This window comes from Macaca fascicularis, chromosome 5, assembly GCF_037993035.2.
Source record: "Macaca fascicularis isolate 582-1 chromosome 5, T2T-MFA8v1.1".
Taxonomy (NCBI): domain Eukaryota; kingdom Metazoa; phylum Chordata; class Mammalia; order Primates; family Cercopithecidae; genus Macaca; species Macaca fascicularis.
In genome coordinates, this window is record NC_088379.1 from 148,285,312 (window position 1) to 148,348,965 (window position 63,654).

The following is a 63,654-nucleotide window of genomic DNA, read 5'->3' on the forward strand; positions in this document are numbered from 1 at the left end:
TAACCATGCCATAGTGACCTCTTTTCTTGCTCTATACCCACATTACTGAAGTAACACTCTCCTCTCCCAGCCAATCAATGCCTTGATTTTCTCCAACCAGAAAATTGTTCGCCTCTCAACATTCAGCAATAGATATGATAATTCTGAGTTCCTGTTATAAATAAGTGAACAGGAGACACACAAGTCCAGGCTTACAGGTAGGAGATAAGTGGATTGATCAAAACAAGAATGAAACAAAAAGTAATACTCTCACCTACTGTTTTCTCCTGTATCACATATCGATAATTTTAGGCAGCATAGGGGGAACCATTACAGTTTTTACATGCCTATAAACATTTATGTCATTTTTTAGGTTTGGAGTCAGACCACCATTTCTTTATTCTGAATTCATGTTCAGCCAGTTACGACTGCTTTGGTGTTTCGAAATTTTTCAAACTCAAAATTCAAAATTCAAATTTTATTTGAATGTAACAAACAATAGGTAAAATATGTATAAAACAAAAAGATGCTTCAAACTCTTGTCAGGCAAGAGGCTAGAAACTTTTTGCCTAGATTTTGTTCCGTAAGAGGATCATGAAAATCTCTGAAATAGCAGCAATGATTGCTGCATGATGTCAATTAAGATAATGAATGATAAGCCTTGATTATCTTCAAGGTCTTCATAACCTCACACACTACTTTGTGGCCTTCACATGGCAGACATTTTGCCAAAAGGCATTTCACTCATGACTAATTTAAACCCAAGCTTGTCCTTGAATCTGCATTGAGGTTGCACGTTTGTTTCATTATAGCTTCAATTATGAATTTAAAGCTTTTATCAAAGACTTTCATCAAGATTAACTTTATTATGCCCTTTATGCCTTTTGATTTTAGTTGCCACGAAAAGTCAAAATCAACTCATCCTCGCGACTCTAATTCCCAAACGGCTCTGAACGTACCCTTATTTAACTCCATTTCTTATCTCTGCCCAACTCCTGAAATCTTTCCACTATGCTGAGACTCAGACAGTCACCAGCAAAATCACCTCAACATTCACTTAATTTTTACTTGATCAACCCTGTAGCCCTCTTGTCTGCAGCTTACTCAAAAGGTAGATGTTCTTTCCCTCAAATTCTACTGCTATTGGGTCTAGAGATTAAGAAGGTGACATTCTTGCTACTTGTTACTCCTTCCAGACTATTCCGTCTCTCTCCTCCCTAGAGATATCCATTTAGATTCTATTACATCAAACTATAGCACTAAAAACCTTTCCCTGTTGCAGTGCTCAAACAATCCCCATGCCACTCTCCCTCTACCTCATCCCTTCAGGATTGTAGCTCCTGACTCACTGATACTATCTCAAACCCTATTCCTGTCATAATTCTCAGTTGACTTCAATGTCCACATAAATTACCTTTCCAGTATGTTGTCACTCAGTTCTTTGACTTGATCTCCTTTAATGATTTTGCCCTCCACCCTATTCCAGCCACTTACTCTCATGGTCATAACTAAATGTCATTCCCAATAACTATAGCCTCTCCATCATTTCAATTTAAAGCATTCAGTTTTCTGACCACCAACTCCTATCTTTCCAGCTCACTACCTCTAGTTGGAATTTAGAGAATTTCAACAACACTCTGACCTACCAGAACCTATAATTCATTGATCCTAACATCTTTTTATTGTCCCTCACACCTTATATTATTTACTCACTTCATTTTTATTCAGCTTAAATTCCATGGTCCATCATAATCCCTCCCTTGCATACAGCCTAACTTTCCTGCCCTTGTCTTGCTTCTTTGTACTTGGCTAAAACACAACCCTGGTTCTGTCCAACTCTCTACCTATTCCATGCTTACATCTGTACATGTGAATGTGGCTGGAGGAAAACAAAATGAACAAATTGACTGGTCTCATTAACTTCAAATGGGCCCTTAATGCTGGCTAGGAATTATACTTATTTCCAGTGTCCCAAACGACTATTAGGACTTATTTCCAGTGTCCTAAACAACTATCACTTCACCTCTCTCTTAAAATCTCTGTCTCTTCCTCTGTCAGTCTCATTCTCAACTTATGATCTTGCTTTTCATTATACTGAGAAAATAGAAGCAATCACCACTGGCACATTCACTCACCTATAGTGAGTGAGTTTTGTTAATCCTCCTAGCAAAGGAAAACCACTTCATTTGCATGCTAGATTCTTTCTTGCCTACTCAAGGGCATTGTCTCAGCAACTTTTCTTTCTTTCTCTAGTATCAATAATTTTTCTTCCTCTTCTAAGTTTTTTATCCATTAGCCCAACATACATACCTCTTCTCTATTCTTAAAATAAAACTTTTGCTTGATCCTACTTCACTCTATAGCTACCACTCCCATTTTTTCCTTTCCTTTGGCAAGTCTCCTTGAAATGATTGTTTACATTTGCTGTCACTACTTTCCCATTTTCTCCTGAGCTTATCATTAGGCTTTAACCCTCACCACTCCATCCAACTGTTAACCTTTATGTTGTTAAACTCAGTGATCTATTCTCAATCCTCATTAGACTATTTAGCAATAGGTGACACAGCTAATCACCTTATTAGACTATTTAGCAATAGGTGACACAGCTAATTATCTTCCTTACATGGCTTCCAGGATACCACACTCTCTTGGTTTTCCTCCAACCTCACTGGTTACTCCTTCAAAGCTTCCTTTGTTCCCTCCTTGCTATCGTCTGAATGTATGTGTCTTCCTGAAAATTTACAGTTGAAACCTAACTCCAAGAAGATGGTATTAAAAGGTGGGGTCTTTGGGAGGTGACTAGGTAATGAGAACACTGTCCTCATGAATGGGATTATTGCTCCTATAAAAGCAGCTCAAGGGAGCCCCCAGCTCTTTCTATGTGACCATGTGAGGACTCCACAATAAGGCACTGACATTAAAGAAGAGAGCTGTCACCAGACTTCGAATCTGCTGACGCCTTGATCTTGGATTTGCCCACCTCCAGAACAATGAGAAATAAATTTATATTGTTTATAAATTACTCAGTCTAAGGTATTTTGTTATAGCAGCTCAGATTAACTATGACACCCCTTTTCTCTCACATATCTTAATGCTGGAGTTCTTAACTTAGAGCTAGTTCTCTTCTGCTATCTAATTTCTTTAGTGATCTCAATTACATCATGCCTGAAATACCACCATGTGTAACTTGAATTTTATCTCTAGCTTTAGAACTTTCCCTAAACTCAGGATTCATATATTCAACTAATTAACATCTTCACTTAGTGGTTTAGTAGACATCTCAAATATAATATAAGCCAAATGAAGTTCATCTTTCCTAAACCTGCTTCTTTGGCAGTCTTCTCCATCTTGCTTATTGGTCACTCCATCTTCCAAAATGCTCAGATGAAAAACCTTGGAGTCATTCTTGACCTCTCTTTTCTCTCACCCTCCTTATTCAATCTAACAAATATTAAGAGTGCTATCTTTAAACTGTATTCAGAATCATAACACTTCTCTCCACCTCCACTGTTAATAGCCCTGGTCCAAGCCACAACCGACTATATCTCCTAGATTACTCCAATAGTGATTTAACTAATCTCCCTGCTTCTACTGTAATCCTCCATGCCTTCCTTAAGTCTCCTCTCAGAAAGATATCTAGAATATTCTTTGGGGTTTTTTTTAACTTTTTATACCTATCACTTATTTTCAACAATTGTCATGGGCAATTGTTTCTCAGTAAAACCCACAACCCTACTCCTACATCATTCTGGAGCAAATCTGTAATATCTTATCTGTGAATATTTCAGTATGTATCTCCAGAAGATAAGGACTCTTTTAAAACATAATCACAATGCCATTATTAAACTTTTAAAAATTCCTTTATATTATCAAATATCCATCCAGGGTTCACTTTTCCTCAAGTGTCTTATGTTAATTTTTGTGTGGTTTTAAATTGAGATTCAAATAAGGTCTATACATTTTGATTGGTTTAGATTTTTTATTTTTTTGAGACAGAGTCTCACTCTATCACTCAGGCTACAGAATACTGGTGTGAACATGGCTCACTGCAGCCTCAACCTCCTGGCTCAAAGGATACTCCTGCGTCAGCATCCCTTGTAGCTGAGACAACAGGTGTGTACCACCACACCTGGCTACTTTTTAAATTTTTTTAAATGGAAATGGAGCTCCACTCTTGCCCCGGCTAGTCTCAAACTGCTGGGCTCAAGCAATATTCCCACCGCACTTGAGGCCAGGAGTTCCAGACCAGCCTGGTCAACATGGTAAAACCTCACCTCTATTAAAATACAAAAGTTAGCCAGGCATGGTGACATGCACCTGGAATCCCAGCTACTTGGGAGGCTGAGGCAGGAGAATTGCTTGAACCCAGAAGGCAGAAATTCCCCTGAGCCAAGTGATCCATGCCAGTGCACTTCAGTCTAGGCAAGAGAGTGAGACTGTCTCAAAACAAAAAATCACTAGGAATATTTCCTTTTTGTGTGGTATGAACCAAAGTACTGTATTACATAAGTAAGTTTGTTTCATTTCATTTCATATTTTAGAGATTTCTTCTTTTTCCTTTATTGTGTTCTATAATTACGTAAAATATTTACATGGTCCTAAAATCAAACACGCAAAACAAGAAATTTTCAAAGAAAGTCATATGTTTTTCTTCCCTTATGTGTATCCTTTTTAGGGCTCATTCTTTCATTTAAAAAAATAAGCAAATACGTGTGTGTGTGTGTGTGTGTGTGTGTGTATTTCCACCCCCATGCCTTTGGAGATAAAAGATAGTTTCTTATAAACATCAATAGAGTTTCTTTTCCTACCATACTTTTTAAAATTAATAGTATATTCTGAAGATCGTTCTCTCTCTTTTTTTTTTTTTTTAAGGGACACAATTGTGTAGATTTACTTTATCGGCCATTCCCCTACTCATGGAAACTTTGTTTACTTACAGTAGTCTTTGGTTACTACAAAGACTGCTATCATAAGAAGACTTGCACACATATAGTATATGTGTTTTCATATTTTTATCAGTATATTTTAAGGATAGATTCCCTCAGGTAAGATTGCTGGATCACATGGTAAATGTATGTAATTTTATTATTGCCAGATTCACCTCTATATGAGTTATATCATTTTACATTCCCATCAGCAATTGTATGAGAATGCCTGTTTCTCCACAGCCTCAGCAACAAAGCATGTGGTCAAACTTTGAAATTTTTGTCTGATACATGAGAAATACATTTAAGCATAATTTTAATTTACATTTATTTTATTAAAAGTGATGTGTATCTCTTCACATGGTGTGTGGCCATCTCTTTGTAAGCTGTTCTAGCCCATTTTTCTATGGAGTTGCTGGCCTTTTGCCAATCTATTTTCAGGAGCTCTTTATACAGCAGGCATATCGAACTCCTTTCTTTCCTATGACTAACCTGCAAATGTTTTTTCCTAACTTGTAATTTATCTTCTATTTTTCTTCTTTCCTCCCATACCAATTATTTTTATATAATAAAACTTCTCCATTTTTTTCCTTATTTTATCTGGATTTTAAGTAATAGCAAGGTTTCCTCACTTCTACATTAAAATTAATTCACCTAGGTTTTCTAGTATTTGTACGGTTTTATTTAATTTAAATTTAAATTAACTTAAACACATTTAATTTTTTCCAATTAAATTATATATTGAACATAGGTTTAACTCCATGAAAAAAATTACCTGGTGGCACTGTAGTTGTGATTGTATTAAATTTCCAAAAAAAATTAATAACTTATGAAATAATTGACTTTTATAATATTGCAGACTGATAATTTTAAAACATCAAGTCAAATCATGCCATCTCTCTGCTTAAAACCCTCCAGTGTCTCTCTACCTCACTTGAAGTACAAGCCAAGGTGTTTGCAATACCCTATGCTATTTGACTTCCATTCCTAATAGCCTTCCCTTGAAATCACTCCAGGCTGGTTCTTCTGTGGGACTACTCTTTCCCCCAAATGTTTGCAGGGTCCTTTGGAGCTTTGCTTAAATGTCACCACTCTTAACAAGCATTTCTTGATCATACTACTTAAAACTGTAATTACTATCACTCCCTTCCCTGAATTACTTTTCCTCATAGCACTTTATACCAACTAGCACACTATATGTTTTACTTATCATGCATCTTTGGATCATATTGAATGTAAATTCCATGTCCCCACAGAGAATTAAATTGCCAACCAACAATTGTATTTTTTTAATTTAAAAAACAATTTAGTATTCTAACAAACTTTGTTTAGAACAACTCTATCTGAAGCAGATCTTGTAAGTATTACCACTACCTAAATTGCCCTTCCTTATAATATCAAGTCTCAGGTTACTAATCTAGTTAAGATGAAATATTTAGCATCAGAGAGATGGAGGCTCACGGAGGTTCACAATGCTTGAATGTAAATCCTAGTCTCCTTGCTTCTTCAGTTCTGGCTTTTGCCAGCAGTCTAAGATGCCTTCAATATTTAAGTCTCTCAAAGCAAGTTTCTTTTCATACCATCCCTCCAAAGTCTTTAGTGAAATCCACTATACACTGAGAAATTCATAACCTAGTCGAGTTACAGCTGTGTCAATAAGATGCCTAACTTTTCTCCACCTAGTTTCTCACCCGTAATTTAATGTGGGGAGAGGGTTTGCTTAACACACTCAAACGTGGTAATGCAGAAGAATCAACTGGGGTCTACTAACAACACAGATTTCTGTGCCCTACCCCAATTAAAATTTTAATTAATAGATCTGGTAACAACTCAAAAAAGTCACCTCAATTTTAGGAGTTTCATTGAGAAAAACTAGCTTAAAGTCTATTAGATAATAGCAAGAATGCAATCCACAGGAAAAAAAAAATTGGTTTCTGTTATGCACTGAATTTTTTCCTCCCTCCCCCCACCAAAAAAATGAAGCCCTAAGCCTCAATGGGCATTTGAAGATAGAACCTTTAAGGAGGTAACTGAGGTTAAATCAGGTCATAAAGGTGGGGCCTAATCCAATAGAATCACTGTTCTTATAAAAAGAAAAACCTGAGATCCTTCTCGCTTCTCTCATGCAGAGAAGAGGCCATGTGAAAACACAGCAAGAAGACAGCCATCTGCAATTTAGGAAGAGAGCACTCACCAGAAACCAACACTACTGGCATCCTGATCTTGGACTTCCAGCCTCCAGAACAGTTAGAAGGTAAATTTCTGCTGTTTAAGCCACACAGTCTACGGTATGTTGTTATGGCAGCCCGAGCAGACTGAGATAATTACTCTCTAGATTATTTTTCATAAAGAATCTGTCATAGCAATTCCAGCTGATAGAGGGCCCATGTTGGAATTTTTATTACACAGAATTCAAATAGATATATAAATAATCCTTACTTTTTAATCTTATTTAATAAATACTAGAACTAAAACCTTTATTTCTAGCAACCATGATTTATTAGTAACTTGTTTCCCATTTACATCTAGTTAATTAAGAGCAAGAATTAACGTGTAGTAGGCCTCACAGGCTACATAGGCCACTGTCTATGCATAGTCATGAATCCATTTGCCTCTTAAAACATAATCCTGGCTGGGCACAGTGGCTCACACCTGTAATCCCAACACTTTGGGAGGCTGATGCAGGTGGACCACCTGAGGCCAGAAGTTCCAAGGCCAACCTGGCCAACTTCAAGACTAGCCTGTTGAAACCCTGTCTCCACTAAAAATACAAAAATTAGCCAGGCATGGTGGTGCATGCCTGTAATCCCAGCTACTTGGGAGGCTGAGGGAGGAGAATTTATTGACACCAAGAGGTGGAGGCTGCAGTGAACCGAGATCATGCCACTTCATTCCAGCCTGGGCGACAGAGTGAGCCGCTGTCTCAAAAATAAATAAATAAATAAATAAATAAATAAATAAATAAATAATATGATCCTGGAAGTTTTAATCTCTTAGTTTCTAAATATTACAGAGTTTGGGGTCTGTTTTGGTGGGGAAGATCAAACAGGGCAGACTAAAGTCACCTAATTGAAAGTACAGGCCACTCATGGCCAGGGTTGGTTTTTTAAGGGGTGTTTTGTTTTAAACTTTTTAATTTTGAAATCATTATAGATTCACAGGAAGTTGCAAAGATAACACAGAGAAATCCTCTGTACTCCTCACTCAGTTACACCTCAATGTTACCTCTTATATAACTATAGCATAATATCAAAATCAGGAAATTGATATCGATACAAAGTATGTATACTTCCATGCCATTTTACTACGTGTGGAGTCATGCAACAGTCACAATCAAGGTACACAACTATTCTATCACCACAAGGATTACCCTCATGCTACCCCTTTATTAAAATTTCTACTCATCCCTTTGCCTCTCCTATCTATACCTAGCCCTTGGCAACCACTGATCTGTTCTTCATCTCTAAAATTTCCTCATGTTGAGAATGTCATACAAATGGAATCACATAGTATGTGACTTTTGAGATTAGTTTTTTTCACTTGGCATAATGCCCTTGAAATCCATCCAAGTTGTATCCATCAATAGTTTCTTTTTATTGCTAAGTAATATTCCACAGTAAGAATGTACCAGTTTGTTTAGCCATTCAACCTACTGATGACCACAGTTTGTTTAGCCATTCACCTACTGATGACCATTTTGAATGTTTTTGGTTGTTGGCTATTGCAAATAACACTGCTTTGGATATTTGCATATATGTAGTTGTGTGAACATAGATTTTCATTTCTCTGGAATAAATACCCAGTAGTTCAACAGTTTGATCATATGATAGCTGCATGTTTAATTTTTAAGAAACTGTCAATTCTCCAGAGTGACTAAACCATTTTGCATTTCCACTTGCAATGTATGAGAAATCAGTCTGTCTGCATCTCTGCCAGCATTAATGTTGTCACCATTTTTTATTTTAGCAGTTCTCTAATAAGTGTGTAATAATATCTCAGGGTCTTAATTTGCATTTCCCTATTAGCTAGTAATGTTGAACAACTTTTCATTTGTTTGCCATCTGTATATCCTCTTCATTGAAACGTATCGAAGTCTTTTGCCCATTTTTAATTGGATTGACTTTTTTACTGTTGATTTTAATTTTTTATTGTGGTAAAATATAACCCAAAATTTACCATTCTGAAGTGTACAGTTCAGTGGCATTAAGTACATTCACACTGTTGTGCAATCTTCACCACTATCCATTTACAGAACTTTTCATCCTTTGAAACAGAAACTCTGTACCTATTAAACAATAACTTCCCATTTATTTTCTCTCTAGGCCCTAGAAACCTCTAATTTGACTATTCCAAGCAGATCATATGAAGTGGATATTTATCCACATGTGAGCGTTGTCTCTGATTTTCCAAATTCTCACAAGGTAAAACCTGGCAGTCATCAAATCTTATAGTCTTGGGTGCCACCATCTTGGTTACATTAATTACCAACCTGAATGGGTAGAGAGGAGTCTCCTGTCAGTTTCTACTTTGACCTTCTTCTCTTCGTATAGTAGCCCATCCCAGCCATATTAGCTTCCAGAAAAGGGACCAGCCCATGTTTTCTTTTTAGATTCATCTCAGAGTTAACTTTAAGGGTTCCTCAAGTGCCCCATGTACTTTCCACTGATCTTTTTCCCATCCTTCCAGGGTCTCTTTTACCAGTCCCTTGACAAGTATAGTGAGTCCACCCCCATTCAGCTGTACACATGGCCATCTCAGGGGTCAGCAGCATTTGATAGGGACCTTCTCAGCTTGGATGGAGCTTGTCTTCTTTCCAAGTCTTAATCAGCACCTAGTTGCCAGACTGGAAGCAGTGAACTGCTAACTCAAGAGGCAGAGTTTGAGTCAGAAGTCCTTTTAACCTAAGGGATTACAGGGTGGAGGATAATGCCTGTATATAATTTCTTAAGAATTGATCCTTGGTTTCCACAGTAGGAATATCCATAGCTCTGCCTGAATACAGGAGTCCATATAATAACTTGTAGGGGGACAATCTCAAGTCTTTTCTTGGGACTGTCCTAATCCTAAGGAGTGCTATTGGGAGACATTTGGTCCAAGGCATTTTAGTTTATTAGTTTGGTGAAGTGCTTTTTGAGAGTTTGATTCATTCTTTCTACCTTTTCAGAGGAAGGGGGATGCCAAGGGGTGTAATAATCCCATCTAATTTGTAAACCTTCCATAATTCCCCTTGACACCCTGGAGGTGAAGTGGCTGCCATTGTCTGAATCAATGTTTTTCACCAGGCCAAATCTAGGTAAAGTCTGTTATAATATTATTTTGACCACGTTCCTGGAGGTGGCTGTTGGAAGGGGAAAGGCTTCCACCCAGCTGGAAAGGTGATCCATGATCACCAGTAAATAAATACTTCAGTCTTCCTACTTTGGGTATTTATGTGAAATCTACTTGAATGCTCTGAAGTGGTCTTAGTCCAGGAGGTCTTCCTCCTGTGAACTGTTTTCTAATCACCTCTTTGTTTATCCTTTGACAAGTTACACAACTTCCACATACTTGTTTAATGAGGATATAAATCCCTATACACCCATAATTCTTAAGTATTGCATCATGCAGACTCTGGGGTCCCCAATGACTCCCTTTGGGGAGTAATACAGACATCAGTTCTCTCATCAGGGGTTTACTTATCATTTCTCTCCCATCAGGAAGTACCCATTTCCCATCTTCACTTTGAGTGACCCCCATCCTGTCTAATTCTTCCTTCTCCTCTCTGGTAAACTGAGACCTTAATACTACCTTAGGGATGTCTGGTATCAGGCTAAATAGTCTATAATTTCTTCTCCCAGGGAGGCTTGCCTAGCAGCTTCATCTGCAAACCTGTTTCCTACAGCTTCTATAGTGTTCTCTTTCTGATGATCATTTACATGAACTATGGCTACCTCTGCTGGAAGCAGGAGACTTTCTAAAACCTGTCTGACCAGTTCCCCATGTACCAATTACTTTCTCCTACTATTTATTAGGCCCTGCTCTGTCCAGAGTTTTCCAAAAGTGTGTACCACCCCATAGGCACATTTAGAATCAGTATATATAGTCCCTTCTTGGCCTTCAAGGAGCTTTAGGGGTCAAAAGCATGTAATTCATAGGTTTGGGCCGACCAGCCATTAGGTAATCTACCTTTCTCACATAATGAGTGCTTATTTCCATCAAAGACAGCATAACCATTATGTCTCTTGCCATCTATCACTCCGGATGACCCATCCGCAAACAGTCTAATCCCATCACGTAGTGGAGCTTCCCTAAGGTCTGGTCTAACTTTGGCTTGGTATTCTATGATATCTAAGCAGTTACAGTCTGATGTCTCTTTGTTCTTATCTCCTTTCCATAGGAAACTGGCTGGATTCAGGTAAGTATCTGGTGTTACAACCAAACAATCTTTTTCTAGTAATATGACTTCATATTTTAGAATCTGAGAATCCAACAACCATCTCCCAGCTTTTTGATTTAATATATTCCTGACCTGGTGTGGGGTGTTTACTATTAGGGCCCCACCAAAGGATAGCTTTCAACTCTCCTCTACCATCTGGGCTGTCACAGCTACTCCTTGCACACATTCAGATCACCCCTGAGAAACAGGATCGAGAAGCTTCGAGACAAAAGCAACAGGTTGCCTCTTCCCTCCCCAGGTTTGAGTAAGCACCCCAAGGGCCATGCCCCGGTCTACTGTTACAAACAGATGGAATGGTTTCTCTAAAGATGGGAGGGCCAGGACCAGGGCTGTAGTGAGGGCCTGCTTTAGCTCTTTCACTGCCTGAATTTCCTCTGGGGGCCATTACAAGGGATCGGGCTCCTCTTCTAGTAACTTGAGATACAGAATTTTGTCTTTTAAGCATATGAGTCAATCCATAACCTAAATAGCCAGTTAAACCTAAAAATTTTTGGAGTTTTCTCTTTGTCTTAGCCAAAGGCAAACCCACTATTCCCAATATTCTCTTTGGGTTTATTATCCACTTCCCTTCATTAATCAGGTGTCCTAAATATTTAACTTCTTTTTCTACAAACTGCAATCTGTTCTTAGAGACTCACGATCCCCTTTCTCAAAGAAAATACGGCAAGATTATGGTGGTTTCTGATACCTCGGCCTTCCTTTTGCCAGAAATTAAAAGTTCATTCACATATTCTAACAACTGGGTCCTGGAAAGTTTGAATTCCTCCAGGACTAAGATTTGACAAAATAAGTTTGGTGCTTCTGTGAAACCTTGTAGCAGAACAGTCCAGTGGTACTGTTGTTTTCTCATTTCTTTTTTGCCTATGAACATCCAATTACTCCAGCACCATTTGTTGAAAACACTATCCTTCCTCCACTGAATGGCTTTTGAATCTCTGTCAAAAATCAGTTGGGTATATTTGTGTAGGTCTAGGTTATCGTTGTCCATTTCACTGACTATGTGTCCATCTCTCTGCCATTACCATACTGTCTTAATTACCCTGGCATATAATGAGTATTATATTTGATTAGTGCTATGGTTTGGCTGTGTCCCCACCCAAATCTCATCTTGAATTGTACTGCCCATAACCCCCATGTGTTGAGGGAAGAAACAGGTGGAAATAATTGAATCATGGGAGCAGGTTCTCCCATCCTGTTCTCATGATATAAGTTCTCACGAGATCTGATTTTATAACAGGCTTCCCCCTTTAGCTTAGCTCTCATTCTTCTCCTTCCTGCTGCCACGTGAAGGACATGTTTGCTTCCCCTTCCACCATAAGTGTAAGTTTCCTGAGGCCTGCCAGCCATGCTGAACTATGAGTCAATTAAACTTTTCCTTTATAAATTACATAGTCTCAGATACGTCTTTATTAGCAGCATAAGAACAAAGTAACAAAGGTAAAATGACCCCTCTCACTTAATTCCTCCTTTTCAGAATTGTTGTAGCTACTCTCATTTGTTTTTCCAAATACATTTTAGAATAATCTTGCCTGTACAGGAAGAAGAAAAAAAAAAACCTTGCTGGAGTTTTAATAGGAATTGTATTAAACCTGCATACCGATTTAGGGATCATTAACATCTACACTACAGTGAGTCTTCTAATCCTTGTACATGGTCATTTATTTAGATCTTTGATTTCTTTCATCAGTGTTTTGTTGTTTTCAGCATGAGTCCTGTACATGCACTGTCAGATTTACACCTACATAGTTTTTATTTTGAGCAATTATGAATGCTATATTTTTAATTTTGGTTTCCATGTATTCATTGCTAGTACATAAAAGTACAATTGATTTTTGTCTATTCTCTTATGTTCTGAAACCCTGCTGAGTTTTTTAGTTCTAGAAATTATTGTGTAGATTCCTTAGGACTTTTTTTTAACCATGTTTTTCATTTCATTTTTTAAAAGTTCATTGGTTCAAAAAATTGTTAGATTGAGCTGGGCACGGTGGCTCACGCCTGTAATCCCAGCACTTTGGGATGCTGAGGTGGGAAGACCATTTGTGGTCAGGAGTTCAAGACCAGCCTGGCCAACATGGTGAAACCCCATCTCTACTAAAAATACAAAAATTAGCCAGGTGTGGCGGTGGGTGCCTATAATCCCAGCTACTCAGGAGGCTGAGACAGGAGAATCACTTGAACCCAGGAGATTGCAGTGAGCTGAGATCATACCACTGTACTCCAGCCTGGGCAACAGAGTGAGACTCCATCACACACACACACACACACACACACACACACACACACACTTGTTAGATTGTTTAGTGTTCTAACTGCTAGATATAGAGGTAACTAAGAAAATTAAGAGGTTTGTTTTTTGACCTCATGAAGCTTAGATTCTAGAGGACAGAAAAAGGCTGTAAACATATAATAAATGAGGAGAACGGTAGGAAAAGACACAAGAGCAACTTTATGGAGGGCCTTAAAGTCAACAGTAGCCATTTGAATTTTAAGATGATAAGCACTGGAAGATTTAAAATAGGGTAGTGAGGCTGATCTGCCTATGAAGTAGCCAATGGTATATTTTTAATTTTTAATTTTCTTTTATTCATTTACTTTCTTAATAAACTTGCTTTCACTTTGCACTGTGAAAAAAATTAAATGAAATAGGGTCATGAGATTAGCTTGGTGTCCATTTTAAATCATTAAAACAAAAACCATATCAAAGTGGTTGGTGTGTTTCTTTCCTGTCTTATTTTCTTTACAACTTAAAAAACGTATATGAACATAAATTTCATAAAGTCAGGGATTATTTGTAATTATTTCATATGATGGTTTATTTATCACAGTCCTCTCTATAAAATCAGTTTGCTTTTGATTCTATAAGGTGGTATAATATAAATTTCCTAGGAGAAAACTAACCTCACAATGACGTTATTGCAGTTGGCCAACTCTAACCACTGCTTTTGGAACTGCCTTTTCTCTTTGCTTATCACAAATATAAACACACACACACTTTTCATCTAATAGTATGATGGAAATTAATAGAGACTCTAGAGTCAGACGTGATTATTTTTTTAACCTCCTTTGGCTTCAGTATCTTATCTATAAAATGCAGCTATTAACATCTACTTCCAAAACCCTGTTTTGAGAACCAAGGGTAAAGTATAATATATTGAGTTCCAGGAACACAGAGGTTGCTCAATAATCACTCCCTATCCTGTGCTTTTTCTTCTTTCATCCCCATCACTCAGCTCCCATTCTCAGATCTAACATATTTGTAAAACCTGTAATTAGCAATTGAGGCCTTAGACTAAAACTTTATACAAAATTTTAATGCCCATTACGATAGCACCCACTAATCCAATGATTAGTGGCATGACTCACTGCAAAAAAAAATCTTCCACAGACTTCTGAAAATATTTTAAAATGTTAAAAAGGACCATGGTATTATTACAGAATTTTTAGTTATGCTATAAAATAAATTTAAAGTTGGCCACTTTCAACTGAAATCTTATAGAGTATTATACACATTTGTTTAACTAATGGCAAAAGAAGGAAATAAGTTTTGAATATCTTGGTATAAAAACCTAATATTTCATTTCATGCATCTATCATTCAACAGGTATTTTTAAAATACAGTCATGGTGCTTTTGGAAGTCTAATATTATGACGTTATGTAATTTATATGAATTAATAGCATTATGTTCTCTTAGACATCTTATTTTGTAATATTTAATTTTTCAAGACCTAGTATTAACAGAAAGAAGAAAATGTTATAGACAATTCAAAGTAATCTGTCAAGTTTTAAATTTACCAATATTTTTTTCTTGTCTACTTTGGAATAATCACTTCACTGGTACCATTCAGCAATCTTCATTCATCCTGTTAGTTTCTTAGCACAAAGACTAATTCCAAATTTCCTCCACTCCACCTCAAATCCACGCTCCTTCTTAATACTTCCTTCTTAATAGTTTATTTTCTATATTATTTTTGTCCTCCACTGTGGCATTATTCCCAGTAAAGACAAATATCTCTGTACCTTCACCTCCTGCCTATTGGAAAAACGAAAGTTCCAAAATCATTCCTGTCTCTAGCATGATGGATAGATCAATTACCTCAATTCTCTTTTATCTTCGGTATCTTCCTACAACTCAACTTGGTCTTAAGTTCCCTTTTATCCAGCTCCTGTCTCCTCTAAACCACTCTTCGTAAGACTACCATAATCAACGTGTTAAATATGTTAGTATAATCGTGTTTGTAACTTGGTTAAAAAAAAAAAAAAAAAAAAAAAACCACTCTTTAGCAAACTGAAGTAACAGAATTTTGTTCATTTTTCTACGGGACATTTTAAATGACCTATTTCTTTAAAGTTTTGTCTGTATTACAGGGCCTTAATGTCTAGTTTCACAACTATATTAACTAAGCCTGAAGGGCGCTATATAGTTAGGCAATATTTTCCAATATAAAGAGCTCTGATTGAAGTTCAAACTCTTATTGTGAATCTTTGGAATTTGGCATGAAAGAGAACAAACATGATTGCATCTGTTCTTCCCTACTTTAAACCATCTTCAGTGTCAACATACACAATGAGTTTTGTGGTATTTCCACCTGGTTTTCTATTTTCAAAGTACTCTTTTGTATGACACAGGAATAAAAATACTTGAATTCTAATATGCCATTTTCCCTTACTCTCCTCACACTTTTTTGGACGGCTTATAATTTTCGATATGGTACAAAGGCTCACTAACTGGTTTTTTGCTAGAGGCCTGCTACTGATACTGATGGCCGCTAAATGCTAGGTATGCCGCCGGTATTGCTCTTACTTCAATACCGACATCGCACGATAAAGGCAGTGGCATTTAGGCGCGCAAGCGCAATTCTTGATTAATGAGCCAAGGCAAAGTCTTCTCAGTCCGAGTTTTGAGTTTTCCTTACTTTTCCCCCAAATGCTCTTTTCCTCGGATTTCACATCAATAGCACTTTCTCGAGTTTTCACGAGTAACCTGACGCAGGCGGAACCGACGGAGACTAGCCGGCGAGAATCCTACGGTCGCAGCCAGCTGCGCAGCGTCAGCCGGGGACGCTCCGTGCGGAAGACCGCCTGTGACTCGACACACTCTCCAGTGACGCGGTAGTCGCCGCACCTGCGCTGCGGGGCGGGAAGGAGGCTCGAGTGCCGGGGGAACGGAGTCTACGACTCCGGGCGGAAGCTGGGGAAGCAGGGAGGGAGAGAGGGAAGAAGAGAGGAAGAGACGGGCGGAGGGGCGGTCCTTGCCGGAGGTTCCTAGGTCCTTCACTTCCTGTTTGCCGGCACTTCAAAATCCGGGTCAAAGGGTGTCGCTTCGGTCTCTTTTACCCGGCTGATCCCAGCACCCTCCGTGACAGCGCCTCCTGACTCAGCCGACAGCCGGCTTCTTCTCACGATCTGCTGAAGCCTGGACGCCCACACCTGACCCGGAACTCGGAGGCGCGCTTCCTCCACCCACCGGCGAACAGCCCCGGACCCTGAGCGCCCGCCGACGCCGCCGGGGGTCCCGACAGGCCTCTCCGCGCTGATGCTGAGAGGGATCGAGGGCCCGGGGCGGCGGCGGAGTACGGGCCTCTGGCGCCTTAGGCCAGCCGCAGGCGTCGGTTCTTACGCTCTCCAGGCTCGCCAGCTCTCGCCCCAGCTTGGATGGGTCTCCCTGCCCCATAAATGTGGCTGCTGAGGCGGCGGTGGCGGTGGCCCGTCACGCTGCTGCTGCGGCGGTCCAAGTTCACCTCCGCCCCGGGGCTCTCCTGCCCCACCTCGGGGCTGCCGCCACCCGCTCCTTATCCTCTGGCCCTGGCCTTGCTGCGTGGCGACAATGGACAAGATCCTGGAGGGCCTTGTGAGTTCTTCGCATCCCCTGCCCCTCAAGCGGGTGATTGTGCGGAAGGTGGTGGAATCGGCGGAGCACTGGCTAGACGAGGCGCAGTGCGAGGCCATGTTTGACCTGACGACCCGGCTCATCCTGGAGGGCCAGGACCCTTTCCAGCGGCAGGTGGGGCACCAGGTGCTGGAGGCCTACGCACGATACCACCGGCCAGAGTTCGAGTCCTTCTTCAACAAGACCTTTGTGTTGGGCCTCCTTCATCAGGGCTACCACTCTCTGGACAGGAAGGATGTAGCCATCCTGGACTACATTCACAACGGCCTGAAGCTGATTATGAGCTGTCCGTCGGTGCTGGATCTCTTCAGCCTCCTGCAGGTAGAGGTGTTACGGATGGTGTGTGAGAGACCGGAGCCGCAGCTCTGTGCCCGACTGAGCGACCTTCTGACCGACTTCGTGCAATGCATCCCCAAAGGGAAATTGTCCATCACGTTCTGTCAACAGCTGGTTCGAACGATAGGCCACTTCCAGTGCGTGTCCACTCAGGAGAGAGAGTTGCGGGAATATGTCTCCCAGGTGACAAAAGTGAGTAACTTGCTGCAGAACATCTGGAAGGCCGAGCCTACCACACTGCTGCCTTCTCTGCAGGAAGTTTTTGCAAGCATCTCTTCCACAGGTAAGGGTCATTATCTTTCAGAATATCGCATAAAAATTCAGTATATGTCTCTCTTGAACACACACATTCACCCCATGTTTTCCTACTGCCCTGAAAACATTCTTAAGGGAGAGCAAATCCTAATACCCTTATCCCAGATTTATTCACATTCACTACCTTATTCAGGACGTCACCTCGTACTTTAAAAACAGGCAGCGTTCCCATTTTAAAGGTTGAGAACGTCCAGGTCTAAGACCTTTGGCACTAAACAAGTTGCTTAATTACCCAGCCTCTGCTCAAGTTATTTGGAATGCTTTGAGGATGACAGCTACTGCAGAAAGCTTCCATTCATTAGTGACTAATGGTAGCATGATGTTTACCATAGTATTTGTTGTTCGTGTCTCTCTCCTTTTGTAATGAGTTTTTCCCCCATTTTTGTATTTCCTCATTTTTGAATTAATGGATTATGCAATTTATTACTGGATTATCCCAGTTAACTATGAAGTTTTTAAATACTGACATTTTTTGTCTACAATATCTAGTAGACAAAGGAGGGATACAAATAGAATGAGGGAAGGAAGAAGAGTATGAGGATTTAAATATTTGTTTTAGTGCCCATGAACTGCATTCTCAGAAAGCAGAGAAGGGTCACATGATACTTGCCTAGAAAATGCTTTCTCGCCCAGGAATTTTACCAGTACCTCTACCTTCCTTGTTCTGTCTTGGACCTTTCAGGTTTGAATAGATTCAAAACCATGTTCATTTCCGCTCTACTTGGTACAAGCATTCTCCTTCATTTATACCACCAGCGGGGACTGTCTGGCTGTTCAGATTGAACTTGTGAGGGACGTCTCCTCTTTTTATCTTAAGAACCAGAAGTAAAGGTGGAGTTTTATCAAGCGTTCTATGTTCTGATGAATTTAATATATTTATGAAAGAATTACAAACGATGTATTTGCAGTATCTGAGTTGGTTTTTCTTTTCTTTTTGTAATTTTACTTCTATTGCCTGTGTTGTCATAACTGTTAGGTTCCTACCAAATTTTTTCAACTGTAGCAATAAAGGTGCTTGTCTTGGATTTGCTTAATTTGTATCCAGTTTAAGCAAAGTCTCCCCAAAAGTCACCTTAATTTCTACTTTAAGAGATTTTTTAAAATCTTCCTTAGAGCAATGTAATGATGAATAGTTTTAAGTTATTCTGGAGGGTCTGAAGCGGGAGTTGAAATGATACTTAAGTGCCCCCAAAAGTCACCTTAATTTCTACTTTAAGAGATTTTTTTAAATCTTCCTTAGAAAGATGTAATGATCAATAAGTTTTAAGTTATTTTGGAGGGTCTGAAGTAGAAATTGAAATGATACTTTATATAAGTTTCTTTATATTTCCTTTCTGATTAGTGATTTACAGGTTAATATTTCAGTGCAACAATAAGTCGATAGATTATGAAAAATTTAAAGTAACTTATGGACTAACCATAGCAATATATTTTAGTATTCTGTCTATAGTATGAGTGATCATTGCTGTTCACTGTTAATCTTTCATTCCTGTAATTTAACATTCCTTGTAAATTAGAGTCTACGCATGAGGGTGTAGCATAATAATCCTTCCTAATTAACACCTTTGCTGCAATTACTTTTGTTTTTTTTGTAAAGTGTTGTTCTTTTTAAATACTTGAACGTACTTGCCATGTTTCCTTTTCTTTTTTATTAAAAAAACAGATGCATCATTTGAACCTTCTGTAGCATTGGCAAGCCTTGTGCAGCATATTCCTCTTCAGATGATTACAGTTCTCATCAGGAGCCTTACTACAGATCCAAATGTAAAAGATGCAAGTATGACCCAAGCCCTTTGCAGGTACTTCTTCATGACACTATTAATGGTGATTGTAGATTGGGGAAGAGGAAATACTTTGTATTTTGTGAGTAATGAAAAACTTACGAATGTTTAAAACTAAAATCATGGAATGACATATGTAAATATTCTCCAAATAGATTGGAATTGTTTACCTTATAGCATTGAGAGGCATCCCAATAATTCACAAATCTATTTTCAATTCAACTTTAATTCCCAAAATATACACACATATATACAGATGCTGATTAGATTATCACTATACAGTATTTCACTAATTTCGTTGCTCATCATTGTTTCCTGCAACCTATTTTTCTTCGTTTTTTTTTTCTTCTTTAGTAAGTATACACTTTACTTTCTCTCTTAACCAGGCTCAGTGTGTAATACACTGTTTGCCTTCGCCTGTTTGTATTTTTTTTCTTTCTCAGTTTTAAATCAGTTTCTCAGATTTGGCAAGATACAGAATTCTAATTTGATAGCCATTTTCTCTTAGCATTTTAAAAATAATACTGTATTACCTTTGGGCATCTATTGTTGCCGGTGGGAAGTCACCTGTCAATCTGACTCATTCCTTTGTGAGTAGTCAGCTTTTCTGGAAACTTTTATGTTCTCTTTATCCTTAATGTTCTATAATTTTATTCTTACATTTCTAGGTATAATCTTAATATTATTTGCACTTCTCAGCACTTTGGCACTTTTATTCAGTCATTCATTCATTTATTCAAACCACACTTATTGAGTACTTACCATGAATGCCAGGCAGTGTTCAAAATGTCCTCAAACAAACTGATAAAAATATCTGCCTTATAGGCTTACATTCTACTTGGGGAGGCAGACAGTAATTTAATAACACACTTCATTGATTCCAACATGTCTTCTAATTTCAAAGATGTTTAAATGTAGAAATGCCCAGTCATTCGTGTCCTAGTTAAATTGGCATGACTTTTCTTGCCTTGGTGGTACATAAGCTAATTATGCATCTTAAAATTGAATTTGTTTTTGATTTGATTAAATATAATAAGTAAAATAATTTAGTACGTTAGATAGTGATACATGTTTGAAAAAAAGCAGACAGAAAGAGGGATAGGAGTAGACAGGAAGGGGGACAGATTGTGGGGAAGTGGTTTGCAATTTTAAATAAGATGGCTGAAGAAGTCTTCACTAAGGTAACCATGAAGTGAAGACAGGAAGGATGTGAAGAAGCAAACCTGTGGATATCTGAGGGGAAGAATATCAATACTGTTTTATAGTTCACTAATTTTCTCTTCAAAGGTGCTCATCTGTAGAGCTTACTTACTGAGTTTCTTTATTTCAATGACTATTTTTTTCTAATTGAATTTTTTGTGTTTTCCTGTTCTTATTAAATACCTGACTGTTTTTGTTTTTTAATTCTTTTCCTGTGTGTGTGTGTATATTAAGCACATTTAAATACAGTATAAGGATTTGGACAAAAGGGTTTCTGTGCTTCTGTTATAAAATTATTATTATAAGGTAACATATAAACTGAGGTATTCATATTGAGTTCTCAGCTGCATTTGTACTAACTTCACTCTCTATAACACAAACTCTAGGGACTTTGATTTTCTCCACCTTATCCCCCTTTTCACTTCATTGTTTAAAAAGGTCTTCCTCTTCTAGCATTTCTCCTTTCTTCTTGTGCTCTTAAACATAATTGAATCAATTTATCTGTAACTTTTACTTCCAGTTTCATAGTGTTCATTTCCTCTTTGACTTTCAGAAATTTGTGAAAGTGCTTTGTATGTATGAGAAAACTCTTATGTAAATGTTTTTCCTGTTGTGTGACCTCTGTCCCCATTGCTTTTAATTTATGATGATCCCCCTTGCTGTGTTTGATAATATGTATTTTTATTCTCATCTCCTTGATATCTTTGTATTCATTGTTCTTGAAATTCTTATCTGACACCATACTGTTAGGAATTTCTTTCTGTATCTATTCTTTTTATTTTCTTCCTTCCCATTATTATCATCACTATCAGTTCTGATCTGTATGTGGCTGACTTCCAAGTCTTTATGTAAAGTTTTCGTTGTTCATTTACTCTTAAGAAACTCTTACCTTATTCATCTCTTCATAATGTAACTCCTTCTGTGCCCTATTTAAGCAGCAGCACACTTTTGTCAGTGTGACTGTAACAGCACTAAAGTGTCTTTCCCTTTGGGATGAATGCATTATAACTTGTATTTCCTCCTAGTAAAACAGATGCAGAGAATTATAGATTTTACAGCTGGAAGTGAAATTAGAAATTAGTTGGTCCATCACTTTCATTGCATAGGGTAATAGTGGCAGATTTTCTTTACATGACATAAACTATTTAATACTCACCACAGTCTTTTGAAATAGGTACTGTTATTGGCCCCATCTCATAGTTGAGGAAACTGAGAGGTTAAATTGTTTACCCAAGCTCATTCAGGTAATAAACAGTGAATCCGGTATTTGAACTTAAATCTGGCTCCCGGTTATGAGATAGTCACCCATGAAGACACAAACCAGGGTAGTCAAGTTTCTCACGTAGGGCCACTCTCTTAGAGGCAGAACTTATCTTCATGGCCTGATATTGGTGTTTATTTTTTTCTCTTTTTTTACTTAAATTGACACTAATTCTAGATATCTGGTCACAAACCTATAAGCAATTTTCAACTCCATCCTTTCTTTCATTCCCTTTGATTAACATAATGAATAAGTCCATTGGATTTTTTCTTTAGGACATTTCTTAAAATGACGCTTATTCTATCCCCACTGCCCTGAAGAAATCAGGCTTTCCTCGTTGCACAGTTTTTTAGTTCGTCTTTTTGCTAGCAGTGACTTACTTTTCTTATCTTAATCATCTGGACTCCTGATTTTTCTCTTTCAATCAAGACATTGTAGTGACTTCCACCACCTACTAAGTTGAATTCATATACTACTTCTTGGCATTCAGTCCTCTTAATTTTCAAGCCTCTTCAAAAACAGTTGTAGTACCCAATTTAGGAATTTTTTTTCAAGATATATTTGGAAATTAATTTTTACCTACTTTTTTCTATGGGGAGTTGTACCCAGTTTTTGTATTACATTTCCAGTATAGCCTGCGTGATCCTATTTACCCATAATCTACCTGAAGTAATTACTCTTATGTAGAAAATGTAACTGAAAGGGATAGTGATATTTATTTTTACCATCCTCCTCCCACTTTATACCTCCCCGTGCACTATACTTTCCCAAACATAGCAGTGATCATGTTTACAGTCATTTTCTATAATCCATAGAAATGCAAATGTAAAGCTAGATACCATACCAGGACCAAACAGGTAACATTAAAATATGAAATAGGCCAAGTATAAGTTAAGTGATAGGAAATGGGATACATAAGTACCTTCTAAAAGAGAAAACTGATCATGAACTCCAGTTGTCTGTTGATACAAGGAAATTGGAATCCAGTCTTGTTTGATTTTTCAAAAGAAGCCTGAAATCCAGTTTTCTATGTGAAATTTCCCAATGTTTAAAACATTGGGACAAATAAAAGGGAAGGCTGCCTATAGCCCGCAAGCTGCCATGTAAAAGTGGAAATTGGTGTTATTCTCCATAAATTACAATTAAACCAAAACGATTATGGTGTCTTTCATAATTTTGCCAGTTTTACTGTTACGATTTTAAAGTTACATGTGTTTTTCTTTAGCTATATAAAGAAATGCTTTCATTTAGTTAATAAATTTGAGTTCCTACTCAGTGCCAGGCATTAAGTGCTGGGAATCCAAAGATACATGAGAGATTACTGCTGTCAAGCTCACAATCTAATGGAGGAGATAGGTCGTGGAGTACGTAAATAACAAGTATATAGTTAAATGTTATTTAAATAGTAAGATATTAAATCAGTATACCAGGGTTAAAAGAAAGTGTCCTTAGAATTCAAATTGATAATCACTGATACATGGTGGATAAGATTCCTGTAGTTAACCATAAAAATAGTTTATCCTGCAGTGCCTGCCTGTACCGGAGAGGAAACAGACATGTGCAAGTCCAATCAAATTGAAACAGAACTGGAATATAATTAAAGTGTGGCAAAAAAAAAAACATGGCATTCTGTCCTGGCAGAGCTTAGTTTAAATGCCAGTACTGTTATTTGATAATTGTGTGCTTGTTGACAAATTTCCTAACTTTTCTTCCCTTTTTAAGGACAGAAACCATACCTTATTGTTATATTCTCAGCACCAAACACAGTACCTGCTATATAATACACAAATCTTTATTTCATGAATGCTTTCTGACTTAGTCTGTTTGGGCTACTGTAAAAAAATACCTTAGATTGGGTTATTTATGAACAATAGAAATTTATTTCCCACAGTTCTGGAGGCTGGGAAATCCAAGGTCACCATGCCTGGCTAATTTTTGTATTTTTAGTAGAGATGGGGTTTCACCATGTTGGCCAGGCTAGTCTTGAACTTCTGACCTCAGGTGATCCAGCCGCCTTGGCCTTCCAGAGTGCTGAGATTACACGCGTGAGCCACGGCGCCCAGCCTTCAGTTGCTTTCTGAAAGAGTTGTACCAATCTTCATTGTGGTAGAGATCTAACTTTAGGTAGTGTCTCTATCAGATCCCATATTACTTTTTTGTTTTTTCTTTTTTCATGAAATTGGTCAAGCAGATTTGGTGTGTGGTGAGGGCCTTTTCCTTTAGATGGAGCTTTCTGTGTGTCCTCACATGGCAGAAAGAGCAGGGGTGCCCCCTTCAGCCTCTAATCCCAGTCACTAGTCACCTGACAAAGGCCCCACCTCTTAATACCAACACATTGGGGATTAGATTTTAACATATGAATTTTGGAGGGACACAAACATTCAGACCACAGCAGCTTCTGATCTGTATAACATCTGATACGAAGTTTATTTATAGGTGGTCCAGAGATTGGCATACATAAAATAAGGTAAAGAATGGAAGCTTTTGAGATGTAAAGGCAGAAATGGAAAGGATGAGAAAAAGGCTGGCTGAGTAATGAAGGATAATGAAAAGCCACGGCCAAGTGGAATTTTCTACTCTCTGTGCTCTCACCCTCTCTCAGTACTCTCTTTAGACTGAGCCAAAGGGAGTTCTGGCCTTGAGACCTGTATTCTGGTGAGCCCTGTCTGGTTCTTCTCTGACAGTGTGACTTCCCATGATGCAAATAATCCACAGAGCCAAGATGTACTCACACATACCCTGCCTCTAGATTACATCTTTTTTATGTCCATATTTACATATATGTATTCACATGATTTTCTTTTAAACTAAAATTGTTTTTTAAAAAAACTGCACTGGTATGTTTTTTCCATCTTAATTCAACAATTTCTCAGCTCTTTCCATTTTAGATTCCTTATGGATAGATTCATGTACATCTATCTTATTATTTCAAGCTCTATATAGTGTTCCATAGTATCAGTACCATAGTATCTTTAAACATTTCCTTATTGACAATCATTTAGGTTGTTTGCAGTTTTTCTATACCATAAACAGTGCTACAGTGAATGTCCTCTGTACACAAATGCAAGTGTGTCTCTGCTTTGCTACTCTGTATAAGTAGAATGGCCACAACATTTTATGAGAATCACTCCAACAATAATTGGAAGATATGGAATAGCTGTCAAGGACTACGTTAATGACTTGTAACCGTCATTGCTGGAAAGGCCAGAAAAACAAGAAAAGAAATAGAATTTGTGGAGAGAATAGAGGGAACATACACATAACTTGTAGTTAAGCTGCATTTGGACTGGGACCACTCTTAATATCCGAATGGACATTTTAATCTTAAAAGCAAAAACCTTAATAAAAATAACATTCCAGTGTTAATGTAGATAGTTATATAACACAATTGTTGTGAAAATAACCGTATCAATGAAGATGTCAGTCCTTCGGCCTGGCGCAGTGGCTCACGCCTGTAATCCTAACACTTTAGGAGGCTGAGGTGGGCAAATCACTTGAGGCTAGGATTTCAAGACCAGCTCAGGCAACCCCCTTGGCAAAACCCCAGCTCAGAAAATACAAAAATTAGCCAGTTGTGGTGGTGCACACCTGTGTAGTCCTAGCTACTCAGATGGCCGAGGAGAGAGGGTCGCTTGAGCCTAGGAGACGAACTTTGCAGTGAGCCAAAGTAATGCTGCTGCACTCCAGTCTGGGTAACAGAGCGAGACTGTGTCTCAAAAAGAAAAAAGATGTTAGTCTTTTTAACATAGTAGTTGTTATTTTAGTAATGTATTTATGTCCTTAGTATTTATATTTGCATTTTGTACAATCAAGGTATTTATTTATTGCCACGTGTATTAACATTTGGTGGAAAAGGGGCATTCACAGTATTTCCAGTGTTGTAGATTAATTCATTTAATCTTCACAACAGTGCTGTAAAATAAACATGTTTATGTATAATTTACAGGTGAGGAAACAGACACAGAGAGGTTAAATAACCTATGTAGGTATTTAGGGTCCCCTAGCTAATAAATGGCAAATTGAGATTTTTAAACCAGTCACTTTGGCTTCAAAAACTCATTTTTCCCCCTTCTATTTTCTTAGTATATAATCCCAAAAATAGGACTATTAGGCCAAATTATATGAACATTTGCTTCAGTTGCTTTCTTTTTTTTTGGAGACGGAGTCTCGCTCTGTTGTCCAGGCTGGAGTGCAATGGCATGATCTCGGCTCACTGCAACCTCCACCTCCCGGGTTCAAGCCATTCTCCTGCCTCAGCCTCCCGAGTTGCTGGGATTATAGGCATGTGCCGCCATGCCTGGCTAAATTTTGTATTTTTAGTAGAGATGGAATTTCACCATGTTGGCCAGGCTGGTCTTGAACTTCTGACCTCAGGTGATCCAGCCACCTTGGCCTCCCAGAGTGCTGAGATTACAGGCGTGAGCCACCGTGCCCATCCTTCAGTTGCTTTCTGAAAGAGTTGTATCAATCTTCGTTGTGGTAGAGCTCTAACTTTAGGGAGTGTCTCTGTTAGATCCTTTCTTTTTTTTCCACTAAATTGGGTTGGTACTCAAGAAAAGCACCCATTAGTGCAAAATGAGGCCTTTACAATATTTACAGACTTAGTGCTCTTTTATATATTTGAAGTTTCTTTTTGTTGTCTTTGTATAGTAGGATTTTGAAAAAGATAAAGATACCTCTTTCACAGTTCAAAATATAGGCTTTTTAAACAGTACATTTCGTATTAGACTATACTCACCAGGAAGGAGGAATCTTGGTTCATATTCATATATCTTAGTTCAGATTACATTTTGGCTGCTCTTTTTAGAGTAAATTTGCCTAATAAATTCTTGATGCAGGTTGAGCATCCCAAATTTGAAATGTTTGAAAATCCAGTACTTTTTGAGTGCTGACATGATGCTCAAAGGAAATGTTCATTGGGACATTTCAGATTTCAAATTTTTGGATTTGAAATGCCCAACCAGTAAATATATAATGCAAATAATTGAAAATCCAAAGCACTTCTGGTTCCAAACATTTCAGATAAGGAATACCTAACCTGTGCCACTATATAGCATAAATTTTAAGTTTTGCATTTATGCAAAATAATTTATCGGAAATTATTTTTATGGAAATATGTTGAATAGGAGAAACTATCAGTTTACAAGATTGGAAACTCCATGAGAACAAGCACCTGTTACATTCACTTCTACATCTTGGTCAGTGCTTTTCCCCAGCAAATTCAGTAAATATTTATTAACAAAGTGAGTGGTTATCTACTGTAACTCTTGTTATCTCTAACTAAATGAAAATATTTTCAATAATGATTGTTTCGTTTTCCTTCAATTTCAGAATGATTGACTGGCTATCCTGGCCATTGGCTCAGCATGTGGATACATGGGTAATTGCACTCCTGAAAGGACTGGCAGCTGTCCAGAAGTTTACTATTTTGATAGATGTTACTTTGCTGAAAATAGAACTGGTAAGTGGGAGTGTGGAAATCTATTAGAATATATAGACTCGTAAAATCAGTATTTTTATCTTTGGGTGGTATCCTTGAAAGCATCTAATTTTGAGTATGTTATTGTTGGTTTGTTTGGAGTAACAGTTTTGAATAGGCTTTAGAAATTGTTTTAAATGTCATTTAAATATAAGTAATTACGCTGGGCATGGTTGCTGACCCCTGTAATCCCAGCACAAGGCGGGAAGATCACTTCAGGCCAGGAGTTTAAGACCAACCTGGCCAATGTGGCAAAACTCCGTCTCTAGTAAAAATACAAAAATTAGCTGGGCATGATGGTTCATGCCTGTAGTCCCAGCTGCTCAGGAGGCTGAGGCACGAGAATCACTTGAACCTGAGAGGCAGAGGTTGTAGTGAGCCAAGATAGCACCACTGCACTCCAGCCTGGATGACAGAGCAAGACTCTGTCGCAAAAAAAAAAAAAAAGTATAAGTAATTAAAATAATTTTTTCATTTTCAAATATCCAATACAAAAACATTCTTTCCATTATCTCTTGGGTCCACCTAATCAAGCTTTTTCCACCATTACTCTACCAAAATTACCTTTGACACCAGTGCTTTCCAGTGTTGCTAAACTCACAAGTCATTTCTCAGGCCTTTTCTCATTTGACCTGTCAGCAATATTTGACACAGTCAATCACTCCCTCTTTTTTCCAGGACATTATACTCTCCTGATTTTTGTCCTCCTTCACAGGCATATCAGTCTCCTGTACTTACTCTAACTTTTAGAATGCCTTACAGTTCACTCTTTGGTCCATTTTCTTCCCAGTGCATACTCACAGCATAGGTGTTCTATGGCTTTAAATAACATCTCTAATTTGACGACTGCCAGATTTATATTTTTTGTCCATTTTTCTTCCTTGAACTCCATATTCATGTATCCATCTGTCTTTACATGAATGTCAGATTCACTTTATCTACAATTTTACTCCCGATTTTTCCCTCCCAGACCTAGAGGCTCCTCTGTCCTTTCGCTTGCTCAAGCTAAAAACCTTGAAGCTATTCTTATCTTTTTTTTTATTCTCTCTCAGCCCATATCCTACAAATTCTACTGACACCACTTTTAGAATATATCCAGACAGAATCCTACCACCCTGATCCTACATCATCATCCCTTGCTGCAAGATTGCAGCAGCCTTTGTGCTCCTGTTCTTGGCCCCCCGTACTTATCACACAAGATCCTATGTATTCTGGCCCACTTCTTCTCTAGTCCCATCTCCCACTGTTATTGCCTCGGTCTCTTGCTTCACTTACACTGCCCTTTTTTCTTCATCTGTAGCACACCAGCCTGAAGGCCTCAAGGCCTTTGCAATGCTGTTTGCCCTGCCTATAATGCTCTTATCCCAGGTATTTGCAAGGCTTATTCACTTCCTTCAGTTTTATAATTGGATATCACTTCTTTCATGAGGCATTTATTGAACACTATGTAAAACAGCAGATTTTTTTGCTACACAACGTTCTCTATTCATCATATCCTGCTTTAAATTTCTTAATAACACTTACCACCATGTGTTACTTTTTATTGTTTCTACCTACCCTCTAGATGGTAAACCCTGTATGATAGAGATTTTTTTTTTATTTCGATCCACTGTTGTAGCACTAGTTCCTAGAACTAGGACAAGTAATAGTATGTGCTTAACAAATATTTATTGAGTGAATTGAATGAATGGTGGACTCGGGAGCTATCGCCTTGTAAACATAATTTGACAAATTTTTATTTCGTTGGGGAGTTTTAACAATTGGGTTAGGCCAATTACATTACCCTTGATCTCTGTCATGTTGTTATTTCCTCACTTCATCCTTCTCCCAAAGTTTAATTACATAAGTTTTGTTAGAACTTTCCAGGAAGGGGACATTCATATAAGTAATTTGTAGCTCTAAGAAAATAACCACTGTTGGATTAATGATTTTCCTACAAATTCTTAAGGTGGTGTCTTGTCTTATTTTGAAGGTTTTTAATCGACTTTGGTTTCCTCTTGTGAGACCTGGTGCTCTTGCAGTTCTTTCTCACATGCTGCTTAGCTTTCAGCATTCTCCAGAGGCGTTCCATTTGGTAAGTTGTGACATAAGCTTTCTACTTTGAAAAAGCCTCATTTTGAAAATTTAGTTTAATATTGAGTCACATTTTTATGTAGTAAAAATATTGCAAGTTAGTCCCAAATCTGTTTTCATGTAGCTTTATGATTTCCTAGAAAATGAGATTGTGAGATTTCCCTCTAAGAATATATTTTCGTGTCTTATTCAAACTACTCCACTTGCAACAACTGTTCACATGGAAGATGTCACTGATGGATGTCTGTTGCACAAATGAACAGTATAGAAGGATTAAAATGATTGAAAAGCACTGCTTTAGAATTTTGAAAGTATGAAAACACGCCAGTTTTTGCAAGCTTTTCATTCACTCTCAGCCTACATCCTACAAATCCTGTTGACCGACCTTTGAAATACATCTAGAATCCTGCCACTTTAAGCCAGCTGAATCATTGGCTTTTATTTGATTTCAATTATTTGATTATCAGTTACTGCAGATGAGAAATGACAAATTGTAATTTTGGTCAACTGTCCATTTACCACCGTAGGGCATCATAGGAAAACAGTGCCTTTGTGTGGTTACTTAATTCTTCCAAAGTCTAATCCTGTTTTATAGGACTAGAAACGCATTGTCAATAAACCCACAATGGAAAAATCTTAGGAATACTGATTCACCATAACAAACGTCAGAGGAGACTAATGAAGTTCAGAATTCCAGTTGTTTTTATTTATCTAGAATATATTCACATAGGCTGCTCAATGTCTCATTTCCACTGAAGGAAAGTCCACAGGCTTTATAGTAAGTAAACCTTACTAGCACGTAATTACATTACAGATTACCACTTAGGATGAGTGATTTCTGCAGTTAATTGCCCTAATTTTGGTGAGTTTAATCATCAAGCAATAACCTTATATATATATATATATATGTATAATAGAAAACAAAACTGGAACTAAGATAGCGGGTGTACTAGCCAAGTCTTCCAAGAAAAAAACATCAATTATTTGTCCTTGTCTTCAGGCACAATCATGTGTAAGACATTTGAGAAAAGGCTTTGTTTTCCACATTTTTTTTAACTTTTAGATTCAAGGAAACGTGAAAGTTTGTTACATAGGTAAACTCGTGTCACATGGGTTTGTTTTACAGATTATTGCATTACCTAGTTATTAAACCAAGTACCCAATAGTTATCGTTTCTGCTCCTCTATCTCCTCCCACTCTCCCCGCTCAAGTAGGCCTCAATGTCTATTGTCCCCTTTTTTGTGTTCATGAGTTCTCACCATTTTGCTCCCACTTACAAGTGAAAACATGGGGTATTTGGTTTTCTGTTCCTGGGTTAGTTTGCTAAGGATAATAGCCTCCACCTTCATCCATATTCCCGCAGAAGACATGATCTCATTATTCTGGCTCCATAGCATTCCATGGTGTATATGTACCACATTTTCTTTATCCGGTCTGTCACTGGTGGACATTTAGATTGATTCCATGTCTTTACTATTGTGAATAATGCTACAGTGAATTCACGTGCATGTATCTTTATGGTAGAATGATTTATATTCCTCTCAGCATATACCCCGTAATAGGAATGCTGGGTCAAATGCTAGTTCTGCTTTTAGCTCTTTGAAGAATCACCATAGTACTTTCCATAATGGTTAAATGAATTTATACTCCCACCAAGTGTATAAGTGTTCCCCTTTTTTTTGAACCTTGACTTTTTAATGATAGCCATTCTGACTGGTAGGAAGATGGTAGCTCATTGTGGTTTTGATTTGCATTTCTTTGCTGATCAGTAATATTGAGCTTTTTTTCATAAGCTTGTTGGCTGCATATATGTCTTATTTTGAAAAGCATCTGTTCATGTCCTTTGCCCACTTTTTAATTGGGTTTTTCTCTTGTAAATTTGTTTAAGTTCCTTATAGATGCTGGATATTAGACCTTTGTCAGATGCATAGTTTATAAGTATTTTCTCCCATTCCATAGGTTGTCTGTTCACTCTGTTGATAGTTTCTTTTGCTGTGCAGAAGCTCTTAAGTTTAATTAGATCCCGTTTGTCAGTTTTCGCTTTTGTTGCAATTGCTTTTGGGGTCTTTGTCATGCAATCTTTGCCCATTCCTATGTCCAGGATGGTTTTGCCTAGGTTGTCTTCCAGGGTTTTTATAGTTTGGGGTTTTACATTTAAGTCTTATCCTTGATGTAACAAACATCGATACAAAAATCCTCAACTTGCAAACCAAACCCAGCAGCACTTCAAAAAAGCTAATCCATCATGATCAAGTAGGCTTCATCTCTAGGATACAAGGTTGGTTCAGCATACACAAATCCATCACATAAACAAATAAAGACAAAAACCACATGGTTATATCAATGGATGCAGAAAAAGCTTTCAATAAATTCAACCTGCCTTCATGTTAAATACTCTCAATAAACTAGGTATTAGAGGAACATGTCTAAAAATAATAAGAGGCATCTGTAACAAACCCACAACCAACATTATACTCAATGGGCAAAAGCTGGAAGCATTCCCCTTGAAAACCAGCACAAGACAAGGATGCCCTCTCTCATCACTCCTAATCGATATAGTACTGGAAGTTCTAGCCAGAGCAGTCAGGCAAGAGAAAGCAATACGGAACATCCATATAGGAAGAGAAGAAGTGAAACTATTTGTAGATGATATGTTTCTGTATCTAGAAAACCCCATAGTCTCAGCCCAAAAGCTCCTTCAGCAGATAAACAACTTCAGCAAAGTCTCAGGATACAAAGTTAATGTACAAAAATCACTAGCATCCCTATACACCAACAGCAGCCAAGCTAAGAGCCAAATTAGGAAGGCAATCCCATTTACAACTGCCACAAAAAGAATAAAATACCTAGAAATACAACTAAGCAGGGAGGTTAAAGGTCTCTACAATGAGAAATACAAAACAGTGCTCAAAGAAATCAAGAAGACACAAACAAATGGAAAAACATCCCATGCTTATGGATAGGAAGAACCAATATCATTAAAATGGCCGTACTGCCCAAAGCAATTTATAGATGCTGTGCTCTTTCTATCAAACTACCAACGACATTCTTCACAGAACCAAAAAAACACTATTTTAAAGTCATATGGAACCAAAGAAGAACCTGAGTAGCCACAGCAATCCTAAGCAAAAAGAACAAAGCTGGAGCCATCACATTACCCAGCTTCAAATTATACTACAGGGCTACAGTAGTATATTAAAACAGCATGGTACTGGTACAAAAACAGGCACATAGACTAATGGAACACAAGAGAGACTCCACAGACAAGGCTGCACACCTATGACCATCTGATCTTGACAAAGCTGTCAACACAAGCAGTGGGGAAAAGGCTTCCTCTTCAATAAATGGTGCTTTGACAACTGGCTAGCCATATGAAGAAGATTGAAGCTGGACCCCTTCCTTACACCATATACAAAAATCAACTCAAGATGTTTTCCAAATTTCTAGGAAGGAGATTCTCTGACATAACTTTATCATTCATTCTAATGTTTATTGCCCACATTGAGGACATTCCTTAATCTCGTAGTGGGTAATGTGGCAGTTAGATCACCTGTAACTCCAAATAACTCACTAAAGAACTTGGGCTTAGGAGTTGCTAAGTATGAGCAATAATCTGGAATCAGCATCATAGTTCATTATACATTGAGAATATCTTAGGGCAAACCAAGGTTGATGTTAGAATATGTGGTGTTATGGGTCAGGTTGCTTTTCTCACGCATTTTACCCAGTGGAATAAATTTATTTTAAACAGATACTATGACAGATAGTAATAATGGAGAAAGAAAAAAAATCAAAGCTTCTAATTAAATAAGTTTTAAACATTTCCTCAAAAACTTTAGTATTATAATAATGTCAAAAAACATTTAGTTTCACTTATTCAAAAAAATCAACTTTCACACATTTAGAAGATAATAGCCTGCTTGGAAGTTTATTTGTATAACTGTGAAAGACCAAGTCTTATTTCCATGTCGTGATAATGTTGACCATTTAGGATATGCTAATAGACAACCATATAACCTGATTACAAAGACCTAATCTAATTTGACAGATTTGAAATTATAAATTTAATAATCACTTCTAAAATTTTTGCCTCTTCTGTCTCCCTTCACCTTTGAGAAAACAAAATAATTTAGATTTCTGACTTTTAGCAAGAGAATATCTGAGAAATGTGGCTTTATGCGACAGAAGTGTAATTCATATTTGCTTAGAAATGTAAAGGTGATAGCAATAGAATGAACTCACTAGGAACTGGTAGTTTTATGGTCACATCAATGCCTGTGATGGAGGTAAGATAAAAGAAGGTAGTGCAAAAGCTACAGTGTGATTTAAGCACAAATGTAAAGCAAGACAGAGCAGAATGGAAATAGCACTGTGTTGTAAGACTATGATTGTTCTTTTTGTGGGAAGGAAGGGGAATTGATGAATTATTACTATAATTGCTGTTATTTCTGTTTGATGGTATGACCCTAATAGAGTTATAACTTTGTTTTTTACCATGAGTTAGCAACCCCAAAATGTTCTAGAAATAGAACAGAAAATACCTTTTACCATAAGAAGTGTACATATATAGTATCAGATTATAATTAAAAATTAATTGAAAAAATATAGTATCAGGCTAATGGAAAGAGCCATGTCTGTAAAATAGAAGTTGTTTCATTTTAATAACCTCCTAAAGATATGATTGGCTCTGGATTGATTGACTTTTTAGTTTAATTTTACAATGAAAGAAGATGGTTGTGCTGATGATCAATATTAACAATATTCTATATGTTTATGAGCAATGATCATTGTAGATTTCACTTTTATTTTTAGCCCCAGTTCTTTAAAACTAACAGAAGTTTCTGATGCCCTTTATTTTTAGAACCATCTCATCTTTTGGAGGGTGGGAAATGGGATTTGTTAGTAAGAATAGCCACTCTAACGTAAGGCATGGTCTCTGTGCTTATCTAAAAGTAATCTTATTACCTGAGCTGCAATGTTAGTTACACATGTAAAGATTTTCTTGAAGTAGACTTTAATGTGCAGTGTACTTTTAATTCTTTCAAGTAAAAAATTTTAAATTCACACTAGATGGAGCTCTTTAGCTAATTCTAGGATTGTTTTTCAAACGTTTATTCCCATTGAATGATCTGATAAATATAATAACCCTAACAATTTCAACCTACAGCGTTTTTCAGAATGGCAGCAATGACTAAGATTCCTATTTTATGCCTTAGTTTATGTTTTAGATGGTGTGTAAGGATGAGGAGGGGGGTCATATATGGGATTACAGTCATATGTGACTTCGAAAACTAGACTTACCTTGATATTTTAGAAATGTTTAACTTAATAAAAAAAAACTCTGTGACTGAACATACAGAAAAGTATTTGCCGATCATATATTGTTTGTATTCTGTTTCTAGGCTAGAGAATGTGTTACCAATTTGTATAAAGTCAGCACTGTTTATCCTTTTTTTCTCTTCAGATTGTTCCTCATGTGGTTAATTTGGTTCATTCTTTCAAAAATGATGGTCTGCCTTCCAGTACAGCCTTCTTAGTACAATTAACAGAATTGATACACTGTATGATGTATCATTATTCTGGATTTCCAGATCTCTATGAACCTATTCTGGAAGCAATAAAGGTATGATGATAGTTGTACCAATATTTGTGGAGTTGTGTTATATTAGTAAGGTGAAACATTCTTATAACCAGCTACTCAATTTACGATTTTATGGTAATGTGCTTTTTGTTTGAAAAATGCAGTTAGAATCAGGTTTCATTTATGTTTAGGGAGTAACTGCTTTCTTGGCTGCTGTCACCATTCTAAATTAATAACCATATTTCTTCATTTCTGCAGTGTCATCAATTATAAGGCATATCTTTAAATTTATAACAGCTTTTTGGGAAATTTGTTTAAAAAGGAATGTTACGTTAACGCGTGCATCAGATTTGCACCCCAATATTAGAAGTGTTAAAGTATATGTAGAGTATGTCTTAGAATACAGGAAATGGAGTTTAATAAAATATTTGACTTTGATTTCTTCCCCTTTTTAATTCTTTTTTTTTTTTTTTTTGAGACCGAATCTCACTCTGTCACCCAGGCTGGAGTGCAGTGGTGCAATTTCTGCTGCCTTCAACCTTTGCCTCCCGGATTCAAGCAATTCTTCTGCCTCAGCCTCCTGAGTAGCTGGGACTACAGGCACCTGCCACTACACCTGGCTAATTTTTGTATTTTTAGTAGAGACAGGGTTTCACCATGTTGGCCAGGCTGGTCTCAAACTCCTGACCTCAAGTAATCCGCCTGCCTCGGCCTTCCAAAGTGCTGGGATTACAGGCGTGAGCCACTGCATCTGACCTCTTTTTGAATTATATTTTTGCTGTGGACTGTTCATCAATGTTTAGAATCTTTACTTGAATTATTTGTGGAGTTATACTGTGTTTCAATTTTATATGTAAATGGATCTAAAAAGCACTTTTTTTTTTTGGACAGTCGTGCTTTGTTGCCCAGGCTGAAGTGCAATGGCATGGTCATGGCTCACTGCAGCCTCTACATCTTGAGCTCAAGTGACCCTCCTGCCTCAGCTTCCCAAGTAGCTGGGACTACAGGTGCACACCACCACGCCAGGCTAATTTTTTATTTTTTGTAGAGAAGGGGCCTCACTGTGTTGCTCAGGCTGGTCTTGAATTCCTAGGCTCAATTGATCCTCGTCCTCCCAAAGTACTGGGATTACAGGCATGAGCCACTGTGCCTAGCCTAAAAAGCACTTCTGTTTGTGTTGAAGACTGGATCACAATAAACATACTTTCCTCTCAGTAAACTTACTGCATAATCAGTGTATAGCAAAAGAATTGGAGAACTGAACTCAGCCAAACTTAATCAGAAATTATTAGAAATCAATCCTATTGGTGGTTTTTTGTTTTTTTGAGATCTGAATTTCAATATAAAGGTCTTATCTTTACTTCTGTATCTGAGATGGATTAAAAACAGTTCTTTTTACTGTATCATTAACTAAATCAAACTTATTTTGGTTGAGCTCAGAAAACAGACTGTTAAGCAATTAATGTATATTGCTGGTGTGACACTTTGACACTTCAGAAGTAAATTATGTAGAGGAGCATTGTGGAGTGGATTTGATGGTAATATTAATCTCTTTCTACATTGTCACTGGATCCATAGATGATAGTTGCTGCACTTGTTAATTGATTGCCATTCTTTAGTTCATCAGAGTTTTTCATGTTGAAAATTCTGATAACTCATATAGGCTCAGAAGAAACAAGGGGCTCGCTCTAAGCCCAAAGAAAGCACTCTTAGCTGTCAACAACAACAAAAATTAGAAGATTGAAACTCCTTTAGAAAATGTTTGTTTGCTAAGGTCTAAGTGCCAGATGCTAATAGCAGTCCGGATAAGCCCTAATGATTTTACCAACTTCCCTTAACTCTCCAGTGCTCTGTTCATGCTTGAAATAATTTACACTTGAAATGTTATCTCATACTTCACCAAGTTGATAAGAAAAATCCGTATGTTGTAATAATTTTCTGTATGGGTAACATGAGATTAAGTTTTATTTTTCTTAAAGTTAAAGGTCATTGTGCATAGATGCTTTCATTTCTCATTTATTAATTACTTTGTGATTTTATTTCTAAGGGTTAATACTGAGTAAATATTAGTATTTAATGAAAAGGAGACATTTTTATTACAAAATTTGAAAACAAATTGTTTGCTTATGTTTAACTGTGTGCTAAAATTTAAGTCTTCATTCTGCTGCCTTTGAATAGCACTGCAGTTTATTCTCTGACCCCAAAGTTTTATTTTATAAACATTTTGCTGGCATGTAGAGAACATAAATAGTTCAAATGCGACTTGAATTTCCAGCTTTTGAGTATTTTTCAGCTTGATAAACTCTGTTATTAGACAGTATTTATTTTTGCCATACAGTTAAATTTGATATTTTGATGACTAGCCAAGTACTACCAGTTACTTCAAAACTAAGTGGGGGGAAAGAAAGTTCAAATGTCAGTGTGAGAATCTTAATGCTGTTAATTAAACAACAAAAATAATTTTTACTTTACTTTTAAACTGTTTTTCTTCTGTATGGCCTGTAGGATTTTCCTAAGCCCAGTGAAGAGAAGATTAAGTTAATTCTCAATCAAAGTGCCTGGACTTCTCAATCCAATTCTTTGGCATCTTGCTTGTCTAGACTTTCTGGAAAATCTGAAACTGGGAAAACAGGTCTTATTAACCTAGGAAATACATGTTATATGAACAGTGTTATACAAGCCTTGTTTATGGCCACAGAGTAAGTTTAAATTTGAATCTTTTCATTTTAACTGTAGAGGTTGAGGCATGCTGATGAAATATAAGATGATAGAATTGTCTACACATTATTCCATATAAATGGCATAAATGTTAACTTTTATTGCCTTATTCAGAAATGAAATTGCTATTAGTGCTCAGAAACTATGAAAATGTTAACATTAGGCTGGGTGTGGTGGTTCACACCTGTAATCCCAGCACTTTGGGAGGCCGAGGCCGGTGGATCGCCTGAGGTCAGGAGTTCAAGAACAGCCTGGCCGACATGGCGAAACCCCATCACTACTAAAAATACAAAAACTAGCCGGGTGTGGTGGCGGGCGCCTGTAATCCTGGCTACTCGGGAGGCTGAGGCAGGAGAATTACTTGAACCCAGAAGGCAGAGGTTGCAGTGAGCCAAGATCGTTCCATTGCACTCCAGCCTGGGTGACAGACTGAGACTCAGTCTCAAAAAAAGAAAAGGTAACATTAATTCTGCTTATTATTCATTGCATTTAAATGTCACGTTAAAGAAATTACTCTGACGATTAATTTTTTTTATTTTTTTTTTTTTTGAGATAGAGTCTCACACTGTCACCTGGGCTGGAGTGCAGTGGCGCGATCTCAGCTCACTGCAACCTCCACCTTCCGGGTTGACGCCATTCTCCTGCCTTAGCCGCCCGAGTAGCTGGGACTACACGTGCCCGCCACCATGCCCAGCTAATTTTTTGTATTTTTAGTAGAGACGGGGTTTCACCGTGTTAGCCAGGATGGTCTGGATCTCCTGACCTCGTGATCCACCTGCCTCGGCCTCCTAAAGTGCTGGGATTACAGGCATGAGCCACCGCGCCCAGCTACTCTGATGATTTTTAACAGTGTAAAAGAAGGATTGATTGCACCTATTCCAAAGAGTTTAAGTGTGCTAGAGTACTTCACTCTTATTATCCTGTGAGACTAAAATTTTTTTAACCTGTATGTGTTTTGAGGGAAGTCATATATAATTTTATCTGCCCGTTGGTATTTTGTTGTCAGATCAACAACTTTGTTGCTGTTTAAGAAGTTTAAGTTCTGCTCTACCCTAGGGCAATAATTGCTGAACACCTGTATAAACAGACATGTTTCTTTCCCCTCTTAAGAATTTTCTTTCAAATCCGTTTTCTTTTGCACCTAAGCAAATAGGAAATCAGAAGTTGTTAGTTATGTGAATGCTATCTGCAAAGGTACAAAATAATGATAAACTCTTCCTGAAGACAAAAACATGACTGAATTTTTCTCCTGAATACCAATAAAGTATTCACAGAACTTGCCCAAAGAGGTTTACAAATTGAGTTCTAAGCTTTTCCAAGTTGTTACACCTGCCCAGAGGAATCTTAAACTATCAAATGTCGAATTTGGCCAGGCGCGGTGGTTTGCACCTGTAATCCCAGCACTTTGGGAGAGTGAGGCGGGTGGATCACGAGATCAGGAGTTCGAGACCAGCCTGACCAACATGGTGAAACCCCCGTCTCTACTGAAAATACAAAAATTAGCTGGGCATGGTGGCGCGTGCCTGTAATCCCAACTACTCAGGAGGCTGAGGCAGGAGAATCACTTGAACTCGGGAGGCAGAGGTTGCAGTGAGCCAAGATCGCGCCACTGCCCTCCAGCCTGGGTGACAGAGCGAGACTCCATCTCACGAAAAAAGAAAGAAAGAAATGTAGAATTCGCTTTATTTTATTGTTGGGCCCCAGATTATAATACCAGCACTCAGGTGTTTTTGGTTTCGTTTAGCATTTAATTTTTTGGTTTGTTTATATTTGGAATTGTGAGAATTTTTTTTTTTTTTTTTTTTTTTTTTAGAAAATAGATATATCTTTAGACACAAGTGATACTAGGCATAAGACTAAAAGAATCCCCGTCTTACCATCAGAGGTAATCTAGTCCAGACATCTCCTTTTACAGATGACAGAGAAAACAGAAAACCAAAGCAGTTGCAACAGAAAGAGCAAATAAAAGGTTATCTTTTGCTGAACAGTGGCCAATAATATTATCTCTGAATAGGAAGACAGCACATTTTATTTCTTAAGTAATATATGAATTCTTCTTCATAGTTTAAAAATAATTAAATTTTATATAGAATAAAAAGCAGATATTCCCATTTCCAAAAGTAATTTTGTTAACAGTTTACATTGTTCCAGACCTTTTTTGGGACAGTTGCATGTTTGTATTTAATATGAAAGCAAATGCATTTTTTTAAAGAAAATTTGTGGAGAATCCTATTTATGTATTCTTTTCCAGCCACTTGCTTTTATCATTTAATAATTTGTATTTGAAATACTCCCATGTTGGGGCAATACAGATCCGTGTCATTCCCAGTAAATGTGTATGCCATCATTTATTTATTAAATACTCATTAAATTAAACGAGTATTTAATAAATAATCCTTTAATAATGCTCCTATTGATGAATAGTAGGTTGTTTTGCTTATAATTAACATCTCTCTGCCCTTATACAGATATAGAGGATTTTTCTTTGAATATCCTCCATATCTTTGAATATCCTTTGAATATCTTTCAAATTGCTCTCCAGAAAAGCTGTAGCATTTTGAACTATGATACGAATGTAAGATTGTACCTAGACCCTGTACCTTTAGCAGCAAATCAGCCTTTTTAATTTTTTGCCAATATGAAGAAAAATGCCTCTTTTAATTTGCATATCGCTGCTCATTATAGAGTTTTTTTCCTCTCTTATTTTTCTTCATTCATTTGTGTTTCTCTTCCAAATAACCTGTTCTTTTCTTTGTACATCTTTTTGTTGGGTCTTTTTTGTTTTCGTGTTGATTTGTATATACTCTGGATGATCATCCTTTGCTACATGCTTTTTTCCAGTCACAATTCAAATTTGTGGGGTGTTTTATTTATAATTTTTTTATTTTATGTGTCCCAGTCTTCTACTTTTCATTTATAGCATCTGGACTTTTGAAGGCCTTTATCCTCTAAATTTCTTCTTTCTTTATTTTAAGTACTTCAGTAGTTTTGTATTTTATATCTAGCTCATTAGTCCTGTGGTATCTGTGATGGTGTATAATCTTATGTAACTTCATTTTTTACCAGATGGATACCCAGTTGTCCCTTTACTTTTTTTTTTTTTAAGTAGTTTATCATTTTCCCTTGCTGTACTCTGAATGACTTTAACTTTATAATGTGTTTTAATGACAGCATATTTTTTTATTTCATGAAGATTTGAAAGAATTTAAGTTGTTTACTTATGTTATAACTTAATGGCTTAACCTATTTCTATTTGCTAATCCAGAAAATAGAAATAACATATGATAGCACATAGTCCATTAGCACACTTTATAGTAAGTGTTAATTTATTGTCATTCTTCCCTTCCTTCTTTACTGTTAGATAGGTAACTTCCTCAGGAAAAGGGCCATAGGTAAATGAAGTTTTACTTTAAGGACAATAAATTCTTTTTTTTTTTTTTTGAGACGGAGTCTCGCTCTGCCACCCAGGCTGGAGTGCAGTGGCCGGATCTCAGCTCACTGCAAGCTCCGCCTCCTGGGTTTACGCCATTGTCCTGCCTCAGCCTCCCGAGTAGCTGGGACTACAGGCACCCGCCACGTCGCCCGGCTAGTTTTTTGTATTTTTTAGTAGAGACGGGGTTTCACCGTGTTAGCCAGGATGGTCTCGATCTCCTGACCTCATGATCCGCCCGTCTCGGCCTCCCAAAGTGCTGGGATTACAGGCTTGAGCCACCGCGCCCGGCCTTAGGCCAATAAATTCTTGAACTAACTTGCTTTTAGCTTTTAAGAAATGCTTTTAAATGGCCACAGTGGCTTATGCCTGTAATTCCAGCACTTTGGGAGGCCTAGGTGGGCGGATCATTTGAGGCCAGGAGTTCGAGACCAGCCTGGCCAACATAGTGAAACCCTGTCTCTACAAAAAATACAAAAATTAGCTGGGCACGTTGGCACGCACCTCCTGTGGTCCCAGCTACTCAGGAGGCTGAGGCACAAGAATCGCTTGAACCTGGGAAGTGGAGGTTGCGGTGAACTGAGATTGCGCCACTGCCCTCCAGCCTGGACAACAAAAGGAGACTCTGTCTCAAAAAAAATAAAAAAAGCTTTTTAAAAATGCATGTGTGTGTGCTCGCTTCGGCAGCACATATACTAAAATTGGAACGATACAGAGAAGATTAGCATGGCCCCTGCGCAAGGATGACACGCAAATTCGTGAAGCGTTCCATATAAAAAAAAAAAAAAAATGCATGTGTGTGTGTGTACACACATATACATAAATCATTATATTCTCTTTCAGTTTCAGGAGACAAGTATTATCTTTAAATCTAAATGGGTGCAATTCATTAATGAAAAAATTACAACATCTTTTTGCCTTTCTGGCTCATACACAGGTGAGTGTGTTTGTGTGTATAGTAGGTTTATGTTAACTGTGTGGTAATATTCATTAAACTTTACATTATACCTAACCTTTTTAACTGATGAAATAATATAATAGATATCTCATCCGTACAACAAATACACTTAGAAATGCTAAAGAGATACTGCCTAAAATATCTAGATATTTTTCTATTTTCAGGACATGCCCTAAGTTTTTATATTTTTCTCTTGCTTCCCATTATTGTAGCTGAATATTATGCTGACCCATTGATCTAGAAATTTTTACAAAGAAAATATGATTTCCTATCCAATAAATAAGCTCCTTCATGAAGAATTATTTTTGAATGCATCTTTGTTTCCTGATACTAAATTAATAGATTTGTACAATAATGAGCAACTAAAATAATACTGTGGTGCCTGGGCTTTTTTCTCTTTTCTTATGTATACCCATTCATTATAACTAAAGATCTCTGCAGTTCTGTTTATCTGTTAAGTTCTAGAGCTTAAAATTTTGTGGTGATCTTTTATGTCCACACATTAATCCGGGGTCATTAATTTATGTTAATGGCACCAAGGTGGTCATATATAGTAAATATTCACATTTATTAAGAGACACTATATGCAGTCAATGGTAAGCATTAAAGGAAGAGTCTTGGTCAGGTGCCGTGGCTCACACCTGTAATCTCAACACTTGGAGGCCGAGGCGGGCAGATTACCTGAGGTCAGGAGTTTGAGACCAGACTGGCTAACATGGTGAAACCCCATCTCTACTAAAAATATAAAACTTAGCTGGGCATGGTGGCACATGCCTGTAATCCCAGCTACTCAGGAGGCTGAGATAGGAGAATTGCTTGAGCCCGTGAGGCAGAGCTTGCAGTAAGCCGAAATCATGCCACTGCACTCCAGCCTAGCTGACAGACCGAGCCCCTGTCTGAAAAAAAAAAAAAAGAGTCTTTATGTTCAAAGAACTTTTAGTTTAGATTTTGAGCCTATACACATGAATTATATACATATCATTATTTATAATATATGTTATTTTTCTGGTTTTACTTTCATTGCCTTTATCTCACAGAGGTCTAAAGGAGTAGTAGTTAGGGCCAGAAGAAACAATAGGTTGAGAATTGGTGGGATTCAGTTGATGGGAATGCTTTTGTTTTCTTTCTGCAAGCTGAGAAATATCACAGATATAACTTCTTAAATGGAAAGAATCTAGACAGGATTAATATGAGATGATAGTAATGGCCTATGAGTAGTTATATACTCAGATAATTTTATTATTCTTTATCTGGGGAAAGTATGTTCACAAATTAAATTTACCATATCAAGACCAAGGGAAATGAAATGAAAACTGTCTCCTTCCTCACTCCCTGTTGTTTCCTCGTAAATTGATTTTTGTGCTTTCTTTATCACTAGTCTGTATTTATTATGTATAAAATATATGTGTTTATATGTATATATAGGCAGATATATACTGTATTAACTTAAAATCTTAGGGGAGGTTTCCCTGCTCCTCTCAAGAAAAGAAAAATAGAAATTAAAAAGAGCCTGATTAAATTTCTGTCACAGTTGAGACTCTCTCTGGTAGCAGCCTGGCAGATTATTTTAGGCAGACAGATTTTCTCATATAATTGAAAAGTCCTTTTATCTTATAATTAATAAAACAAACTTATTGAACATTTACATTTTTTTTGGCCCTTGTCTAAATCTTTTATGTCTTAATCATCAAAAATAGTCTATCATGTAATAAGGTATATCCCCATTTTACAGATGAAGAAAACAGGCTTACATTACCTGTTCAGGGTCATGCAAACAAGCAGCAGGATTGAGATATGAACCAAACAGCTCTGAAGCCCCTGTTTAACATAGGGTAAACTTCCTTCCTTCAGAATGCTGTAAACCCTTAATTTGGGTAAAATTTTTCTTAACTAAGAACTTCATTGTTATGAAGTTATGCCACAAATAATCAATGTCAAGAGAATTCCAAAGTTTCAACTTATAATCACATCTTTGAGATGCCTTTTCAGTTTTTTGTCATGGCAAAATCTAGGATTTGAACCTGGATCGCTCTAGAGTCCACAATTTAATCACTAAACAGCTTCTATACTTAAAAAAAAAAAAAAAAAATTAGCAAGGGTTTCTAACCAGTGTACTCACAATCTGCACATTTATGACATGTATCTACTCAAGGAAATTTTCGCTTAAAGTAGATATGCATGACTCTACTGTAGAGTATTTCCTTTATTACTTTGTTCAGAATACACACTAACAAAATATACATTAATCTTTTTTAGATTTGATTTTTATCAAAAAATTGTGGACTCAAACATGTGACTGTCGTAGAGGGATGATACTAGGAGCTTTATATCGAGAGTTAGACTTGGGTTCTACCTTAATGTCCTGTGCCACTCATTTAGCTGTATGACCCTGGACAAGTCACATGTTTCTCTAGCTCTCAATTCTGCTCTGCAGAGTGAGCAATTATGACTAAAGATTACCTAACTTTATTTCTAAATAATTCTATCTGTCCCTGAGTTGCCATGTCCGGCCCTTTTGGCTGATGCGACGTTAACTGTAAATAATCTTTATTAAACACTGTATATTAAGATTTCAGTTACTTGGTTCATGCTATAAGAATCACTTCCTTATATTTTCTCAATTGCTATTAAAAGAGGGAAGCATACGCACCTCGGATATTCTTTGAGGCTTCCAGACCTCCATGGTTTACTCCCAGATCACAGCAAGACTGTTCTGAATACCTCAGATTTCTCCTTGACAGGTAAAATGTATTCTTAAAATTGTGATTTGAGTTTTGTCTTTCATAACAGTTTAATTCTACTTAATATTGCTTTTACCTTTAAAAACATATTTCAAATGTTACTTTTTAAAATACTGTTGCATTTCTTGTATGTTTTTTATATATTGTTTTTAATTGGTTTTCCTTTTTTGAATTTTCTTCCTTGAGACCAGCTGTTCTCAAAGTGTGATACAGGGACCCCTGCGGGTTCCCAAAACACTTTCAGGAGTCTGTGAGGTCTTCTCTTTCCCAACAGCATAACTGTGTGAGGCCAGATTTTCTTTCTATGTTTCATCCAAAAAACATATAACAATAGAATGCAGAGAAGATATGAGGCTCCAGCTGTCTTCTGTTAAACCAGATACTTAAAGTATTTGCAAAATGTAAAACACTGCCATTCTTACTTTTTTTTTTTTTTGGTTTTACAAAATACAACTTTTTCATTTTTAAAATGTTACTAATATTAAATAATGGGTTTATTATTGTTTGTTAAATGTTAATATTTTATTTTCTCAGTTCTGACAGTAAATATCAATAGATACAACCCATATAAAGGAAAGCTCTTTGTTTTTTAATTATTTTTAAGAGGTTAAAGGGGTCCCGGCACCAAAATATTTGAGAGCCACTCCTTTAGACCAGTTCATAATTGTATGGGTTTGGTATATTTTATTGTCGCCTGACCACTTAATTAATAAAACCTGTTATCATCTGTATCTCCCTGTCTTTGTTCTGCTCTGTGAAATGACTAGTAAAGTTAGTTGAGCTCGGTATGTGCAGCCTTCCTTCCATTCAGCTAAGAATCTATTCAGTAGTTTATTTGTGCCTGACTTTCTATGAGATGTCAGGAAGACAGAGATATATAAGGCAGTTAAGGGACGTTTATAATTAACTGCAATGTAATACGTGCTCTTAAGTAGCAGTATGAAGAAAGTGTAATGAGAATATAGAGTAGTAATAGCCACCCAGCTTTCTTCCTGCATTCTCAAGCTATTCAATTTTCTTTTAATTAAAACAGGAAAACCTGATTTGTTTAAACATTAAATTTGATTAAAATAGTTTATAGTAGCCACTAATATTTTTAAATAGAAATGACATTTGAAGTTAATTTAAGTAGCTATATAATGATATCCTCTCCTGCAGGCTCCATGAAGAAGAAAAGATCTTGAAAGTTCAGTCCTCACACAAGCCTTCTGAAATTCTGGAATGCAGTGAAACTTCTTTACAGGAAGTAGCTAGTAAAGCAGCAGTACTAACAGAGACCCCTCGTACAACTGACAGTGAGAAGACTTTAATAGAAAAAATGTTTGGAGGAAAATTACGAACTCACATATGTTGTTTGAACTGCAGGAGTACCTCACAAAAAGTGGAAGCCTTTACAGATCTTTCGCTTGCCTTTTGTCCTTCCTCTTTGGAAAACATGTCTTTCCAAGATCCAGCATCATCACCCAGTACACAAGATGGTGGTCTAATGCAAGCCGCTATACCCAGTCCTTCAGAAGAACCAGTAGTTTATAATCCAACAACAGCTGCCTTCATCTGTGACTCAGTTGTGAATGAAAGAACCATAGGCAGTCCTCCTAATGAGTTTTACTGTTCTGAAAACACTTCTGTCCCTAACGAATCTAACAGGATTCTTGTTAATAAAGATGTACCTCAAAAACCAGGAGGTGAAACCACACCTTCAGTAACTGACTTACTAAATTATTTTTTGGCTCCAGAGATTCTTACTGGTGATAACCAATATTATTGTGAAAACTGTGCCTCTCTGCAGAATGCTGAGAAAACTATGCAAATCACAGAGGAACCTGAATACCTTATTCTTACTCTCCTGAGATTTTCGTATGATCAGAAGTATCATGTGAGAAGGAAAATTTTAGACAATGTATCACTGCCACTGGTTTTGGAGTTGCCAGTTAAAAGAACTACTTCTTTCTCTTCATTGTCAGAAAGTTGGTCTGTAGATGTTGACTTCACTGATCTTAGTGAGAACCTTGCTAAAAAATTAAAGCCTTCAGGGACTGATGAAGCTTCCTGCACAAAATTGGTGCCCTATCTATTAAGTTCTGTTGTGGTTCACTCTGGTATATCCTCTGAAAGTGGGCATTACTATTCTTATGCCAGAAATATCACAGGTACAGAGTCTTCATATCAGATATACCACCAGTCTGAGGCTCTGGCATTAGCATCCTCCCAGAGTCATTTACTAGGGAGAGAGAGTCCCAGTGCAGTTTTTGAACAGGATTTGGAAAATAAGGAAATGTCAAAAGAATGGTTTTTATTTAATGACAGTAGAGTGACATTTACTTCATTTCAGTCAGTCCAGAAAATTACAAGTAGGTTTCCAAAGGACACAGCTTATGTGCTTTTGTATAAAAAACAGCATAGTACTAATGGTTTAAGTGGTAATAACCCAACCAGTGGACTCTGGATAAATGGAGACCCACCTCTGCAGAAAGAACTTATGGATGCTATAACAAAAGACAATAAACTATATTTACAGGTAAGTTGGAAATACTTTATTTGTTGAAAATATTAAACAATTGATAGATAGTTAAATGAGTACCCTCATTTTGAAATCTAACTTACAAGTTTTTATGAAACTCTGAAATGTAGGTCTGGATTTATATGAAGTATTCTCTACCTGTATAAATTACCTTTCTAATATTGTGACAATTTAAATGAAAAGTGGCAATCAGATGTAATGTGGAAGATTTTATTTGTTCATTATAAAAGATGGCTCATTATGAAATCATGCCATACAAAATACAGAAAGTTTACAAAAGTGGACATATCCTCAGTCTCACCCACCAGAGGAAACAACTGCTAAATGTGGTGTTTATGCCCGCAAGACCTTTGTGTAAATATTTTAAGGGCTATTTATTGATATTTAGGTGGATAAGATAAAAAAACACTAAAAGGTAGACTATGTAAAGAAAAGATACTCATATTCTTTGAGGATGTGGGCAGTAAAACCAAGGAGATAATAGAACAATTGTAAATCAAAGCCAAGGAATGGTTTTATATGAGATAAATTTATTCATAAATATACTTTTTTCAAGGAGTTAGTGATTTTATTACTTAAAGGCTAATAAAAAGTTAACATTCTTGCTGAAAGTATTTTTTTGTTGTTGTTTTTGAAACTTGCCAGTTTGTTCTCAACATACAGGGCTAGCAGTAAATTACAGGTGAAATTCTAGGTATATTAATTGGGTGGTCTCAGTGATTTTGAGTTTGAATGAGTATATTTTAAAAATTTTGTGTTTGAAAGTCACTCCTGAAAGATACAGATAGAATAAGAAATGTACCACTATAGTACTGATTTTTAGAGGGAAATTTTCTCAAAAGCCTTCAAATTTACTGCATTATAAAATACTCATACATTTTTAAAGAAATATAGCAATGTTCTTGAGTGACAAAAACAATGAACTTTACAGAAATAAATAGAAAATCAGAATATTTGTTTGAACTGATTAACTACTGAAGACTAACATCTAGTCAGATGGCTTATAATCAACATACTAGAAATAGATTGTATTCAGCTGTGTCCTTCTTACTAGATATCATATAAACATTAGTCAAAGGAGAAATACGGGTTTTGAAAGATAAAAAACTACTCTCATTTCTGTGATTAGAATCCCAAATGCTTGTATAGCCATAGCAACTACTTGTTTGTAGCTTAGCTCCAAGTGATTTTCCAATTTATCTTGCCATTTACCCCATTACTTTCTGATTATACAATATTTGAGCGTGAGGAACTATTCTTTTCATTATTATTTTAAGACTCGTATGTTACTTTAATATAAAGAAAAAGCATTCTGTATTTTGTTAATTCAGTTTTTCAGTTTTATGCAGTTGTAAATTCCATCTTAAGTTTCATATTGACAAGTTGTTTAATGCAAGAAAAGATACCGCCAAATTTTACATTAAGGTATTTTCCTTATTAAGACTAGGTAGTAAATCAGAGTTTCATTATCAGAGTACCCTTTTAAAGCAAAAATACAATAATAAGTATTCAATTTTTTTTTTTTTTTTTTTTTTGAGATTGTCTCATTCTGTCACCCAGGCTGAAGTTCAGTGCCATGATCATGGTTTACTGAAGCCTTGAACTCCTGGGCTCAAGTGATCCTCCTGCCTCAGCTTCCTGAGTAGCTAAGGACTATAGGCATATGTCACCATGCCTGGCTAATTTTTAAAAAAAGTTTTTTTAAAGATTGTCTTGCCATTTTACCCAGGCTAGTCTCAAACTCCAGGGCTCAAGCAGTCCTCCCTCCTCGACCTCCCAAAGTGCTGGGCCACTGCATGTGGCCCAATAATCAACGCAGTTAGGAACTTATATTTAGATTGTGATTATTTACATTTATTTATTGATTGATTGACACAGAGTCTCACTCTGTCACCCAGGCTGGAGTGCAGTGGCTTGATCTCGGCTCACTGCAACCTCCGCTCCTGGGTTCAAGCAAATCTCAGGTCTCAGATACCCAAGTAGCTGGGATTACAGGCATACGCCACCATGCCTGGTAAATTTTTTTGTATTTTTAGTAGAGACGAGTTTCGTCATGTTGGCCAGGCTGGTCTCAAACTCCTGGCCTCAAGTGATCTGCCCACCTTGGCCTCCCAAAGTGCTAGGATTACAGGCATGAGCCACTGTGCCCAGCCTGTTTACTTTTAAATACAGTGATTGATAAAGGCTCAAATTGTGAAGTTTTTCATACCATTTAATCAGATCATTCTGGTATTTTAAGTACATGTTGAGAGACTATATTGTTTATTCTGTTATGTGAATGCTCATAATTACCAGGCAATAGAAAACTATAGTGTTGAGATTATGTATACAGCAGTTTTCAGCTATCACTTCTTAGTTTTAAACACCTGGAGCATGTACATGTGTGTTTTCATTCTATCATTTTGTTTTTATATCTGTTTTTCAGATATAATTCTTATATGTCATGCTTTATAATAGATTACTATGTCTGGACTATAGCTTTAAGAAATAGCATTATACCTATTTAGAAAACAGTTATAAAAACTTAAATCGTAAAAGGAAGGATGTGAAGTGAACATTCTGAGTTCCTCTGCTCTTGAACAATATTGCTAATGAATTTAACATTTTAGTACATATCAGGGTAGCTGCTTTCATTTTAATACTTCATAATCACATTAGAAACTCACCTTGTGATAATTTTAAGAAGCTTTTTTTAGGATTTCATTTTTACATTTTAGGATTTCATTTTTCAATTTTAAATCTAGCCACAACCAGATTTACAAGTGTTAGAAAATGTTGCTCTTTTGAGTATTGGCAAGATCCGTGGTTTTAAAAAACCCAGGCAAAAAATCTTTTATGACAAACCATTTTCTACTCTGTGTATCATAGCCTGACATTTGGGAAAACAATGCAAATTGTGGATTTTGAAGTAAATTTTTGAAAGGACTTTTCTCTTCGTATATTTCTTTCCCTTCAGTCCAGCTTCCATTAGGAGTATCTCCATTGTTTTAGTGTCTGGAATATAAAAACTAAGCCTTTGGTTAGGATACAGTGAGAGATTGTGTAATACATCATTCTTGCATGGTCCAGATTACCCACCCATCTGTCCCGCATCAGCCACAGTCCACTTCCTATCTTTTCCTGCTTGGTTTATTTCCTTTGTTTCTTTGGAGGAGGTAGTAGTTCTTAACTTCTTAATTCTTTTCTTTTTCATACATGCAGAAGAGTATATTCAATATGTATGTGCAGTTTAAAAAAAAGGATTAATGTCAACAGTTTCACTTGAATGAGAAATATAAATATACTGAAAATTATTTGTCTCAAGGAGCAATAACTTTCCTGTGACTAGATCTATAGTCTACTACTGAAATTAGAATTAACTTTAGTACTCATATAAATTTGTGATATAAATTACACATTCTATGATAATCATAATTTTGACATTGTATACAATGTTCTTACCTATATTAAGTAAAATGAAAGACAGTTTTTCCTATTTTTATCCATTGTCTAAGCTTATCATCAGAAAACAGAATACCGCACATTTTTTTCTGTCAGCCATATATTTCTATAAATAATAAAGCAGAAAAAGAATATTACTTTTTTGGGATGCTGTATATCTTGAAATACAATATAGGTTTCATGGGTACACATGCAATGGAGTTACTAATTTTATATTTTATGTCATTTGACATAGTTTCTTTAAGGGAATCACTGTACAAAAACGTCTATGCAAAATTTGCCATATCTTTTAGTAGCAGAAGTTGAAGAAGAACTTCTTAAACTCTACCTTACATGTCTGTTCAGTTTTAATTCATTAGGGAACATCATCTATGTATCTGAAACCGTGTATTGTTTCTCAGATACAGAGTCATAGTTTCATTGCTTGTTTGGATAGTTTAATAGGTTATAGAGCTAGAACAATGAGGATTTGTGGCTGGGGGGGTTTGTGTCTGTTTCTGATGTTACTTATGGCACTTAATTTCAATCTGTAAAACATTTGTAATTCCTACTTTAATTTTATAGATCAAGGATAAATTAATATATATATCACCTTAAAAATACTCTGTAGGTAGACATTATACCAAAGAGCCAGCAATTATTGTAAATGACACTGTAAATCACAAAAATGTTTTTAAGAAATATCCTGCAAATTAAGTTTTAAAAGCTCTATCAGAGACTGGTTAGTTAAGCCATTTTGTTACAAGGATTTATCAAAGGTCCCTTTCAGCCATAAAAATAGGTGATTCTTGATCATTTTGTGTACTGGGACTTGAACAGAAGATGCTGTATGCTACTGAAAAATAAAGTATCCATAATGTGACAGATAGGTGTCAGGGTATGCCTGGCTCTTTTCTTCGTAATGAAAAATTGAGCATTTTGTGAAGAGGGAATAATAATAAACTAAATCATTTTAGCTAGAAATTATAAAATAGTATTACCTTGCCAGATGGAACAAAATCACTAGGCCTTAAGTTGAAAAATCGAAATAATAGTGTTTTTGTTATTAATGTTAACTGTATTTTGAAAGCCCTTCAGGATAATTATGCTAACAAGTTCAGCTATGCTGTGACCAGTAACTTTTAGACCTTATTTTTACCAACCCCATTTGAAATCTGTAGATCCTCTTCCAGAAAAATAGGCACATGCCAGAATATTTTGCCTATTTTTCCAAAGAGTTTGTGGGTCCCAGTTTTAGAATCCAGTTGTATACCTTGCCAAATGAATTTGCCAGTATTTATTCACATTTGCTCCCTTTGAAGCTAAGCACCTAATAGAATTCTAATCTAAGATCATTAATATTTATTGAATACCTAATATATGCCTGGCATCTAGATAAATACGATTGATTTCTGATAAAAGTTTTCCTGATAAGGAAACGTTTTAGATATTACTGTGAGGAGGTAGGCTTCATTTTACTTGTCAGTGTTTTTTGAGACCTGTCTTACTATTTATTGAGAAATAGTCTATGGAAAGGGCAGAAAAAAAATTCATTCTTCTTCCTTTATTCATATGTTTAACTGTAATCACCCACTTCCAAAATAGCCCCAATTGCTAGAGAATAGATAATCTATTGTGATAATCTTTGAATTCCATGTTAAATATATTAGAAAAGAATCTATTCTAATATGTTTTAGAGTGTTGCAGGAACTGTAATATTTTCTTAGAGAAGTTTTTTTTTCGTAGGTGCTTTAGTTTCAAAGTTATTGAGATTTGAAGAATGCTTATACGGATTAAGGTAGTTTTAAAATATTTCTATAGATGATATAACCATTGTATTTAGCATTTTAATTTCATAAAAATTATTTTTAATTTTAGGAACAAGAGTTGAATGCTCGAGCCCGGGCCCTACAAGCTGCATCTGCTTCATGTTCATTTCGGCCCAATGGATTTGATGACAATGACCCACCAGGAAGCTGTGGACCAACTGGTGGAGGGGGTGGAGGAGGATTTAATACAGTTGGCAGACTCGTATTCTGATCCTGAGAGAGTCCAAAATGCACTGGTCACGAAACATCTAATACTATGACTGTTAAAATGTCACAGACTATAACAAATATCTATCTTTTATTTTTCATTAGACCCTTATACTTCAAGAGAACACATTCAGTGCTTGTTTTTATTTTCTTGACACATTTATTAACAAAATGCATCATGGAAAAAAAAATCTACCTCTTAAAATTCCATTTGCTTTTATGGTTAGACATGCTTGACCAAAAATGTTCAGAAGAAAATATGTACCTGGTCCCTAATTAAGCTGCATTAAATTTGGTAGAAGCATTTAAATGGTCTATCTTCAGTTTTACTGAACAAAAAATGTAATTTATTTAGCATTCTTTATAAAAGAATTGATGCTAGAGGTAAAAAAAAAAATACTTGTTTTTAAAAAATCCTTTATGTCTTGTGTAATTACCCCATTATTAAATTCAAGTCTTTAAAAATCAACTAGAGATGATAAAGTCTCTAAGGAAGGCAATAACAAAATTTATCAAGATATAGTACTTTTCAGTTTTTGTGTAGTGTCTTCAGCATCACTGTATCTGTATTTCAAGTACAAATGTTTTTAAAAAGGATTCTTTATACATATGTGCTGAATTGATTTTAAGAAAGTTGCATGATCCTGTAGGAGCAACATTTTTACCTAAAAAATGCTAACTTTGTAGTATTTCTAATTGTTCAAGGATTTTAAAATTCTATTTCAGGGAGTATATCTTCTGTGTGTTTTGAAGGAGGTGAGTTCTGTATGTGCCTTGCAGTACTGTAATTCAAAAATAGGAATCTTTGGCTGCGAAATGTTTTTTTTTTTTTAATGAAATGTTAGGAAGTAATTTTTGTGCTAACATTAAAATTATAACTTTTTGAAAGGTAATAGATTTTCCTTAAGTAAAATCTGATGGTTCTAAATCAATCAATGTGATAGTTCATTTTTAACTCTTAGAAGAATTCAGAGGAAATGAACCCAGCTAAGTATAAAATCTTTCTTGATTTTGTTACTTATTCCTCAGAATATTAAACATTGATCACATATTTTTAGAGTTGTACATTTGGGTTTTTTGTTTGTTTCAGTCATATGTTTTGCACCGTTGTTTCTATTTTCATAGTTCTAGATAAAATGTTAAAATGCCAAACCCTACCTTTCTACACTTTCTTTTGCCAGGAAACTGGAAACATGTCAGTTCTCCTGGTTCTTGATTATACAGTACTCAAGAGTTATCCCAGTTATCCCCCTTCCTAAAGGTTTTAACTTATCCACAGTTGTTCATTGTTCTCAAGATTGGTCTCATATTTATTTTGAAAACATTTTAAGGAAAAGAATGTTCTTCAATGATTTGGGGTTTATCTTTTTCCCAAGCTTTTATGGCAGTGGTTAAAAAAAAACAGAAATCCTCATGTTTATTCCACTACCTCCCATTCCTAACCTGTTTCCAGTCACCAGGAAGATTAGGAAGGCGGATTAGATTAAAAACTGAAAATTCTTTGCAGATTTAATCAAGGTTCTCCTCCTTATAAATGAATGAACCAGTTATCATGCTTTTCTGTGGTCTTCTTATCCCAATAGTGAATTTCTGAGCTATCCTGTGTATTCAGTTATCCACTTACTTGATAGCAACTTATGATCAGATTATATCAGTCTTGGCATTTATTGAAATTGGTAAAGTGATTTAATATTTGATAGATTGATATTGGGCTAAGATGCTTCTAGCAACTTTCATAAAAGCAATTAGACTTACGCAGCTTTATCTATGAATATCAATCAGGTCTCTCAAGGATTTTATGTATCAAGATAATATGTATTGACTTTTTTAAATGATAAAATGAATTCTAGTTAGAGTCTTTCCTTAGTATCTGCAGTGGATTGGTTCCAGAACACCATCCCCCAATATTAAAATCCACAGATGCTCAAGTCCCTTATTTATATAAAATAGCACAGAATTTGCATATAACCTATGCACATCCTCCCATATACTTTAATCTCTACATGATGAGATATGATTGCATAGCACTTACATTGTGCTATGTAGTTGTTATATTGTTTTTTCATTTGTGCTATTTTTTATTACATTTATTGGTTTTTTAAATTTTCTATCCAAAGTTGTTTGAATCTACGGATACAGAGCCTGAGGATATGGAAAGCTGACTGAATATAGTAACACTGAGAGTATTCAAATAACTTCATACCAGTACCAAAAACTTGAAGACTTCCTTTTAACATTAAAAATATAGTAACCTTTTACATGATTTGTTGAATTCAAAATATTTGGAACCAGAATAATCAGAAATTTCATTCAAAACCTGTGCAGCTGAACTTTTTTAGTAAGGTAATACTCAGGACTGCTCTGATTCTAACAGATCCCTGTGACTTAATTACAGATTTATTTGTCATATTAGGTCTTTTCTTTCTCCCATATTCCTAACTCTTGTGCTTAGCTCCAACTCTTGTGAGATTTAACTCTGAAGACTGAGTAGAGTGCTATTGCTGTTTGTCTTTCCTTTAGTCCACAGTAATCAGTTTAAATGAAGTTGCTTATTACTGCTAAGAAGCATTAGGCTTCACTGCTAGCAAAAATGAAAAACTGTAAATCTGAGTCTGTTTCTTTCAAAGATGTTTATTGACACAAAGTAAAAAATTGTTTAGAGATATGCAAAGAAGGAAATATATAGGATATCACACAAGCTCTGATAATCTATCCACTAAGCAGGTGCCTATGCAACTCTGATTTATGGCATTAACATATCTCAAATTGGAAGAAGGATTCTAGCTCATTCTCCATTCAAGCATCTTCCCACTGCCTCTCTTCCAGCTAAATAATCAGAGAAGCAGGGCAGCATATGCCTGGAGATCCCTTTTATCTCCATACCTTAAATTGTTGATAGATCCTTTGGATGTAGAGATAAAAATCCATCATGATGTCTAGAGGTATTGGGGGGGTCCATGTGAAAGGTTCAAACAACCTATTACATATAACGCACATCTGGAAAGAATAAAAATTTTCAAGCTAAGTCAAGTTCAAATCTATATTTTTTTCTCTTCAGTTCTGTTCTTTGTATGATAATATTTACAAAAGTAGTTGTCTTCTTTTCACATACTACCTCTTTAAAGCTATCATCTTATAATAAGTGGAATTGGATGCTTATTGTGTGCCCAGCACAGTTTAGGAAAAAAATAATTGGCATAGTTTCTCCAGTTACTGGAAATCTTCATTTTGATGCTTTGTACTTTGTTCCAGGTCTTTAATTCTCAGTCAGTCTTTTCCTATATTGTGTACTTCACATGATACATTCCATATAAAGAGCTCTTTTAAAATGAATATTTAAAAAATACTGTACATTTATAGTATTTTTTCTCATACAAATTCGATAGTTTATATATCCTTTCATCATACATTTTTTCTAATGAGTTTAGATTTCTGAAACTAAATATTCCTGAGGTAGAGAAAAGTTAATTCACATTTTACAAAAACATACTAGGAAATGCTAACTGGTTGTTGTTAGCAACTCAGTAACATCGCCCAGAGGAGTAAGGTTAAATCTTAGATAATGCAAACCTGTAACTAAGAAGTTAAAGTTCAACAGTAAGGAAATTTGAATTAAAAGTTGCTATCCCAAAAAAACAAATAATTCTAAAATATAAGCTGTTTCATATGTATATTCTTAAGTTTTATCAAACTGTTATGTATCTTCAGTGTTATCCTAAGTTAATTTTCTTAGAGTCCTTTTTTAGAAGTGAACAAACCTCAAAATGAATGGGGGATTAAAAAAACAAACTGCTTTAAAAAAACTAGCTTGTTTTAAAAAAAAAAAAAGCTTTCCCATATGAAGAAATTTGTACAGAAATAATTTTTAAAGAAATGAGAATCAAGATTTTCATAAAATCAGCAATCTAGGTTTCACAAATTCAAAAGAATTTATTATATAAAACCATTAGCCCCACTGTTACATAACCAGTGTGGACTTAACATTAAAAATAGAATCTAAGAAGTCAGCCAAGTGTATTGCCAGCTCTCGTCAGTGTCTGTTACGACCTGCAGTTGTTTTTCTCTTCATGGAGCTCATGTTTTCTTGTTTTGCTTGTGTTGTTGACACGTGCACGTGCACACACACACACACACACATACCCCCCTTGATTTCAGAGGGTGAAAAATTTAGCCTTTCCTGGCCAGATCATCAGTTTTTAACCTTGCATTTCATGTTAAAATCACTTGAAGAGCTTTTTAAAAATAATACCATGCCCAAGCCTCATCCCAGACCAATTACATTATGTGGAGACTGGGCATCAATGTTTTTTGAAGTTCCTCACATGATTTTAATGTGCCACCTGGGTTGAGAACTGGACTACAAAAGGAATTTCTTCCCCATAGGTCTTTCGTTCAAGGGGATTATTAACATATGTCAAGAGTCTACCGTGTGCTGGCAGATATTTATGTCTTTTTAACTTATACCAGCCCTGTAAGTGGGCTCATACCCATATCCTCCCTCACCTCTTAATGGACAAAGAAAATAAAGACTCTGATTAAGGAACTTGCTCAACATCGTGCAACTAGTAAAAATCAGAGCTGAGATTTTAACCCAAGTCTTCAGAGCTCCAAAGTCAATATTCTAATGGAGCACAGGACTTAAGCAAATTACATATTAACAAAAGCTTAACAATGAATTTTGTAAAATGAAATATCAGTGTTTCCCTTATCCTTCTGCACTCCAAACATGATTCCTTAAGAAAAAAAAAAGAAAAAGAAAATATCTACTTTGTTAAAACCTATATGTGATAATCTAAAGGGTTGAGAAATGTGGTTCTTAAACTCATTTGTTATACCCGCTTAGTTTCTGTTTGCTTTACTAGGCTTATCTCTTCCATTCTTGCCTTTATGCCCTCTCTCATGCATATTGGACCTTGCATCATGTTTTTTCACACAGCACCATATACTTGCCATCTCGAGACCTTTGCACATTCAGGTCTCAGGATAGCATACCTTATGCTACTTTCTCTTCCCAGCTTTCAGCGGACTAATTAATTGCCTCCTACCTCCGTATGTTCATATCTTCTCATACTGACCTCCCAAGCTGATTAGTCTCCCCCTTTATCCTGAGGTGTGTATTGTGCTTCCCTTTGAGAAGGCCATGGCTTAGCAATGGGGCTAAATTAGCACTGAAGTAAAGGCTAATCCTTTACAGTATAAAGTTTACACCCAACAAAGATTAAAAGTAGGTCTTAAAAGGATCAAATTCTAATGCTGGTTAAATTCTTTAAGTAATTTAACTGCATACAGAACAAATTGCAATCTCTTTAAGGAAATGCAGTATACATACCCAGCATTGGTATTGTGAAGTAAAATTCACAATATCCAGCATCTGATCAAAAAGTATGAGGCATTCAAAGAAGGAAAAAAATCCAGAAATTATGGAAAGAAAGGAATTTGCGAAGTAGGAGCTTAAAAGGAATGTAGAAAATCATGAGCACAGTGAAGAGAAAAATGGAGGATCCAAGAGTCCATTATCCAAGAGAAAATTAAAAGCACCCAGAGGAAAAGAATATGAAGTCAGGAAACAATACACAGCCCACAGGTCAAGTCTATCCTGCGTCCTGTTTCTTCATAAGTAAAGTTTTATTGGAGCACTGCTATACCTGTGACATATTGTGTATGGCTGTTTTTACACTACAATGGTAGAACTGAGTAGTTATGACAGAGACCATATATATTAGTCTGTTTTCATACTGCTATAAAGAACTGCCTGAGACTGGGTAATTTATAAAGAAGAGGATTAATTGACTCGCAGTTCTGCATGACTTGGGAAGCTTCAGGAAACACAATCATGGCAGAAGGTGAAGCAGGCTTGCATTACAAGGTGGCAGGCAAGAGACAGCAGGGAAAACTATCTTATAAAACCATCACATCTCATAAGAACTTACTCTCCTGAGAACAGCATGAGGGAACTCGCCCCCATGATCCAATCACCTCCCATCAGGTTCCTCCCTCAACACGTGGAAATTACAATCCAAGATGAGATTGTATATGGTGTAACCATATCACCATACAGCCTGCAGAGCCTAAAATACTTACTATGGTACATAAAAAAATTCTGATCCTTGATATAGAGAAACAAAAGACCAGTCATTTTATCAGAATATGAAAGCTAAGGATAGTGGAATGGCATCTAAAAAGTGCAGAAGGGAAAAAAAGTCAACTTAGTGAATACTCACTATATCCAGTGAAGATTCATTCAATGTGAAGGTGAAGTAGATATTTTTAGACAAAAGCTGAGAGAATTTTTTCTCGAATATTTGCACTACAAGATAAGTTAAAATTCTTCAGGCTGAAGAGAGCATACCAGGTGAAAATGTGGATCTACAAAAAGGAAGGAAGATTTGGAAATGGATTGGGCACCATTGACTCAATTTACAGAAGAAGAAAGCAGGGACAGTTTTGGGAAGCTCAAGACACACTGTGCCCATGAGCAGCAATTTGGACCTCCTGCTGCATCCACTGTGCATCAAACACACACTGTACAGACAAAGACTCCTAGGAAAAGAAGTATAAACATGGACTAACACAGAGGTGGGCAAACTACAGCCTCTGTCCCAGCCACCTGTTTATATAGAATCCAAAGTAAGAATGTTTAACTTACACATAAACTTCTAGAATTGAGTTTAGCAAGTCTCCTAACTACAGAGTTAATATACAAAGTTCAAGGGTATATTTACACACCAGTGACAGGTATTAGAATAAGACATTTTAAAATATTGACAATTATGTAAAAAATCATTTTTTTTAGACATCTAGAAACAGTTTTTTAGAAATAAAAGATGCATAAGACTGCCACACAATACCGCAAAACATTATTTAGGAAATTAAAGAAGACCTAAATAAATCATGGCTTGGAAGACTCAATTTTATAAATACTTAATTTTTCCTCAGAATAAATAGTTAACTTTTCCCAGTCTATAGAATCAATGTGATCCCAATCTGGGAATTCTATTTTGTATTGAGGAGCTGATTCTGAAATGTAAAGGGAAAAATTCCAAAAATTGTCAAGACTCTTGGAAATGAGGAACAAGGTAGAATGACTTTCTTTACAAGATAAAACTTATAAGGCTAAAATAATTCAGATGAGGGGACTTATCAGAAATAGGCCCATACTTACATGCATATGTGATTTATGACAAAAATAATGTGACCATCCTAGTTGTTTGAGACTGAAGCTGTTCCCAAGACATAGAAATTTCAGCTAAAACCAAGAAAGTCCCAGGCAAACTGCAATGACTTGGCCCCTAGACAAAGGTGACACTTCAAAGCAATGCGAAAAGGATGGTCTTTTCCATAAATTTTAGTGGTACAGTGGGTAATCATGTAAAATAGAAGAAACTTAACCCTTGCTGCACACTATATATAAAAAATACATTTCCAGTGGATTTTAACTGTAAACTGGAAGGGAAAATAACACTTCAAAGAGATTACTTAGAACATCTTCAAAATCTAGGTGTATGGTTAAGATTTCTTAAACAGGACCAAAAAATCCTTAGTCATGAAGGAAAACAGTGATAAAATGGGTTACATTAAGGTAAAAAGCTTTTCATCAAAAACTCCATTAAGAATAAAATATGGACCAGGTGTGGTGGCTCACACTTGTAATCCCAACACTTTGGGAGGCCAAGGTGGGAGGATCACTTGAGCCCAGGAGTTCAAGACCAGCCTGGGCAATTTAGTGAGACATCGTCTCTAATTTAAAAATAAATAAGAACAAAATACAAAGCCATAAAGTGGTACATCTGTGTAAATCATAAGTGAACATATAAAGAACTGCAAATCAACATAGAAAATCCATAGAAAAATGAGCAAAAGACTTGAGCAGACACTTCCAAAGAAAAGAAATTTCTAATAAACATACAGAAACCTGCTGAACTTCATTAATCACCAAACCTCAATAATACACCATTAATGCTCATAGAATGAATAAACTTAAAAAAAACTGGCAATATCAAACATTGGTGAGGATGTAGAAAGTTAATTCTCATATACTACTTACAGGATCGTAAATTGATGAAACTACTTTGGAAAACTGGCACTATCTTCTAAAACTGAACATATGCATACCGTATTATTATCTGGTAACTTCACTGCTAAAGAGAGATACTACAAAACTATGTGCATAAAGCACATTTTAAATGTGTACACAGAAACAGTTTTAAATGTTCAATGCCGTATTATTCACAGTAGCCTAAAACTTGAAAGAACCAAAGTATTCATCAAGAACAGAATGGATAATCTGTGGATATTCATTTTTCTTGCTGCTTTTAGAAAAATATAAATTATGGATGGACATTCATATATATTAAATTCCTTCACAGCAGCGAAGATGAATGAGCTCCAGATACACGTCACAACATTTGAATTCCACAACCATAATACTGAGGGAAACGCAAAAGAATGCCCACTCTTGCAGCCAGGCGCGGTGACTCAAGCCTGTAATCCCAGCACTTTGGGAGACCGAGGTGGGTGGATCACGAGGTCAGGGGTTTGAGACCAGCCTGGCCAACATGGTGAAACCCCGTCTCTACAAAAGCTACAAAAATGGCCGGGTGTGGTGGTGTGTGCCTGTAATCCCAGCTACTTGGGAGTCTGAGGCAGGAGAATCACTTGAACCTGAGAAGCGGAGGTTGTAGTGAGCCTAGACTGCGCCATTGCACTCCAACCTGGGAGACAGAGCAAGACTCCGTCTCAAAAAAAAATTTAAAAGAATGCACATTTTTATGATTCTATAAAACAGGCAGAGCTAGTTTGTGGTATTAGAAGTACAGATAATATTACCTTTGGAGAAAGGGAGGGAGAAGTGATCAGAAAAGATCATGAATAGGGGACTTATGTGGTATGATTAATGTTACATTTTTTTTTACCTGGTTCTTTGTTTACCAGGTTGTGTTGATTTTGTGATTACACGTGGAACTATCTACTTATAATGTTGTGCTTTCCTCTATGTCTTTTTTACTTCAAAAAAAGTATAAATTTTTAGTTATAACTGGCAGCTCTATTGAGTCTAGCCTCCCAGAGTGTTTCATTAGAAAAGGAAAGTAGTTAAGCTGTTGGAAAAGCCTCAGTGATGGATGATGGGCCTAAAACAAGAGAGTTGCAGAAAATTGGACAGGATGACATGAACTGTTTGTATATATCTAAATTGAGTATCCATTTTTTAATTTAAATGTCAGCTACTCCGGTGCACTAGCCACATTTTACATGCTCATGAGCCATGAGGCTCATGGCCACAATAATGAACAGCACAACTCTAGTGATAAGCCATAATGGTGATAAACTACATTTGATCATTGTATGCCTCCTTCCCATCCTGTCCATTATTTGGGGACCCTTTAAAAATTAAACACATTTGTTATCTAATTACTGAAATAAATGAAAATGCTACGAAAAAAATCTGGGCACCTATCTTCCTGGAAACTTCAGGCTTAATTCCATTTAGAGAATAGACCATCTGTGACTTCTGAAAGAAGAACTTACAATATTATTAATGGTTTCCCCTACTGTTAAGACAACAGACCAATAAACTTATTTTTTTAAGTTGCTGCTATTGTCCACTTATTAACCAGTCTGTCTGCTTGCTAGACCCTATTAGAACATCTTGTCCTCTTTTTAAGTTTATTTATTGGGTCTTAGTTTATACTTAGTCCTCCACTTCCTACCACTGATCCTAGTTTTTTTGTTTTTGGTTTTGGGATTTTTTGTTTTTTCTTTTTCGGGTTTTTTTTCGACAGAGTTTTGCTCTGTCACCCAGACTGGAGTGCAGTGGCACGATCTCGGCTCCCGGCAACCTCCACCTCCCAGGTTCAAGCAATTCTCCTGCCTCAGCCTCCTGAGTAGCTGGTACTACAGTGACAGACCACCATGCCCAGCTAATTTTGTGTATTTTCAGTAGAGACGGGGTTTCACCGTGTTAGCCAGAATGTTCTCGATCTCCTGCCCTCATGATCCACCCACCTGGCCTCCCAAAGTACTGGGATTACAGGGATGATGAGTCATTGTGCTCGGCCGATCCTAGTTTCTTGAAACACACAATAATAGAGGTGAATATTTTTCAGGATGCCTGTCTTGTGATTGTTATGGTCTTGATATCAAAATAACAATATTTCAGTACAGAGCACTAGCACTGCTGACTTTCAGTTTCTCCAGGATGATCTATACTTGGCTAAGTCCAAGATACATGTTTATAAATACTACTTATCTGTATTTTTGGCAGTTTATATTTCCAGAGAACTTCATTTTTAGATGTGAATTACAGGCTTGACCTTAATTTGGTTCTGTATGGAGCAGTTTGTTCTCAAACCATAGTCTAGTGTTAATGAGGAAAATATTGAAATTGAGGCTCAGAACATGGAAAAATAATTTGCAGTTCAAATCAATGATACACCTTTGTAGGTTTCTGCTGAATAATTTCTTGAATTGGGTAATTTCCACCTTCTTGGCTTTCAGTAATAGCAGAAGCAACTACGTAAGCAGATTAGCCAATAGACACAAGTTTATTACTTTCCTCACTCATGGCTAAGATGAACGC

The 63,654-nt window shown here is 36.5% G+C and overlaps 1 protein-coding gene and 1 non-coding gene across 2 annotated transcripts; both read left to right on the forward strand.

Moving 5' to 3' along the window:
* Window positions 1–16,697: 16,697 nt before the first annotated feature.
* Window positions 16,698–54,129, forward strand: USP38 (ubiquitin specific peptidase 38). The gene is made up of 10 exons (XM_005555985.4): window positions 16,698–17,847; window positions 19,543–19,678; window positions 27,453–27,582; window positions 29,573–29,674; window positions 35,138–35,296; window positions 37,760–37,953; window positions 42,246–42,339; window positions 44,995–45,101; window positions 46,260–47,619; window positions 52,921–54,129. Exons 1-10 carry the CDS (start codon window positions 17,166–17,168, stop codon window positions 53,080–53,082), a joined length of 3,126 nt encoding a protein of 1,041 aa, XP_005556042.1. The 5' UTR covers window positions 16,698–17,165; the 3' UTR covers window positions 53,083–54,129.
* Window positions 42,074–42,180, forward strand: LOC123573862 (U6 spliceosomal RNA). Its single transcript, XR_006698575.1, has one exon. It is a non-coding gene; the product is annotated as a U6 spliceosomal RNA (small nuclear RNA).
* Window positions 54,130–63,654: the final 9,525 nt, after the last annotated feature.

Excerpts from the sequence above, each read along its gene's own strand:
- USP38 (XM_005555985.4), top strand. The coding sequence starts at position 17,166 with ATGGACAAGATCCTGGAGGGCCTTGTGAGTTCTTCGCATCCCCTGCCC. Across the intron at positions 35,297-37,759 it reads CTATTCTGGAAGCAATAAAG|GATTTTCCTAAGCCCAGTGA; the intron begins GTATGATGATAG and ends TATGGCCTGTAG. Across the intron at positions 42,340-44,994 it reads CCTTTCTGGCTCATACACAG|AGGGAAGCATACGCACCTCG; the intron begins GTGAGTGTGTTT and ends TGCTATTAAAAG.